Raw genomic sequence first — 72,089 nt, 5'->3', positions numbered from 1 at the left:
TAGCGTCCATGAATTGACTTGAATGTAGGGGATTAGCTCCAGTGGAGTGAATGCTATGGCAATGACAACAGTGGGTGGAAGTGTCAGCAATGGGAGTGCCTGAAGTTCCTCCCCTGGAGGTGCCTCGACGGCTAAGCATGCGTTGTTGAGGCCTCACCATCCTTACAGGTAACGAAGGGATGATATCAAGCGCCCGAGCGTAATACAACTCCTTCCTATGAGGAGAGCGAACAGACTGCGGAATAACCCAAATAGACAGCGTGAGGATTCCGACGGAGACGGAGAGGCAGGGCGTCTGAGGTTGCAGAGACCTGCCAGAAGGAAGAACCAGCAACATTCCCTGACCCAATGCAGTGACATGGTTTATAACCTCAACGACCTCACCTTGGAACGTGCCCGCCATAAATGCTACCTCCAAGCGAGCCGAATAGCCGTGCAGGGCATTAACTCTGCTCTGCTGATTAGCCTTATACCAGCTTCCACTAACGCTTGTACAAGCCTGAGCCCCGACGTCTGCCACGTGATGGCACATGGTCGGCATGTGGCCAGCGGCATACTCCCGTCCCATCCTAACGAACACCCGCATCCGGGGGAGCTGCATCTTTTTGGACCAGATGTGTGCATTCTTGAGCTTTGTCATGAGTCAAAATAGTATCCATTTGCCCAGTGAGAAGAGAGTTGTCATTTTCCACCCCCAAATTGGCCATGAAGTCGGCCACCTTGTTACCTTCCCTTTTTATGTGATTGAAGGTGATAGCTCTGTTTCTGTGGAGCTCAAGTTCTATGGCCTCCAATCTTGCTTCGAGCCTCCAGCTGGTAGCTATTTTCCTGGCATGAGATCCATTTAGGAGATGCTTGGCCATATTTATGAGGATCTGAGAGTCTCCTTCCACCTCCAGTGGATGGAAGTTATGACTCCATGCGAGAAGGAGTCCCTGCCATAGCCCCTCTAACTCAGCTGAGTTATTGGTGTCCCATCCAATGTTCCCGTAGTACAGCATCAGGGGTTCACCTTCATGATTCCTTATTATTCCGCCAAAGCCTGCAATTCCGGGATTCCCTTTTGAGGCGCCATCGAAGTTGAGCTTGAACGTATGCTTTGGTGGGGGAGTCCATGTAACTTTTTTTTGAATGCTGCTTTCAGAATGGCCTTGCTTGTGAGATCCTTGAGGAAGATGTATTTGCCAGTTTTCCAAAATGGCTTTCTCATTATCTAGAGTAGGCAAGTCCTCCTCCTTCCAAGATCTTAGCCTCAGAGTCTCTTGAAGATTTCTACAAAGCAGGTTCCAAATATTGTCTATCGAGGAGCGCTGATTTTTGAATATGCGTTTATTTCGTTCCTTCCATATGCTCCATAGGAGCAGCCCGGGAATTAGTTTCCATAGGTGATTGAGGATTTCACTCTTGTAAGGATCCCGTTGCCACTGACGTATTGAGTTGGTGATTTCATTCTCGAGTCTGCATCTTCTTTGACATCTGAAGCTTGCCTTTTCCCATAGCTGATTGGCCAAGGGACAGGAGTCCAGAAGATGTTGGAGAGTTTCCTCATGGGCGTTGCAATTAAAACAAATGGAGGGGCCGTGAAAATTTCTGCTCCTGAGTTTGTCCCACGTTAGAATTCTCTGATGTCCTACCAACCAGAGAAAATGGGAGATTTTGGGCCAGGAGCCAAAACTCCAGATTTTGCTCCAGATTGGGTCCTGGGGAGCGGAACTATTGCAAATGATTTTGTAGGCCTCGGATGTGGTGAAGGCTCCTTTCGGCTGGTAACCCCATCTTAGAATGTCTCTGCTTTCATCGTACCTGATTCTTCTTTTGCTCAGTTCCCTATCCAATTCCTCAACAATTTGGTGATCTCCATTTGTGATTACTTGGTTGCCCTGTTTCCAAATCCTGAAGCCCTGCTCAGTTTCCTGGGTCCAGTACTGCCAAATCTTTTCTTGCTGCTGCTCCTCCCTAATGAGGTTCGGTGGCAGGTTAAGTACTCGGCTGAGTTGAGGCATTTGATTCCAGGCATCTGTCCAGAATCTTGCAGTGTTACCATTTCTTACCTCCCAAAAACTGTGCTTCTGAATCATTTGGAAGTGTTCTTTGGCTGCGTTCCAAATTAGCGAGCCTTTATCATTGGGCGTGAACCTGATGAGCTCTTCCTGGGGTCGGTGATTGGCATACTTGGCCGTCCAAATTGTGACCCAAGGTTTTCCTGGGCTGGTGAGCCATTGCCACCAAATTTTTGCTCCCATGATGGCGTTGCTATGCTCGGGATCTCTAAGGCCAATGCCTCCTTTTTCTTTGGGCTTGCAAACAGTGCTCCATTTTACCAGGGCCCATTTGCGATTGGTTGCAGTGTTTCCCCAGAGGAATCCTCGCTGAAGATTCCTTATTCTTTTTAGGACCCACTTTGGCGCAGCAAGGATGGAGAATAAGTATAGCGGCATTGCTTGAAGGACAGACTTTATGAGCACTGCGCGACTGGCTAAGTTCAGAGCTCTGTGCGACCATAGGTTGAGACGGGATTCGAGCTTCTCAATTAGATTACGCCAAGAGGAATGCTTGATGGCGGAGATAGTTAGGGGGGCTCCAAGGTATTTGGAGGGAAGGGTGGCAATAGGGAATCCCAGAATTCGGATGATTGCAGTCTTAACAACAGGAGGGGTGTTAAAGAAAAAGATCTGCGATTTTGAGCTATTTATGCTGGTTCCAGAGGCTTCAGAGAAGTCATTGAGCACGACTTTAAATCTTGAGGCCTCCTGGACAGAGGGGTAACCGAAGAGCATAGTGTCATCTACAAACTGCTGATGGGAAATGGCAGGCGAGTGGTGAATGGAGAGGCCTTTGAGCTGTTGAGAGTGGAGGGCTCTTTTAATGTGACGACCCAGGCCTTCAGCCATTAAAACAAAGAGGAAGGGGGAGAGGGGATCTCCTTGCCTTATTCCACGGGAGGGAGAGAAGGGGCGAGAGGGGATCCCATTCACGAGAATGGAGAAGAAGGAGGAGGAGATTAGACTCATAATCCAGCGGATCCATGTGGGACTGAATCCGAAAGCAATTAGCATTTGTTGTATGTAAGTCCAACTGAGCTTATCAAATGCTTTAGAAAGATCAAGTTTTAGGAGCATACCTGCCTGTTTTGAGTGCTTGAGCGAGTGTATGATCTCATGCGAGAGGATAATGCCATCCATTATCTGTCTCCCTTCCACATATCCAGATTGTTCCTGAGAAATGAGCAGTGGCAAGAGGGGCTTTAACCTGTTTGCAATGACTTTAGAGATGACTTTGTATATGACGTTGCAGAGAGCAATCGGCCTGAATTTGTCCGGGGTGATTGAGTCCTCCTCTTTAGGGATTAGGGCAATGAAAGTAGAGTTAAGTGAGGGAAGCAGCCAATGATGTGCTCGCGATTCCTCTACCACTTGCCAGACTTCCAATTTTATCAGCTCCCAGAAATTGTGGAAGAAAGTAGTGGTGAAGCCGTCTGGGCCAGGAGCTTTTCCATCTTTGAGCTGGGCCATAGCGATATCCACTTCCTGAGTTAGAATTGGACGGAGGAGAAGTTCATTGTGTTCCTCCGTGATTAGTTTTGGCACATTGTGTGTGATTCTGTCAATTGCAGGACGCCTGTCAATTTCAGGCTCTTGATGGACTTGTTTGAAGTGATTGAGGAATTCCTTCTCAATTTCCTCATGTTGTTCGACCCTTTCCCCTCCTTGTTTTTGTATAAAAGGGATGTTATTGTGCATTCTTCGTTGAACAGTGGTTCGGTGGAAGAACTTAGTGTTTCGTTCGCCCTCTTTCAACCATCTAATCCTGGACTTTTGCTTCCAATATATCTCCTCCTGCTTTCTTCTCTCCTCCAGCTGATTGTGGATGCGCTGCTCCTGCTCAAGGGTTCTTTCTGTGTGGCCTCCTGTGCTTACTTCTTGCTGTAGTTCCTCCAGTTCTTTTTGAAGATCATGTTGCGCCTTGAAAATGTTTCTGAAGGTCTCGCTATTCCATCGCTTTAAGTTGAATTTTAGATGTTTGAGTTTCTGTTGGAACTGGTACATCTTGGAGCCTTCTGGCGGGGTGAAGGTTGTCCAAGTTGTATTAACAAAGTCTTTGAAGGAGGGATGGGTAAACCAGAATTCCTCGAAGCAAAAAGGTCTTCTTGTGGCGCTGCCAGGACGTTGCCATTGAAGAGCAATAGGCCAGTGATCCGATCCTGAGTGTGGAAGAATGGCCGCTGATATGTCTCCCCCTAGATGAATCGAGTTGTCTGAAATTAGAAACCGATCCAGTTTGGAGGCAATTTGATGCCTTCCTGCTCTTCGATTGCTCCACGTAAAAGTGCCATTACAGAAATGCAGATCTATTAGAGAGGTGTTCTGGATGAAGTCTTTGAAATGGGTGTTTTCCTGTTCCAATCTATTTCTGCCCCCAATCTTTTCCTCCAATTTGGTAATCATGTTAAAATCCCCCCCTATAATCCATAGCGGGTACCTTCTATTGAAGTTTAGAGCTTCTATGGTGTTGAGGAGAGCAATTTTTTCCCCTGCTTCCTGTGGGAAGTAGACATTCGAGAGATTCCCATGAATATTAGTGCCAATAATGTGAAAGGCAGCCTGGATTAGATGATGAGAAGCATGAAAGTCCGAGAGAGTAAGCGCTTGAGAGTTCCAAGCAATGGCTAGCCCCCCAGATGCGCCAGATGCATCCACAGCCACCGATTGACAACCTGGCCAAGCCTTAGAGAGGATAGTACCTAGAGTTGAGCTGTTACATTTGGTCTCCTGGAGAAAGCATATTTGCGGCTTTTCCATTTTTATCATATTTTTTAACATTCTGAGTTTTCCTGGGCTATTGAGCCCCCTTAGGTTCCATGAAATGAGCTTCATGATTCACTATTGGTAGAGGGCTTATAGTACTTCGTCAGCTTAGCATACCTGCCTGAGTCCACCAGGATTTTCCCTATCGCTATTGTTCGTTGGAGATCAGTTCTTCTTCCCCTTTTTTTGGAATCTTTTGGGGAAGGCCTAAATCCCATTGACTTCCTGATTGGATGCCGAGCTGATACTGATGGTAAGCTCGAGAAATGACCACTTCCAGTTTGTTGAGTTGAAGTTCTGGGATACTTTTGTAGGCCTTCTTTTTGCATGCTGCTTCTAGTTCTAAAATATCTAGTCCATTCAGATCTATGCTTTCTGGTTCTTCCTCCATCTGTTGCACCTGGTTGTTTCCTTCTGTGGGAATATCTGAGCTTTGGAGGGGATCTGAAGTTCCGTCTACTTCCATTTCATTGTCTTTTTCTACATGTTTCTCTTTACCTTCCTTGGGGTTTGCTAGGGTGACTTTGGGGGATTGGGGTTCAGAGGGATGAGCTGAAGGAGGTGGCTGGGCGGAGGAGGAGGGGAGAGCAGAGTTGGGCTTAGAGAACAGGATTTGCTCTTCCGTAGATTGAGCTAGAATTTCAAAGCTATTTCTAACCGCTGGATCAGAGGTATTGTCTTGCTGGGGCTTTTTCCCTGTTGTTGGTTTTTTATGCGCTCGCTTATGGATAGGGGCTTTGGTGAAGCCATCATGGGTCAGAGAGTCAGAGGGGGCAGGAGCATTAGCTTTGGCATTTAGGGGACAGTCTCTGAAAAGATGCCCTATGGCATGGCATTTACGGCATCGAAACGGGACATGTTCATAGTCTAAGGGTTGAATCCATTCATAGTCACGGTGAGAGAGACTTACCGATTCTGGCAGAGCTTTGTCCAGGCGCATGAAGACGTAGATGCGGGTGTATGATGTGTATCTTCGCATTTTTGTTTCTTCTGCTGCCTTTATGTATTCCCCTAGACCATTTCCTATATCTTTGAGGATATCTTCATCCCAGTACTCATCTGGAAGTGAGTACATTCTTATCCAGACTGGTGCCCAAGTGAGGTCTTCCTTATCCGGATTAAATCTGGCTGTCCATTCCCTTAAGTATAGGCCAGCTGAGTTGAAGAAGTAGGGTCCTTCAACCAGGATTCTGTATTTGTCTTCCAGGCAAAAGAAAATCGCAGTGAAGAATCCTTTTGGGCCTAGCTGCAGAGTCACATCTCCTTTAGGCTTCCACTTCGCTGCGATCCAGCCGTATAGGGCTTTTTCCGTCGGCCAGAACCCTATAAATTTCCCAATGAGAGCATGATCTCTCATATATTGGATTCGTTCTTCTATTTTCTGTCCCGGCAGTTCGATTCTGGGTCAATCTGTTGCTATTGGTTTGCAAGTAGTCGAGGAGACCTTCAGGGCTCCTTCTGGTCTGTTAATCTGTCCTGGTACTCCTTCTGTCTTGTCTCCTTGGTTGTCTTTTTCAGTGCACTCATTCCGTCGTGGGATCTCCTGGTTTATCACTTCCTCATTGACCGAGCCAAATAGAATCGTCCTTTCAGGTCTGTGCTGCAGGTTACTTGCTTTGGGGGAGGGCGTTGAAGCCCCCCCTGGGGATTGTCCATTCGCCCTTCGATCCGTCACTGAGCAGCTAAGTAGCGACAGAGCAAGAGGTCAGGTCCGTGATGGCTTTCTGATCTGAACAGACTGCGCCGTCTGAGATGTGTTCAGAACCCTAGCAGTCGAGTTCCCTGCGCTCCATTCTGGCTAATGCATTATAAATTAAAAAATATTATTTTCTTTAATAATATGATTATTTTTATTAATTAAAAGATATTATTTTGTGATATTATTCCCTTAAGAATCTTAATCTTGGGTAGATTTATCTCAATTTTGGTAGAGGGCCTTATCGAGATTAATCCAACAAACTACCAATTCACCATAATTAAAAAAAAATATTCAAAACCAAGGTAATTATAGAAATATCTAGATTATTCATGGATTTGAAGTTGAACCTTTTTCTTTTCAATTATGCTTTCCACTTCTTTCTCTAGATTTACTATAATAAAAATGGCTACTTTGGTTTCATAATGGTGCAAAGTAAATATAAATCTGATTTACAACTCACAACTTTGTAATTGTTAATAAGAATGTAAAATGAGTAAGGTTTCTCTGTCACACAAACAATTTATTCATTTTTATAGATAACAATAACCATCATAGATACATCATAATTCTCAATATATTAAGTACTTAAAGGAATCAAATCTCTCAAAATGTGAATTTCCTTTTGAGTGCAAAATTTGAGGAAGTGTTTGCAACAATTGGTTTTAATTTTATTAAAAATTTGATAATACATATAATTACATACATATGTTCTTGACATTTTTCTTTCACATACTTTATAACTTTTATAATGTGATATACGTAAGATTGATTCTAATGAGAAGAAATATAATTGTAAGTACCAAGTTCTTATATATTTGTTAAGTACAGTTAAATATAAAATTGTGAAATATTATAATTGCAAATATGAATTATAATTAATTTAATCAAATGATAAAATGAAACTTTGTGTGTTTGTTTATTAATTAAATTTTAATATAAGATTTTGATTATGAATATGAATTATCACTATTTAAATTTCTTTTAAATTTCTAGTTAACAATGAAATTAATTAATTAATTAATTAATTTATTATTATTATTATTATTATTATTATTTTATATATATATAAATTTATAGAAAAAATAACATTTTTCACTAGAAATTACCAAAATAAGAAACTTATTATTTCCTAATAAATCATATAATGCCTCTCAAAATAGTTATAAATAATATTTATTGAAATTAAAATTGATTAATAAAAAATATACCAATTCTGATAATAAAATTCTAATTTCTTAATTATAAATAATTATATAATCCTATAATCTTTACATTAGTATATTGTCATGATAATTAATGACTTAATAATGTTAAAAAATATAAATAAAATATTCACAGTAATTTTTTTTTAATGTTTAATTTTATATAAAAAATGTAATATAAAAAATTAATAATAGATGACTAAGCTGTATTTTACGTGAAATATTTTTCATTAAATATGAACTTTCTATTTTCCATTAAAAAATTATCAAACTTTCTCACATTAATCTATGATAGCAGCTTTAAAGAAGAAAATCTTATTAACAATTAATCTGTTTATAAGAAATAAAAATAACAACACTAAAATTTATATATTCTCACATTAATCTATCATAGCAGCTTAAAAAAAGAAAATCCTATTAACAATTATAAATAATCTATTTATAAGAAATAAAAATAACAACACTAAAATTTATATATTTAAATTTAAATTTTTATTTTTTATTTTTAATTATTTTATATGAATAAATAATTAACATAAATCTATTTTAAATATGAATTTAATATGAGCCGAGAGGGATTCAATTTTTTCGTGTGTAATTTTTTTATGAGGTGACATTATTTAAATATTTTGGATGGTTATTTAATTTTTTTTTAAATTTTTTTTTTTTAAATTTATATTTGGGGCATGAGTAAAATTTCAACTTTGATGATGGACGTACAGAGTTACACATCACATTGGGTTGTAGAATGAGCCTCTTAGCCCAATAATTTCACTGGGGTCGTAGGAGTGGGAGGGGTATTATTTTTCCCTGATGAACAATTTGAAATCAAATATTCATGGGCATAAGGTTTGCAACAAATAACAAAACATAATTGCTAGCAATGTGGAAAGGGTTAGATCTAACTCTATCTCTATGGATAAAGAGAATCAAAGTAATAGGCAACTCCTTAATAGAAATAAGGATGTTATCTCCCATGATTGCATAACAAAAAGATAAAAAAAATATGCCCTTGTGTTGAGAATTGAACATCAATTAGAAAACTTCGAAGAATATGAATTGTTTCATATCTTCCATCTCCTTAATTTTGTCACCAACAACCTGGAAAATCATGGGGTTCTCTTGGGTGAGGGAGAGTGCAAGACAGATGGGAGGCCATTTGGCCACATTCCAATTCCATAGCGTATAATGAGCAAACTAGTTAATGCCTTCGTCATTCAGGTTGAGGGTTGGAAAATGTGTGAATTCGTGGTAGGACAACAAGACAAAGGTATAAGGTAGGAATGTTATTAATGCATGGTGTTTCTGAGGATTTCGAGGACATTCTCTATGTTTGTTCGCATCAAAATTCATTTAATTTCATAAAGAGAACAATAATCCCGTCACTTCAGCAAGGAATTGAGCTTGTAGATTGTAGAGTTGCTTTAATGGTGAAACGATGGCAAGCATCTCGATCACCGGTGAATTGGTTGCAGGGGTGGTTCGGAAGATCCATCGAATTGCAAGAATATTTAATGGGTCTTCAAATCGAGGATTTACATGAGATAATGGCATGAGCAGATGCCAGATAGGGTGAGGTAAGCACAATTTATAAATTGATGCAGTCCCCTTTGGATTCAATTGTCATAGAAAAAGGAGAGTGTTAGTGTGAAAACAATGTAAGGAAGGAAGGTACAGTGATGGAGCCTCAAAAATTGCAGGATGAGAAACCTTTGGTGGAGAACCTTGCTCAGTGGAAAAGTGTTGTTGAGTTTTTGTTCAAGCTGCGTATGGGAAGGATGGATCTCCTCACCCATCGTGTCGAGCTCTTCGAGAAGGATAGGGCAACAAATATCGAGCGCCTAAACACTAAGTTTTAAGTCGTCGAAACCACGCTAGAAGACATGTTGTGAAGTTGGTGACAAACCTTCTAAACTCCAATTCGCATTTGATAAATGAAAGTATCTTCAAAGAGGGGCAGGGGATTATTGCAGGTTTACCAGACGAGGTCGTCGTCATCGCCCAGTTGCAGGGATAGACAGGAGAAGAAGACGTAGGCATCAGGTTGAGCGAGCAGAAAAATGAAGAATGTGAGGAACCCAGGAAGTCCAATTAGCTTACTATTTGTTACATGTTATCTCGTTTCATGTTTATTTTAGGTATTTTTCAAAAACTATGGGAATTTTCAGTGTTTGTAATAGTGGCGATGGCTTGTAGAAGGAAGAAACTAAAAATCTAGATGTATTGGGATGTAGATATAGATGCACAAAGTGCTACTAATGTTTTACTAAAATTTTGTAAAAACAGTTTTGGCTACATAACTTTAAATTTTGAATATAAAAATTTACCCATTCTCTTTAATAATAATAATAATAATTTTACAAATTTCATAAAACATGGACCCAATAGTAATAATTATTACAATTTTTCATAAAACATGGACCCATTCGTTATTAGTTTCAAATAACAAATTTTGAGAATACTTAAAATTTAATAAAATATATTTTTAAATAAAAATATATTTAAATACAACATTTTAAAATATAAATATCCAATATTAGATTTCATTCTTATTGAAACATGTATAAACTCCAAGAGATAATGAGAGAATTTCATACAAAAACCCATTTTACCTCTTCACGAGGGGACACGCTTCGATCAAAAACACACATAAATATTATTAAAATAAACTATCCCGGGAAGGCTTTGATATTTGTATTTAAATGATTAAATTTTCAAATAATGTATAAACAATAAATCATCCATTACAATAAAACAATCCGTTTACTTTAAAGTACAGTACTTTATCTAAATAAATATGAAGTGCAAATTAAATCATTGATATAATAGACATTCCATACAAGGAAGAAAACAAAAAGAAAACGATCAAACTTTCTGACTTTTCTCATCTGTGGATGATTCTAATTTCCCATGCTCTGGATTCTCTCTCTCTATATCATTTAGAAATAAACTTACATCTGAAATCGATCTCTAAAATAAAACTATATCATAGATAGCGTCTATGCTAGCCAAAAAAGTAGATCTAAAACTGTTTATTTTAATTTTAATGGTGCTTGTGTGCTTTTTGATCATGATGGTCTCTGTAGCTGCAGCAACTATTAATTACTGAACCTGAAAACCATATTCCCATACTCATCATCAGGAAGATGGTTTATACAATATTCCTCAATCTCTGTATCACAATATGGTCAACGGATTAACTTCCCTTCAACGTCATTCTGATTCCGATTTTGTTTTGAATGAACGGTTGATGAAAGTGCCAAAAATGGATGTGTGTAAACTGGCCTGATATATTCAATACTGCCTGACTATCGCTTCCTACCGAGATATAAAGAACTTTGGAAAACAGCAGTTTCCCAAATATAGAAAATGTTCTCAAGTCTTCGGTGGAATTCTTCCGGCGAGATCAAGAAAGATTCAAAATGCTTCAAAGTAAGAGGTTGCAAAGAGACGGAGCGACTGTATTTTCCAAACCTGATCCATGAAGGTATGTAACAAGTCCTATTCTGCCGTGTTGTCAGCAGGTAATACTGTACCACGCGCATATATGTTTTCGGAAGTATGGTCCGTACAGTTGGACAGTGATCCATATGGGTCGGATGTGATTCTCTCTGAATAAGAGAAGAACCTCCGCGTCCCTTTTATTGTGGCCGTCCATGGATGACAAAATTCACCTTCCGTTCATTGAAAACGAAATCAGAGTCAGAATGAGGTTGAAACGAAGTTAATCCATCAGCCATGTTGTCATACGGAAATTGATGATAATCGCATAAACCATCTTTCTGATGAATATGGGAACATGGCTACCAGGTTCGGTAATTATTAGTTGCAGCTACAGAGGCCACAACATCAAAAAGCACACAAGCATCATTTAAAAAACCCTTTATGATCTATTTCTTCTCCCTAACTCTAAGCTCCCTTTAAGCCTGTGAATCCTCTCTTGTCTATGTACCCATATATATAGACATAGACACAGCAGTTCTCACATAAAGTCCAGGAAAATTGGAAGACTGAGAAAAGGGAAATCGCTGTATTAAATGCGGCGTGGAGAAGAATTCACGAAATGCCGCACCCAGAAAAAGGTGAATAGGGTTATTGACCTGCTTCAGAGGGAGAACAAAAGGAATATTTAACAATATACAAAACACCATACGATGGCGAAAAAGGCGTGAGTCTTTTGCGATAGACGACAGAACAAGCGATGGAATTCCATTTTTTAAGACTAGCATTTGCATATTATGTTGCAAAGGAAATGTCGTAAGGCATAGAGTGGGGAAGAATAGGGACATGTGAATGGACATTGTTGAAAGGAATGGTGGATGATGATGAATTACAATTGCAATAGTTAGTTATGTGTATTCTGAAAATGGATATTTTGTAAATAATAATAGTTTGTGGAAGAATAGTGACATGTGAATGGACATTGTTGAAAGAAAGGGTGGATGATAATGAGTTACAGTTGAAAGTATTAGTTATGTGTATTTTGAATATGGATATTTTGTAAATAATAGTAGCGTGTAGAAAAATAGCAACATGTGAATGGACATTGTTGAAAGATAGGGTGGATCATAATGAGTTATACTTGAAATAATTAGTTATATCTATCCGAATATGTCCATTTTGTAAATAATAGTAATGTCATGTAGAGGTTATCCATTATCCATTTAGTTGTTTTTGTTTATGTGAACATGTTTTTGTACATTATTTTAAAGTAAAGCTACAAAATAGATATATCAATAAAGCTATTCAACAGCTTAGCAACTTTTTTAGCACGAAAAACAAGCTATATGGTTGTATTATATTCATCCAGCAGATATGTACAGTAATGTTGATATGGAAACCATCTGATATGAAAAACGTAATGTGGTTGAAACCACATGGAGAGAAAGGATATATGTAGCACTATCAGATCTGTTACATAAAGGTCTTAAGGAAATATATTGCATAATGCACATATGTTCATATAGAATTCGGAAAATCAGTCCTTGAGCCAAGATTACATATGGAAAAAAAGACAAAAATATTAGTCAAATGTTGGGGAAACAGAAAATCATACCAGATTTGACTTCACAAAATAGAGAAATATGTACCTGGCATGGAAAAGTCTTGGATCTGGTGGGAGGTGTTGTCCACTGTAATCTGCATCCTCCATATACCCTGTGGCAATGATAGCCCCTGTTTTGATAAAGCATCTGCTCTCCGGTTTTTATCCCTGACAATATGGGAGATTGTGTAGTCTTTCCTGTAGCGCCACAAAGCCTCAAGCCTGTTCAACCAGCCAGAGAGATGTATATTTTTTATGATATGTTTAGACAGTACATGGTCGATGATGACTTTCGAGTCTCCAAAAATATGAAGGTTTTTGAGGCCAAGGAAGTCAGAGATAGAAAGGAGACCAGCCAGGGCCATAATTTCTACTTTGTTGTTAGTTCCAGGTCCTCCATTCCAATGTATGTCAAAAGCTTGTCCTTCTTTTGGGATTATATAAACTCCACAGGCGCATGTGTCATGCTGAGCAGCGCCGTCAAAAAAAACACAGGGATATCCATAGGCATCGTTGGGCTGTTGATTCCTTCCTTGTCTGACTTTGGGATGTCGTGGCCGAGCTAGTGCTTCATATAAACAAAGGATAGATTTGAAAACTTTATAAAACGGTTCCCTTTTGGAATTGAAAATCATTCGATTTTGTCATTTCCATATGGCCCAGATTGTTAACAAAGAAATGGGCCTCCACTTGCAGTACATGTTTCTCCGTGCTTTGGAAGCCTCAAAGATAGAAGGAGCATTGACGATGGCGAAACCGAAGTGAGCAGTTAAGTTTTGCCAAATCAACTGGGATTGAGGACATTGTAGGAAAATATGCAAACTATTCTCAGAATTTGATCTGCAAAGGGGGCATATGGCAGGCCCACACCATTTGCGCTTCTGGAGATTCTCCCAAGTGATATTCATGTCATGAAAAATCAGCCAAGCAAAAATAATGATTTTTAAAGGGCATCCAAATTTCCAAAACGCTGGGGGAAAAATATTATCACATGTATCAGATTCTGATAATAAAATTTGGAGATATATATGCTTTGCATATACAGCTGATGCACCATCGAGACCTTTCCAAACAAGGCAATCCCTATCTGACGAGTGATACAATCCACGCGATTGCAATGAAATAGTGATAGCATTCCATTGGGATTCCAGAGCACCCAGTAATTGCATTTTTGTAGCAGTTTTCCAGATTGGAATAGCACCATCCCATTTTTTTATTGCACTAGCCCAAAAGAAATATCCCCTGCTGTGAAAATTTCTCAAAAGTTGAGAGGAGATATGGATCTTTTCTCCCGCACCTACGAATTCATCAAATCCAATGATAATATTGGATCCGGATTGGAATTTCCAAATCAAATTTTTTCTAAATAACGACTCCAATCTTTTAAAACCTCTCCATATATATGAGCCATTGTTGGATCCAGTGGAGCGCTGTCTATACCAATATGTCATGTCTTGCTCATCCATGTACTTAGCTCTAATGGTTTTGCTCCAGTTGGATTCATCCATAATCGCTTTCCACATTGATTTACATAGAAGGGCTCTTCTAAAGGAGTGTAAATCCAATATGCCCCAACCTCCCATATTTTTTGGCCGTGTCAACTTCGAAAGCTTGTTGAGGTGATATTTTGTCTTCTACTTCTGTCCTCCCCATATGAAATTAGCTATCATTCTGTTTAAACTGTTAATAGTAGATGAAGGGATATAGAAAAGGTGTGCCCAATAAACCATGATTTGTACCAGCAGGGATTGTGTGAGAATGGCGCGACCTTCAATTGATAAGCACCTGTATTCCCATGTAGATATTTTCTTATAGAACCGATCTGGAATACACGACCAGTTGGCCAATCTGTAACCCACAGGTTTCAAATTGAATCCCAGATGTTTGAAGCCCTTCAGGATAGGAAATGCTTTAATGTTGAAAAGATATGTTAGAAATGTGATTATATCTCCATTTACATCAGCGACATAGAATGAAGATTTTAAATCGTCGATATACATGCCGGTGGCTTTTTGAAATCTCCCCAAGATTTCATAGATACATATCCATGTTGATTTGCACAGTATGGCTGACAGAAGGATATCATCAACAAAAAGATTATGCGACATGAAAATATCCCTTCAAATGGGGAGAGGCTTGTATCTCTCTTGTTGGATCGCTTTCTTTATGTGTAGGCTCAGAGATTCCATAACTAGAAAATGAGTGGAGATAGGGAGCAACCCTGACATAAGCCCCTGGCCGCTTTGAAGAAAGGAGTTGGGACACTGTTAATTAGGACTGCATAATTTACTACCACCACATAGGCCATGATCCATCTGATGCAACTGACATCTAGGCCAATCCTAGCTAGTAGGCATCGAAGAAAGCCCCAGTTCACACAGTCGTATGCCTTTTTAAGGTCGATTTTTAAAAGAGCAACTTCTATTTTCCTGCTATGCATTGAGTGTAAGCATTCTTGGGTGAGAGCCACCGCTTCTAAGATATTTCTGTCTTTAAGAAACCCATGTTGTTCTGGAGACAGATGTAGAGATAGAGTGGTTCTAATTCGAATAGCTATAATCTTTGATATGACCTTGTATAATACGTTGCACAATGAGATTGGCCGATAATCTGAAAATGTGGAGGAGAGCTTTTTCTTTGGAATTAGAGCGATATATGTTGAGGATATTTTCTAGCTTATGAAACCCTGTGTTCTCATTTCCTCGACCATCTTTAGGATATCTGTCTTAAATAATTCAAAGAAGTGGATGAAGAAATCGATGGTCCACCCATCTGGCCCAAGGCACTTGTCTTTCTAGAATGATTTCATTGTTGGCAATAATTCTTCTTCTGAAACTTCACCAAATAGAGCTCTGTTTAGACTTTCATCAAACATAGTGGGGTATGGGTCTATTCCCCATAGAATATCCTCAATATCGCAGACAGAATCCTCACTGTAAGCCCTTTTGTAAAATTTCACAGCTTCTCTAGAAGTAGCCTCCTGTGAGGAGTGAGAATTTCCTTCCTCATCCTTGATCTCCCAAATAGCATTTGTCTCCCTTCTCTTATTTGCAAACCTGTGAAAAAACTTGGTGTTTTTATCTCCCTCTCTGAGCCATAATGCTCGACTTTTGAGCCTCCAAGAGGCCTCTTCTTCTTCTAATATCTTTTTTTTTTCTTTTTTCTAAATCCCATATATGTTTTTTGATGGTGGACGTCATGGAGGGATTTTTAAAAAGTGTAGATAAGTACTCCAGTTTCCTACATATGTCCTTCAGCTCCTTTTTATTAGAGGCTGATTTCTCTTTTTGCCATTTTTTAACCTCCTTTTGAAGAAATTGCAGGCGATCAAGGAATTGCCGGGAAGAGTCATTTTCCTGCATGGGAGATAGCTTCCATGTATCATTTATAAATTTGTTGAATTGACCAACAACAAGCCATGCACAATTGAACTTGAAAGGATATCCAAATCTGCGTCCAGCATATTTCCATTGAAAAGAAATGGGGCGGTGATCAGATATGAAAGATGGTATGATGTTCATTGTAGGAGGCCCATATCTTTCTGTCAGTCTTTCATGGAAGATAAATTTGTCTAATCTTTTCGCCAGAAAGGAATTGTTGGATCGCCCATTGTCCCAAGTTGGTCCCTGACCAACAGGCAAGATATCAATAAAATTATTTTGTATAATAGATTCCCGAATGAATCTCCCCATTGAATCATATTTCTTGCCATTGCCCCATATTTTGTCATTACAAAAGGTGCAATTAAAATCTCCACCAATTATCAAAGAGTTAATTTCAAGTAGTTCAGAAGAAAGAAGATAATTCCAGAAAGGGAACCGGTTTTTATATGGAGCATAAATATTCAATATGTGAATGGGGTCTGAAGATCCACAGAAATGGGCCAGCACAAGAATGCCAGCGAAACATTGAAAAGCACCAACCGTAATCCATTTAGGGTCCCATAATACAACTAGTCCTCCAGACATGCCCACAGCATTTGAAGCAACCATATGCCATGTTGGTAGCATCCGCCTGAAGTAAGAAATGGTTTGTGAGCTATCGTGCATGGTTTCCTGTATAAGAAGGATTTTAGATTTTGAAGAGACAAAAATATTTTTTAGGCCCAGAAATTTGGGGTCAGCTCCAAGGCCCCGAATATTCATTGATAGAATGTCGATCATTTGGGAACATCATTATGCCGACATGCTCTAAGAGGCCTTTTATGAGTAATATCTTCAACTGTAATTTCTGTAATAGGAATGTCAATTAAGGAAAGATCTCGGGTTGACGAGTCCTGTCTTCCCTTCCTACCCCGAAAGTGTCTACTACCATGCTTCTCTTTGCGGTGGATAGTTATGTTTCTAGCCGAATTAGGGCTAATATTGGGCAAGGGGGAACGATTGGGTCGATGGACAGTTAATGGCTGAAGTTTTAAAGACGCTTTTTTAAGAAGGAGGTTAATATCCTTATCAAAAGAATTACGGGGAGAGGTTCGAGGGGATAGTGGAGGGGAAATAGGGATATATGGAGCCTTACCTTTACGGTCAGGTACATGTCCAAGGGATGGAGGTTTAGGGGAGTGAGCTATATATGGAGATTTATTATTTATATCAAAAGAGCGACCAAGTGAGGGGGAAGACGAGAATCTTTGGATGGGTCGAATGTGAGAGGAAGGGGATTGGGGTGATGAAGATATGTATTGAATATGGGCAGACACATGATCAATACATGGAGGCTTAGAAGATGCAGGAGGGAGGGGAATCTCAAGGTCTAGTTCCAATTCATGAGGTGGAGAAATATTGGAGAAGCACGTTACTCTGGCCGACAGGTAAAAAAAGGACAGCAAGGGAGTCTTAGAAATAGTGGAAGAACAGGGTCGATCAGCAGAATAGTTAGAATTACGATTTGTAGGGTTCACAGATACAGATCGAGATTGCGGAAGACTGGCAGATCAATCTAGGGAACGGCCTTTCGGCAAGGATAGGACGCCATTAGTTATGACTGGAGCCCGATAGACCTCCATGGTGTTAGGCCATTCATATGCCGAATTTTCTCTTTCATATGTCGAAACAGGAATATTTATAGCATGGAACTTTTTCTTCTATTTACCGCTAGGGCGACGAGGACAATTACAAAAAAGGTGTCTAGTTTTGTGACAATTTGAACACCTAAATGGGATGCCCCAATAATCTAATCGTTGTTGAATTTTGGACAGCTCCCAAGTTAAATCAATAGGCTCTGGAAAACCCCCTTTGAATTCCTTTTCTATGAGAATCCAGGCCACCCGCTTGTCTTTTGCCCCAATACACCTAGGATCGATGTATATGAATCGCCCAATAGCATTTCCTATTTTTTCCATAGATTCTTTGGTCCACAGTTCGAGAGGCAGGCCACCCAGAGTTTCGAATAGATAATTTCCAAGTCACGTACCCAGAGGAAGTGGAAAGTAGATATTTTATTGAAAATGATTAATTAATTCTTTTAACTAACTTTACATTATTTGATAAGAGAGAAGTAGATTAATTAATTCTTTTAACTATTTATTGTATTGAAATATATTTTTTATAACCTAATATAAAAGAAATATATAATTCCTTCATAATTCTATATAAATAATAAAATAATTAAACATGTATAATTATTTTAATGTTAATATGAAATTTAAATAGAATATCTATAAATATTAATAAAAGAAATAGTAATAAAAAAATAATTTTATTAAAATAATTTTTATTTCAACCTTTTATGTATAAAAATATATATTATGAAAATATAAATTTGATTTAAATTTTAATTTAAAATAATATCATTAAAAAATATTTCATTATTAAAAATAATAAAAAAATATTTCATTATTAAAAATAATCAAAAAATATTTCATTATTAAAAATAATCAAATCTCTCAAAATTAAGATTAAATTGATCTATTAATTTTTCACTTACATACAAAAGAATCTCAAGTTATCATTGAGATAAATAAATCTCTATAGTACATACTTGTTATATCTATATATATATGAATGAAGATCTTTGCTATGATTTATATTACTATGGCAATGCCATTTTTCCACAACGAATTCTTTTATTAGTATTTAATACATGACCCTTAAATTTTTCATATACTCAATCTTGACTTAAATACACATGAGTGCATTACAGTTCACTTTGGTTACATTTAGAATTAATAACATCACATCAATCACATGATTTATCCATGGAAATGGTACATATGATAATTAGATTTCCACCAGGAGGATCTAAATAATTAAGTTCCAATGTACTAAGTTAACGTAGGTTCTCCACAAAACATGTATATTGGGAAATGGAATTACAATGAATGATTCTCTATGCAACACAATAGGAATTGGAAATGATAATAATTCTAATAATTCTTTGAATGTATGGCTTTAACTGCTCAATCTCCTTGACCTATGTGATACACTAGGACTTTGGTTTTTTTTTCGAAACTCCTTTAACAAGGCTTTCTTGATCTCCCATAATCCTCTACCTCTCCCTCCTGGCACAATGTTCTTTAATTTCATGTACCATGTTAACATGTGGTCCCTAATGGTGGTATACAATTGTGCCACCTTTTTCTATTCATCTAGTACCTATTTAACATTCCAAACTTTCTCACATACAAAAATATTTTGTTTGGGATCCTCCGATCCAACAAAGTGAAAGAACGTAATTCGCATAGAAGGATCAACGTCCATTACCATTCTCTACGTAGTTCCACACTATGAAACTTTTGATTGATTTGTTGGCATCCTAGATCTTGCTGGACTACTTCCACTATTCTGATTATTATCACTATTCCCTTCATTATTTGGATTTAATTATAATAACTTCTGGGTGATCTTACTTCTTGACGTGGCAACGCATGAAAGGTCATGGGCTCTATGCAATGTTTGGCCTAAGTAGGGTCACTAGAATACACCATTTCTTCTCATTCCATGATGACATGAAGGTCTCCTTATATTTCCTTTCCTTTATCCTTACAAAATATCTTGTTATCCTATAGATGTGGCATTCCATCGAACATGTGATTGACCCAACTTCGTCTATGATGCTTCCTTCTAGTTCCTTCATTGGCATTTCCTGTTTCCCTTCTATCTCTCACAATTTGCGATATATATATATATCTCTCACTTCACTACTGCACGAAAGTATCATCCCATTGCATAACACTCCACTAGATTCTTCTATCGCATTTTCTTCCTGTGTTGATGGTCATGTTTTAAATTGTTTGGTATGTTTTGTTCTCCTATCTCTCTAATGCCTCATCATCCTTGACCCACATAATTATCCTTTTGTATTTGTCACCTTTCTACCCTCAATTCATTTGTTCGTTAGCCCCCACTCCCTCTGTTGCGCGTGAATATATTCAACTATTCATGTTATTTGACCTCATAATTTTACTCCTTCGTCACTTAAAAACATTTATATCGAGGTGAATAGTTATTTCACAAATCTTCCTTGTGGTCCTTCGAAAAAATTTCTCTCAACTTCACTATATGACTAAGTAATATCTATCATAAATTCAACAATGTAGCCCTCGAATCAAGAAATATGTTATATTTACTATGTGTCTTTTTAATTTTTATTAATAAAGAAGCGTTTTTTTTATTTAAAAAAAAAGGGTTCCTGATAACTCATAATATTGAATCAACAACAGAAAAGCCCAGAAATGGTCCTGAAAACCATTCACATTCCGGATTGTTTTCCAAAATGTAGCAAGGTCCCGTATAAAATTACTCTTTACAACTTTTGTATTTTATGCAACATTTTATGCTAGCTATAAAGGATCTTTCCAAAAAATTAATTGCATTTCTTTCTGGTTTCTACTACACTCTATATCAATGCTTCCTTTTCATTATGGTTTTTGTTACATTCGTAATCAACGCACATTGAACAACGGAATGAAAGCTACAGTATCGGAGAGATTCATTAAAAACTTGTTCATAATAAAACAATACACATTGAAGACAGGAAAGCTCTCTATAATACCAGCAAGATTCACCAAAACATTATTCAGACTAATTAACATAAAACAGCTAGACTCAAAAGTTGAATCTGACCAAATGAGTAAAAAGACAAAGACTATGAATAACACTCATCTTAAATATAATCTCTCTTCTTGTCCTCCATTTATAAGGCCGGCATAGCTCGCCCTAATTTGCAGTAGGTGATAAACTCATCTTAAATAAAATCTCTCTGCTTGTCCTCCATTTATAAGGCCGACATAGTTCGCCCTAATTTGCAGTAGGTGGTGAGATCATACCCAAAAGATTCGCTCTCCTAATGGATATAGATTCTGCCAGATTGGCTGGATCGGGCTACTTCCTAAATTTAACTTGACTCGACTACCTAAATTTAATGTATTTTAACAAATACAACCTCTGTCTGTGTTAAGTTTGCCCTATTTAGCTGTAGGCGGTGATCATACTGGCTCTCCTAGTGGACATAAATTTCGGCTGCTTGGCAAAATCAGGCATTACTTCTTTCAATCCATCGGATTTACAGAATCGATCCATCCATGCGCTCAGCAATGGCATTTTCTCTGGATCTATTAAAACGCTATCGGTAGCCTTCTCGAGGCCTTTGATAATCGCTGACAAACCACCCAATGCGATGTCAAGCAAGCCGAGACCTCACTTTTTTTTTTCGAGGTAATGAATGTTGTGGAAGCCACCTGTAATCAAGATATATGTTATATTTACTATCCATTTTTTTAATTTTTATTAATACAGAAGCATTTTTTTATTTAGAAAAAAATGGCGTTTTTTATTTAAAAAAACTGGTTCCGAGATAACTCATAATATTGAACCAACAACAGAATTTGAAGCCCAGAAATGGTCCTGAGAACCATTCACATTCCGGATTGTTTTCCAAAATGCAGCAAGGTCCCGTATAAAATTACTCTTTACAAGTTTTGTATTTTATGCAACACTTTATGCTAGCTATAAAGGATCTTTCCAAAAAATTAATTGCATTTCATTCTGGTTTCTATTACATTCTATATCAACGCTTCCTTTTCATTATGGTTTTTGTTACATTCCTAATCAACGCACATTGAACAGCGGAATGACAGTGGACATAAATTCCGGCTGCTTCACAAAATCAGGCATCACTTCTTTCAGTCCATCGGATTTACAGAATCGATCCATCCATGCGCTCAGCAATGGCATTTTCTCTGGATCTATTAAAACGATATCGGTAGCCTTCTCGAGGCCTTTGATAATCGCTGACAAGCCACCCAATGCGATGTCAAGCAACCCGATCTGATCCCCTCCAAAATACGGTTTTCCTGCGAAGCACTGGTTATTGAATAGAAAAATAATATTTTTAACTTTCCAAGACATAAATAGCAGATAAGGAAAGGATCAATGAGATACGAATGCAGGCGATTACTAAGAATGAACTAAATTACCTTATCGTCTACAAAGGCAGCCCAGAAACGAGCAATGGCTCGGTCATATGGATCTTTGGGAATTCTTGCGAACAGGGTTCGATTTCAGGAGCAGCCCGCTCTTAGCTCTGAGATTCTCTTCCGCGAACTGGTAATCGATACCTAGCAAGTGTTATGCGAACCCGCACAATGAAGGGACTCAGAGTCATACCGAACCGCTTTACCTGCCCCTTCTCTCCCCGTTTTTTTATTTCAGTTTTCAAAATTCGTTCAATCGTCTAACACCACCAATCTACGGTGAACAATAGGACACGATGGCGGATAGGGCAATTGATTTCAAAAGGAAACGCCTTACAGCGTAATGAACAATAGGACACGATGGCGGCTAGGGCAATTGATTTAAAAAAGAAACGCCTTACGGCATAATTAAGTATTCCATTTTATATGAAAATGTTAATTAAAAAAAAAAAAGACTAAGCCGCTACTTCTTCCTCTTTCATATTTTACTCATAAGTTAAATATTGTAACAGTGAATTCTCATATAAATGCTAACGAAATATTTAAATATGTTAGCAGCAACGTGATTGGGAAGAATACCGAGAGGAGTTGCTTTACAACTATTTAACATTGGATGGAAACATAAAGATGACGTAGGAAAAACTAAAAAAACACTTTTTGCCCGTTGCCTAGCAACAACATACTTGTTGCGTTTTTTTATGCTAAGCATATAAACAGCAGCATTGGATACTACCTCAAACCCGTGGTGAAAGCGTGTAAAAGTCAGACACTCTAAACGCAAAGTTCGCTGGTACAGTGGAGGCGTATTGGCATACTGTATGTCCTACATTTTCATGAATGAATGCATCCTTAAGGGACAGAAGTTTGGCTGCATTGCATTCACATATGTGGACATGAGGAACAAAACTCTAAGTCAAACTTCTTCCGATCCCTAAGTCCACATGTTTGAGATCTGTATCATCCCTGCTTGCTAATTTTGGCATTTTGTAGGTCAACATAAAAATTTAGTAATGCATGCCCAAACAAATATAAATCAAATACACTGTAATTAGAATCAATAAAGTGCATCAGCTTTATTATTTAAATTGCATTGACCAAAATAGTTGCGCACTTGGCATACTTTTATTGACCAATATGTCTGAGAGAGCGAACACTTCGACCTCTACCAACACCTCAGCGTCTTCTTCAACCCTTAATTTAGAGACCAGTGAAATAAAACTATTTTTATTTGATATTTTAGGAGTTTTCCTATTGGAATTGAGTATTTTAATCATTCTTTTAATTAATTATTTGATGGTTCGATGCAAATTTAAAGATCCCAATATATTTTTCGTAGTTATCATTATATCAATGGATAAAATTTACACTATTAACTTTCTTACATATGTAAATCATATGATTAAATCATTTTTAAATTAAATATTTACAAAAAATATTATTAAAAATTTACTTTCCTGTTTGTTAATTACAACCTATCCAAATTAACAGAAAATGGAAAGAAACTAAAAAGACAGACGGATTTCCACCTATCTTGATTAAACAGAAGGTGGAATGACACCAAAAAAAGAAGAAGAAAGAAGAAAGAAAGATGCACTTGAACAATTCTGTTAATGGGAGGATAAATGAAACGTTTTATTCTAGAACGTAACTGAAAGTTGAACGTTTTGCTCAACGTGTAGTGTACTTACAACTTCCATTATATTAAAAAATATATAATAAATCGAAACATGGTTGCATATGCGTTACATTATGAAACATACATCAAATTAAATTAAATTACAAATGAAAGCACATTGAAACATAGATGACTGTGCGTGACACTCCAAATTGTGGGATATAATGAAACCGTTTATTTACAAGTATCGTGATTAATAATTAATGAAAATATAACTGGTTGGTTGTAGTGGTTGGTAATGTAGAAACTCTACCGAAACGCCTAATTCTCTACTCTTGGTCACGTCATCTAGGTCCAGTCACATATTAATCTGGTTCAATTGCTCAGAGTTTGGCTCTATAGTTCTCTGTACTTAATCTCATCAATTATTTGTTTCCACAATGATCAATAATTTTTTTATATAATGATTTTAATATTGTTATTATGTGTGAAAAAATGTTGTTATCAAGTTTGTGAAGATGCACCAGAGGGACGACAAAGGATTCATCGAATGATTGTGCGAATTTAAGATCAAAATTTATGATATCGAAGGGTTTGAAGGTAGAGTTAGCTGGGCTTCTCATTGCGGAGTACACGGAGTTAAATCTCACATAAAACTAATTATACAGTGCTAAACATATCAAACATAGCAGGTTGAAGAACGTTCAAATGGATATTGGCTTCGATCACAGTAGTGTTCATGGGATCATACAATTCTGCAATAATGGTTACCGAATACAATTCCCTTTGCCCACCATCAATTTAGTGTTCTTCCGTCTCAACTTAGGAGACACTCAATAGTTTAAACAATAAACAAATAATGCATTACAACTTAATGTTTATCCTAGGTTGCTTCGATGTTACAACAATGAACCATCGCATTTACCCACTCTTCTATGAAACAAAAACCTTCTTTTTGCATTTTCGAAGTCCAATTGGTATAAAATTATGATCAGAGTAACTCTAAGAGTAAACCATGAGAAAATCCATTTCTGCCTTTCTCTGATTACAAAGTCTCTCAAAGCCTGTGAGTTGCTTATGTATGTACAAAGGGCAGGCTCACATATAAAGAAGTGGCGTGTGTAGAATTCAACGAGTGTGTGGGACCCTATAGACGAGACGAACGCGCAAGGAAGTTGTTAGAACAACTTTATTCAAAGTTAATTGTGTGGTATCCATTCATTCGTATGGAGTTAATTCACGCTCACCAGAAAGAGAAAATTGCAACAAGTCACGCGAAGGAAATTGTCCAGTAACTCTGTTCGCACATAGTTTTGTGGTATCCATTCATTCGTACGGAGTTAACCCATAAGGGTTTGAAGGCTAATAAAAAAATAAAAATAAAAATTATTAACCAAAAATGATAATAAATAAATTCCATAATTCTTTATTTTCAATTCCTAATTAATATATATAAGGGAAGACTCTTTTAAGTCCTTATCGGAAAATTTGTCCTCATCGATGGTCTTCCCATGGGATGGAGAATTTGAAGAGAGTCGTTATCAGTGGCCGCCTACGAGAAGGAAAAATTTGAAAGCTTTTATCGGTAGTCTTCTTCCGTAAGGGAAGATATTTAAGAGAGTCCCCACGAGTCCTTATTTTAAAATTTTATTATGTATATAAAGATTCTCCATCAATGTATGCAACACCTAGTTTTTTTTTTTTTTTTTTTGTATTTCTGTGTTTTGTTTTTTTCTCAATTTATAGGGCTTCTTGTTATAAATTTATATAAGTTTAAAAAAAAATAAAAATGTAATATAAATATAAAATTTTCATATATTTTTTAAAACATTAAAATTTAAACACATATTTCATTCAAAATATTTTTATTTTCTACAAAATTTTAAAATCGAAAATTCTCACATATCTAAGCTGATTCTGATTTTGGAGTATCTCTTAATACAATCTATATACAGTTAATCGGAAAATGCCTGTCAATTTCCGGTCACGGTCAATATTATTACTGCGCGTGCCCGCGCATATTGAACTTTAAAATTTTAAGCATATCTTTGAAAATTTTCGGCCCTCCTTAAGAGAATCGAACTGTGAACCTGTGTATATCTTCTCTGCGAGCACTTCGTCGTAGACATCAACATCCCCGGAATAAAATCTGGTCGGGTGAGGTGCAGTTTGCTTCGCAGCTAAAGAGCTTGAGAAAGCATTCTGCTGAGTGATGTATTGGAGCTGTCCTGCTATTTCAGATTTAAGCTCGATTAGACGAAAATGAAAAGAAAATAAGCCTACCAAAGAACTTTCAGTCTGTGAACCACGAAGCGAAGAAATAGACGCAGATCCTTTAAAATTTCGTCCGGATTTGGCCGATTAGTCGTTTCTTTTTCATACTTCGGTCCGAATTCAAACAATTTATTTAACAAAAGTACCTGCTGAATTGCCCGAGACTTGTTTCACTAAGGCGGTCACATGCCTGCACAGAAATTTAAATATCAGCAATGCATAACTTTTAAAACGATTGCTGGGAAAAATGTCCGTCCTTGAATAAACATTATTTAAGGTATGAATTCAAAATATACACAATTTTACACCAGATTAGCACGCCTGGCTTCAGATCAATTAAACTCTTCAATTCCACAACCCATAACGCTCCACCTTCACCTCAATCTCTGACATGATTCTGCAGTTGCCGAAGATGAGAGAGAAACAATGGTTCCTTGAGTATGGCAAGCGCTAGGTAGTTTGAAAAGTTATTATGGAAACCGGCTATTTGATCCAACGGTAGCAATTATTCGAATCGTCTAACATCAAATCAGACGGACGATAACGATCACAACAAAGATCACAAGAAATTTCAAATTTCATCTCAGAGGGAACGTGGGAACGCCTTACAGCGTAATTATATAAAAATTCAAAGATACAAAATAATTAAATATAATAAAAATTAAAAATATAAAACATTAAAAAAAAAATTTCCAAAATATTTCACATGAATTTGAGGAAACACTTAATCCCATTGCACTTTAAACTCACGTGGGAAATCCAATAAGTGTACCCAAAACTATGCAAAGACAAGGTTGAGGAGAGAATTAATAGAGACCTTGAGTAAAGTCACCAAAGTCTAAAAAGTAGCCGGTCAGACCACATTGAAAATGTGGATCTCAGAGACATTCATTTTCGGAAACACCAAATACCTACTAAGTTGCCTCAATGGCAACCTAGGTATTGTAGAAACATATCTTCGAGATTTTAAATTTTTTATATTTTGAAAAGTCAAAGAAGCATGAAAATAAATAACACGGAAACCAATCTTAAAAGCAAACATATATAATAAGTGTTGGAGCAAGTCCGAGGCCGTAATGCATTTCACGACAGTTTTAATTTTTCTCGTACTTACTTCCAATTCCCCATGTTAAACCAACTTCTATTGTTAGATATCAATTAATTCCACGCTTTTGATCCCTAAACGGAAGGGTTCCACGTACTCCCATCTCCGCCTGTTAAGCCAATTTCTGATTGGTTGGGTTTCAATTAACTCATTGGTGGTTGTACATGGCCATTAATATGTTAAAGTATATATTATCATTATAGAATAAGACTCTAAACAATTTAGTCAATCAGAATTAAAAAAAAAAAAAATTCTAAAGTAAACATTAGATAAGATCATTTAAGTTTCGGTAAATTTAAAATTAATGTCAATGTCATTGTTTTTTAGTACATTATGCTATGTTTTTTTAATACGTTATGCTGTTGCAGGAAAAGGAATAATAAGATAAAGGTAATGTTAATGGAGATAAAAATTAAAGTAATAATTATTATAATTAATTTTGTAAGTGTTTTTCATATTTTATTATGTTTTACGTTTAAGTCATTATATATGAAAAACTATAAGTGATTTTATTTTCTTATCTTGAGAAAATATTTTATTATTTATTTAAATTGTTAGGATGGACTTTTTTATTTAAAAAAAAAAAACAAAACAAAAAAATATTGCAATATTGTAGATACATGAAGCACACCAATCATTCTCTAAACAAATTGAGGTACAAGTTAATTTTTATTTAGTTTTTTCATAAGTTGACGCATAATAATCATAAGAAAAACTTAGAACAACTTTAGTCGTAGGTGGATTAAGCATGACAAAAGACTTAAACAAGGCTGACCGAGTGTATGTGTGCCATTGGATAAGCAGAATATGTATAGTGACCATGGAATTTTAATTTCATATTGATGATTTAAGGAATGATTGTACAACCAGTGATATCTTAACAATGAATTTCACTAAAATTTCCTTGAGGAAGGAATAATACATGATGAGAGATTATGGCTCTAGATGATGAGGCTCATTTAAAATTTAATGATGTACTTAAAATGAGTATACCTATGGTGTAAATGGTCAACTCAGTAGTTGGAAAAAGTGAAAATGATTATAAAAAGTAATCAATATCTTGATGAAAACATGGCACTAATAAGATTGGTGAGATAACCTAGATCCTAGGGAGACGTTGAATAATCTTATTTCATAGTTGGTATTCATTGCTTATATAAGGAAATGGAATTAATTCATGATAAGAATGATTATATTGTATTATTGTTCTATATTTTATGTTTATTGAGATGATTTTCATATTCATGATGTTGGGATGAGGTTTCATGATATGATGGTATGAGGATAATGATGCACATATGGTTCTTATTTATTTAGTTGTTATGATAATGATGTTGTATGCTCGTGATTAATATGATATGCATAGGGATTATGATGTTATGATATGACGTATATTGACATGTGGTTCATCTATTATGTGATGATATGTCTTTGATGTTGATATGTCAATGTTACAACTTATGAGGATATTACGATGTGAAGCATGTGGTAATTACATGTAGATTTTATGACATTCATGAGCATGTAGTTCTTTACTATTCAAAATGTGGCTATTAATAATGATGCTATGTTATAATGATGACATGCAAGAGTTGGCATATGGATTATTTTCTATAACTAATGCATTGGTTGCATTTTGAGATGTGGTGTTTGACAGGAAATCCACGAATGGGCCGAGAGGGCTAGTTTATTTTATGATCTTGTGTGAGCCCATACCTGCAAGGGAGAATAATATGTAACACCATATGGGCTAGGGACAAACTCAATCAACACTACATATGTCAGTGGTTCCTTTGTCTTGTATAGCTCTTGATGGATAGCTCTTGAGGGGTTATGGGACCATCTTGAGGAGGCCAAGTGTCTAATATTGTAGGCTAGGTGCTTGGTATTGGATTGGGATGCCAAAGTCTGGTGGGGGTGTAAGGATTTCGATGCCTAGGGTTGTGCACCTTAGTAGGTGTGGAGGGAGTGGGTCAGCCTTGCGAGATGCCCAGAGTCATTGAGTAGTGGGACTGGATGCCAGCCTTGGGGCAGATAAGGTCTGAGCCAAGCACGAGCCTTAGGCTAGGATACAGACCGATGAGGCTTATGTCTAGTTCCGAAAGTGGGAAAAATGACAGAGATTCCTTGAGATTTCTCGAGTGTTGTGAAAACTTTCGATGCCTGTTGGTTATACTAGTTCAACAGAGGGTGTAGAGCAAACATGAAGTAATAAATAACTAAATAAATAAAATGTTAAATGATTCAATTTAACTTCGAGACGAAGTTCCTTAAAGAGGGGGGTATATTGTAACATCCCCTAATAATAATAATAATAATATAATATTAAAATATAAGCAAATAAATAATAAAGAAAAGATAATAATAAATAATTAAGAAATATCATAATAACAAATAAATAAAATAGTAAATAACAATACTAGAGCTCTAAATAAGTATATATAAAAGTAAACTATAAAATAGTAACAATAAGTAAAGTTAACAAAAAGTAACATAAAATAAGAAAGAGTTAGCTAAGAGAACTATAAAAATAGTAAAAATAAGTAAAGTTATCAAAAAGTAAAAAGGAATAAAATAAGAAATAAATAAATTAAGAGAAAATTTAACTTAAGTAAAACTTAAAATAAAAAAATAAAATAAAAGTTGCATGTTGACACATGGAATGTGTGCATGTGGTTCCCTTTCCAATGTTTGGTCTATTTAATAGACGATGATGAAGATGAGAGATCATTCCATCATTCCTTCCCCCATTCTTTGGGGAGAAAAATGTTGTGAGATAAAGGATTCCCTGGCAATGGTACGTTGATTGAGGGTTCGTGGGTGGCCAGCTGTAGAAAGATTATTTACAGCGGAGCTTACAGTTGGGTGGAGAGTCGTACCCAAAACTTTGTTGCAATTAGTGAGATTCAAATAATGTTCAATTCTGAAATTACAAGTAAGGAATAACATCGCTACAGATAAGTTGTCTTTGCTCCTATTTGTCAAAAATTCTATGCTAATTAGTTGAATATAGGTGTTTTGATTGTAAATCGCATAATTGATCTAATTAGTTGCATATTTTAATTTCGCGGTTGTTACATTCTTGGGGGTAAAAACCTACATTCCTCTCTGTCTCTCTCCACTCCCTCTGTTCTCCTGCTTCATCTATTCCTTCTTGTAAGCCTAGCAGCAAGGGTGTACTGATCTTGAGTCCTATCCACCTGATTTTCATCCTCTGCATGATCCTCTTGTACAATGGTGTTCTCTCCAAGGCATTCCTTAGCCTTTCAGGAGAGTGATATTCTCTGCTATGTAGACTGTGGGGTAAGGCATGCCATCTCCTCTGGCAAGATTGCATACTTTTTGTTCCCAACATCCTAAATGTGTCTTTGAAGTGTAGAATGGCTTTCTCTTGGGTATAAATGTATTTGGGTGCTAGAGCAACATCATTAGAGATGAGCCCATGATTGCTAATGGCAGCCTTTGGGCTCACTAACTCTGCCATGATATACAATGGTTTATTTTCCTCCTTTACCATTACCATTTTCACTTCCTCATCTCTTGTCTCCTCATGAGTCATCTGGGATGCGAAAGATATCAGCTATATATCTCCCAATCTTAAATTGGGATCCGATTGGGATCCCAAAAATTCATATTTGTCAAAGTGAGGCTGTGCATGTAAAATTCAACCAATTTTTCTCCGTCTTCCATGTTAGTTTGGCTGCAAAATTCAATGAATTGCCTATAGTACTGAAAAAGCAGAGATCCATATTATGCCAAAGTTTTGATTTGGAACTGCAGCCACTGTTCTTTGATAAAGAGGGCATAAGACTTTGATGGTTGTCTGCATTGCAGTGCTTCCATGGTGAGACTTGCCATGGTGGAATTTTATGTTTCTTTCTCCCGCAACCTCTCTCTCAACCTCATGTTTTCTTCCTGTACTTTCTCCTTCATTATAGACTCTCTCATTCTCAACTCATTTAATTCGTTTCTCATTTAAATGACATTTTCTTCCATGATGCCTACATCCTCTACCTTCTTAAATTTAGCAATTTGCATTCACATGTGGGTTCTACCTCTCTCTATCTCCAGCTCATAAAGGAGTGGGATTGAAAATTTTTCGGGGATAATCCTTCCTCCTTCAATGAATTTGTAGTAGGAGTTCAAGCTAGGTTGTGGGCTAGGTTCTTGGATCCATTGTAGGTCTTTTCCAACAATATTTGAGGTGGTGGCTGTTGAAAATGGGAACAAGAAATTGCTAAAAATAGAAGTGCTAAAAATAGCAGTTTGGGTACTAGTGCTGGATTGGGCAACATGGAATGAAAAAATGGAAGTGCTAAAAATAAAAGTTCTATTTTTAACAGTTTAGGATGGATTCCTATTTTTAGTCAGTCCCTGGACTAAAATAGGAAGTAAAATTTGAATTTGATATTAACAGTGGTTTGTAAATTAATTAATTAATTCATCTTGAGTTAATTAGTTAAGGAAAAACAAACTTGAAGTCTATGTGAGGAAATGCAACAATTTATCTATTAATTGAGGAATTTATCCATCAGTTAAAGAGATAAGGATGAGTTCTAATATTGAGTTGTAATTAGTTGGTTCAGTTAATTGAGTCAAGTCTAGTTAGATTAATTTAACAAGTTGCTAAATTAATGAGATTCAGTTTGTTAATGCTTGCATGCATGTAACAACTGGTATTTTTAGATAACTGAAGATTCACTCATGGATAATTCATGCATGTCAGTTCAGACAGAGACCTAGTTGAGATCAGATTGAGGGACAATGTATTATCAGTTGCTAGGATATTCCTTGTGAATATTCCTTGCATGTAGAAAGAATATTATTCCTTATGGATTGCGTAGTTGGACCTGAGGTTACAGTAGGTATGAAGTGGCCAATTCACACATGTTATGACATTGGACCCCAATCAAAACTGCGCAAGGAAATAGGAGCTTGGAGGACTTGTGTAGCCTATATATTCAGGCCTAGGTAGTCCATGAGCTTGATTATCAGAGTACAGAGAGAGCAGGATAGCTTTTGAGCTGATTCTTTTTGTATGTTGTTGAGGATTTCTACTTAATTGATAATACAGTGTTGGGGTTTTATGCTGGTGCTTTCCCCAGTGATATATTCTGTGTTATGTGTGATTGATTCCTTCTTATCAGTTATATGTGTTCATGCTTGACGTTGCTCATGGTTGATTAAGCTTCCGCAAAGTTTATGGTAGATGCGTTGAGATTGCAACAAGATGATGGAGCTTAGTGAAAAGAGTCGCCTTCACTAAGTGGACCCGCAGGCAAATTATGGCGCAAATTCTATTTTTGGATCACAGCAGGGATGATCACAGCAGGAGTGACCACAACAGGGATGATCACAGTAGGAGTGATCACAACAGGAGTGATCAAACTCTATTTTTAGACTGGCTGTCAAAAATAGAAAAGTCAAATATTATTGTCTCATAATAATATTTGGACTATAAACTTGATCTTATTCTCTTGGAGCACTTTAGTTTGAGCTACAGATGTGGCACATGCAGATGTCAGAAGGAAGTACACTTTCTTTGTGGGTCAGTTGAGTTGTTGCATGCATGACTTCAGTTAGAACTCAATCAGTTGAGTTTGGTGGAGTTGATGGAGTTGTGTTCAGTTTGACTTGGTTAAACTAGTTGTAATTAGTCTAACTGCAAATAGACTAATGATGAGTTGTTAAACTAATTATTAACTCATAATGCAACTATAGAATACATCAGTTAACTCAATTGCATGTCAGTGCATGTTCAGTTCAGCAGGGACAGGTGTTAGAGGATCAGATTGCTATCAGTTGTGACTATAGTTGTGCATGAGGATTTGCACAATCAAGGGATTGAGTATGCCAATGAGTATTGCCCAGTATTATAGCCTCTACTCACGTCTTTCCCAGTGTGAGTGATTCTTTGGAGGTAAATACAAGTTTGGTTAATCCATTCTCATTCATTCTTGAGCAGGTATTGAGCAGTGGAGGCAGGCAAGCAGTGGAATAGATTTGGAGATCAGATCTGAGCTGTATTGTGTGTAACAAGTGGAGCTGGTACTGGATTTCTTGTGATAAGCATTGTACTTTGTAATGTTACATGTTCTCAATCATTAATATACATATAGTGTGGGGTTTTCAGCTGTAAGCTTTCCCCGGGTTACATACTGTGTTAATGTGTGAATGCTCTTGATGTTTTATTGTTATTGATGCTGCTAAATTGATGATCAATGTAGAGGAGCTTATGTATTGTGTATGTATTCTGCAATAGTACATGATCAGGATAATCTCTGTTGAATATGTGTTTATTATTCAAAATTTCTACAAGATGTAGATCTAGTATTATGCTTTAGTACATTTCATATATTAGTTTGATCTGCAGGTGAAATTTTTACATGATATCAGTGAGCTAGCTGATTTGTAGAGAAAATTCTACATGGTATCAGAGCTAGCTGATTTGTAGAAAAATTCTACATGGTATCAGAGCACAGGTGATCAAGGAAGAACAATATACAATAAGGGAGAAGTTGAAGTTTGTGGTTTCTGAATATTGAATTGAGTTCTTATCACATCTATTTCATCGATGGCGTTCTATGGTTAGAGACTCGAATATGCCCTTGATGGCAGTTCAAATTATATAGCCTGGAAGGATTGCATGGAGGCAGTATTAGAAGATAATGGCCTTAAGGACTTCATTGATCAAGAAGTCCAGAAGTCGACTGATGCTACTCAACTGGCGGAATGGAAGAAGTGTGTGGCTAGAGCAAGGAGAATCCTTTTGGAGGGAGTTCGAGATCACATTGTCTCGAGCCTCCATGGGAAGGAGACTTCGTTTTCCATGTGGAAAACATTGAAAGATATTTATCAGAATAGCAGTGATAAGAGGAAGCTGGCACTGAAGGACAAACTTCGAAATATCAAGTGTGAAAAGGATGACACGATCTCTATGTATCTGAACAAGCTCACCTCATGCAGGGATGAGCTTGGAAGTGTAGGGATCATGACAACTGATGATGACATGGTGAGTCTTGCACTCCTCGGTCTTCCTAAGAGCTGGCATAACTACCAGGACTCAGTTAATGGAAGAGAGAAATTGCCAGATTGGGAATGACTTTGGTCGGATTTGATGCAGGAGGAGATAAGAAGAAGCACTAGAGATGGTTCTTCATCCATGGATAATGAAGAAAACTGTGCCTTAGCGAGTAAGGCGAAGAAGGGGAAGGAGAAGGTTTCTCTTTCCGAGTCGAGTTCTTCCCATGGTGGGAAGAAGTTTGACAAATCGAAAGTGCGATGCTTTCGTTGTCATGAGGTGGGCCATTTTGTTACAAATTGTCCATTGAGGAAATCCAAGAAGGGATCCGGGGAAGGATCTGAAGGTGAGGCACTTGCTTCATAGTTCGAGTTGGATTTCACACTCTTCGCATGCATGGTTTCATCCATGGTGGGAAGTGGTTGGTTTCTTGACAGTGGAGCTTCTTTCCACATGACTGGCGATAAGAGTTTGTTCAGTACTTTGGAGGAGAAAGATCTCCAGATACTCATAGCGATGGGTAATGATGAAAAGTATAGTGTCTCAGGTGAAGGCACGATTATTTTTCAGAGGGAGCATGGAGCTCGCCTTACCTTGACCGATGTCAAGTATGTACCAGGACTGAAGAGAAACTTGGTGTTGATCACGATGCTGGAAGACAGAGGCTATGATGCAGTCTTCAGTAAGGGAAAGGTTTTCCTTAGACACATCATCACTAGACAGGTGAAGCAGATTGGTTCACGGGTCAAGAACCTGTATGCTCTTGAGGTTCAAGATGCATGCAAAGCCTTGAGCAGCAATGCAACTGATGGAGACTTGGTGGTTGAGAGGGAGAGTATATTACCTCTCAACATGCAGCGTTAGAAGAAGTCTCAGATGATTATGGAGGAGCCACGATTGGTGCAGCAGCTTCAGGAGGTTGTGGAGCAGCCACAACAGGGGAAGCTGAGAGGAGATCGAGTAGAGACATCTACTCATGCAGAGACCTCCAGTAGGGGGAAACTTTGAGCCAGGTGGGCAAAGGGATCACATGCAACCATACCTCTAGGTAGGAGGTGGGGTGATGTTGAGTGATCGTCCCAAGGAGGAGGGGCAGGATCCTTGAGGTACCCAACCTCTTTGATTCAACTTTGCTACGAGAGCCCCGATGAGGAGTAGTAGAACTGACTGATTGGGTAGAGATAGATGCAGATGGATCAGTAGAGAGAGCTACAGTGCAGGGAATCCCAGGACAGCGCAGAGCTAGCAGGCTGCAGCAATGCGAGAGGCACAAGTGTGTTGCACCAGTGCAGGGTAGCACAGAGAGGTGTGCAACGGTGCGAGATGCATGGAGATGTTGTAGTAGCGCAGAGGTTAGAGAGGGAGCACTTGTCAGCAACAGGTAGAGCTTCAACATTAAAGTATGTTTCTAGCCCAACAGAGAGGTCAATTGGGAGTTTTTTTTTGTTCCGAGAGTTGCTGGAGAAACCACACTTGGTAGAAGTGTTGCATGCAGAACATTCTAGAGGTATAGGATCGGGTTGGAGAGGAAGCCTTTCTTGTTGAGAGGGAGTGTTGAAAATGGCAACAAGAAATTGCTAAAAATAGAAGTGCTAAAAATAACATTGCTAAAAATAGCAGTTTGGGTATCAGTGCTAGATTGGGCAACATGGAATGAAAAAATGGAAGTGCTAAAAATAGAAGTTCTATTTTTAGCAGTTCAGGATGGATTCCTATTTTTAGTTAGTCCCTGGACTAAAATAGGAAGTAAAATTCGAATTTGATATTAACAACAGTTTGTAAATTAATTAATTAATTCATCTTGAGTTAATTAGTTAAGGAAAAACAAACTTGAAGTCTATGTGAGGACATGCAACAATTTATCTATTAATTGAGGAATTTATCCATCAGTTAAAGAGATAATTATGAGCTCTAATATTGAGTTGTAATTAGTTGGCTTAGTTAACAAAGTCAAGTCCAGTTAGATTAATTTAACAAGTTGTTAAATTAATGAGATTCATTTTATTAATGCTTGCATGCATGTAACAACTGGTATTTTCAGATAACTGAAGATTCACTCATGGATAACTCATGCATGTCAGTTCAGATAAAGACCCAGTTGAGATTAGATGGAGGGACAATGTACTATCAGTTGCTAGGATATTCCTTGTGAATATTCCTTGCATGCAGAAGGAATATTATTCCTTATGGATTGCGTAGTTGGACCTGAGGTTACAGCAGGTATGATGTGGCCAATTCACACATGTTATGACATTGGACCCCAATCAAAACTGCGCAAGGAAATAGGAGCTTGGAGGACTTGTGTAGCCTATATATTCAGGCCTAGGTAGTCCATGAGCTTGATCATTAGAGTACAGAGAGAGCAGGATAGCTTTTGAGCTGATTCTTTTTATATGTTGTTGAGGATTTCCACTTGATTGATAATACAGTGTTGGGGTTTTATGCTGGTGCTTTCCCCAGTGATATATTCTGTGTTATGTGTGATTGATTCCTTCTTATCAGTTATATGTGTTCATGCTTGATGTTTCTCATGGTTGATTAAGCTTCCACAAAGTTTATGGTAGATGTAGATCTAGTATTATGCTTTAGTACATTGCATATATCAGTTTGATTTGTAGGTGAAATTTCTACATGATATCAGTGAGCTAGCTTATTTGTAGAGAGAATTCTACATGGTATCGTAGCTAGCTGATTTGTAGAGAAAATTCTACATGGTATCGGAGCTAGCTGATTTGTAGAAAAATTCTACAGTGGCTTCCTCTTGTGAGTCTTTCTTGTGCTCCTGTAGCTTCCCCTCCTATAGCAAACCATGTCTCTCATGTAGCAAACATCGATCCTCCTGTAGATTCTCTTTTTGCTCTTCCCCAAAGGCAGATTGTGTCCTTGTCTTCTTGAAGGTGAATGACTTAGTGGTAGGCATACTCACGGGTGTTATGGGTGACTTGGATTTGGTTTTAGGAGTGACCTCCTCAATTTTTCCCTCACTAGTTCCTATTTATTCCTTTTTGCTTGGTGACTCATCAATATTTATAGGAACCCTTGTAGGAGTTTGTGGCTTCCCTTGTCTAATTCTAATGCTCTTCCTAGTTCTGAAATACATCTGAATTGGTCTTGATTGCTTCCTCTTGGGCTTGACAGGAGTGCCCAATGTTTCTAAGCTTGCAGCTACTTCTTGTTCAATGTCTTATGCTCCTTGGGGTTGAGGAGTCTCCTCAGGGCTTATTCTTTCTTCTCCTTTCTCCTCCTCCTCTTCTCCTTTCATCTCTGCTTCTCCTTCCTCTGTCTCTGTTGCCTCTTTTTCCTTTGTTTGTCTTTCTTATTCTTCTGTTCTTGCTACCTCTTCCTCTTCTATCTTTGCTCCTTCTTCTTCCTATGTTTTTTCTTCTCTTCCTCCAACACTAGAGGCTGGAGTCTCTCCTGGTGTGAGGGCTTGTGTTTCTATGAAAGTCTCCCTATCCATGTCCACAAATTTGTTCCATATGACAGGGAATCTCAAGTGGTTCATAGCATCTACCACTATCAATTTTATGAGGCCGTGGTGAGCTAAATGTTGGTGTTTTCCTTCCCTTACCTTTTGACTCATCTCCATGATTGACTGTAGAAGGAAATGAGGGACACCAAGTCTTTGAGAAAGGGGTAATTCTGCCTTGAATCTCAGCTCCTGGAGAAACCTGAAGTGATAGGCATAAACCACACTTAATAACCCTTCAAAAGATATATATTTAAGTACATGGTAAGCTACCTCATCCCAAGGATAAGGCAAACTTTCTCTTCTCACTCCATTCTTTTCTTCTACAAGCTTCTCTTTTGAAAGGAAGAAGTTTTTCCTAGTTGTGACACTTGCTTGTCTTCTTTGCTCCATGTAATTCCTAGAGGCAAGGTGGTCACTCTACCGATGGTTTTAGGACTGAGAGAGATGGCCAAACCTCTGACAACAGTGCTGGCACTGTCTTCCTCATGAGAGTGTAATGCCGTGGAAAATTCACGGGAAATATCATCATCATACCCCTTTAGCATCTCAAAGAAACCCAACCATTGGTGGTTTCTGAAGATGTCAACTATAGGAGGGTGTTGGTATATTATCCTGGTGTCTGAGGGTTCCCTTATATTAAATCGCCCCCCCCCCCCCCCATGTCTTCTCTATTAATCCTTGATGCTATGTAGGTGTGGAATTCAAGAAAATTCAAACAGTCTCAGTGGTAAAATAGTGGCACAAAAAGTGGTGAAACAATGGCACGGTGCTCGGTAATAATGAGGAAGAAGGGTGCTCGAATTGATATCAACCAAACTATTTTGTTTTTTCTTATTCACAGAAAACTTCCAAAAGGATCCCCTACTGATCAATTGACTGTTATAGGATCTTAATTTCAAGCAGAGTGCTCATGAAATTGGGTGTAGAAACAAAGAAGGAGGGTATCACTTACTTCTTATCAGATCAATTTTGGGTGCGCATGAAGGTTTTGAGAAAGTATCAAGCCATTATGACTCCTTTTTCTCCTCCCAACTCCTCATGTAGATCCTCTCGACCCTCCTATAGCAATTGCAGGCTTGCCTGTAGCTTTCTCTTGTAGCACTTTGCAAGCAGGGTTCGAACCTCCTCGGTGGCACTCTAGGCTGATCGATGCACTAGCTTGTCTGTCTTCTACCTGTTTTTGGAATGAGTGATGGTGCAAATGAAGTCGAGCCAACACATAATATCATTTTTTGGTTAAAATCTTGGAGCGCTATAGTGACTTCGCATTAACACGAGTTTCCTCTTTTGGACTGTTGTCCCCACTAATTGTAATCATTTCTCCCTCCTCATGATTATCACCCCACTCTTCGAGGACACCACTTCATTTTGAGTTGAAATTTCCACATTGCATGGGTGACTTAACTCACACTTAAGTTTACTAGTCGAGGGTGGCCAAGTTCACTGGCCACCTCCAACCTATTAAAACACATTTTCTCATTTAAAACACATTTTTGTCATTTTTATCCAGAGAGAGGAGGTTAGGGTTTCCATAACTGAGCCTACCTGTGGATCGAATTGCTATAGAGGTTTGCATGATGGAGCTGGGCCATATATCATTATGATCAAGGGAGTTGACCTCTTTGACTTATTTCCTGTGCATGTCTTTAATTTTATGCTACCTTGACTGTTGCTTTTGTTGTGTGTTTGCAGGTGCCTCTTCTGATATTCAAGTTGTTGCTGCTGGTGGAAAGCCTCCCTGAGAATGAGGTGTCTCTTCATAGTTACAAAAAAAGCTTGATCATCCCTTCTGGTGGTGGAAAAGAACATAATATCAATGATTATTGTGTGGTTACATAGGTTGCTACAGGAGGAGTTTCTTCTTGTAGTAGACTTTCGTTCTACCCTTGAAGTATTCAATTTGCATGAGGTGGATGAGGGAGATGATGATAAGCTATGAGGATAGAGTTAGAGTGATGGAGGAGTAGTACAAACACTGTAGAGATAGAAAATAATAGCTTATTTTTTTTTTCTTAAGGTAAGACATAATGGAGAATTTGAGAAATTTTTTTGTGAAATGAGTGGATGGATGATTGAAAAGTCATAGGAGGACATTCTTTATATTTTCTTAGAGTTAGAATGGTCTTTTGGATTTTTCTCCTCCTTGGATCTCCCTCCTATAGTTCCACAGGCTCCTCCTGTAGCATTACAGGACCTTCCTGTAGCAATACAGGTCCTTCTTGTAGCATCAAAAACAGGACATGAAATTTGGATTTCTTGATGATGAGATGGTGGAGAGAGATAGTAATATGAATGGAGAGGATGGATATGAGGTGTATGGAGAGAGGAATGGATGATAGCATGTAGGTCTTGGCCTATAGACATAAAATCTGCCACTGTGTACAATTATGCAAAACAAAAGAAAGGTTAGCAAATATGATATAAGCTTATTCCTTGTTCTCTTTTTTTTTTTTTTTTTTTCTCTTTTTCTTGAGACACACAGACTACCTCAGAGGAGGTTTTCAACTTGCATGCCTGCCCTAGGTGCCTCAAGGGAGGTTTTTCACCTAGGGATCTTTATTTATTTTTGCTCTTGGGCTGCCTCAAAGAGGTTTTCAACCCTAGAGTTGGCCTCAAATGCCTCATAGAGGTTTTCATCTAGGCCTTTTATTTATTTTTATATATATATTTTTTAATTTCTAGGAATGGTGTGGATTGGAAGCTATGAAACTCCTAATCACATTCAATTCTTTGCTGATTGAACTAATAAATTCCTCCTTGGACAAAGTTCTTCTATATAAATTCAACCTGTAACCATTTACAAGCAAGGGAATGCCTTCCTCATCAATGGTTCTAATCTAGACAGATCCATTTTCATGACATTTTTCCACTAGGTATGGGCCCAACCATCTTGTCATTAGCTTCCCTTTAAAATATTTGAACCTAGAATCATATAACAGGGCCCAATCCCCTTCTTGAAAAGTATTTTCCTTGATATGCTTGTCATGCCAGACCTTCCTTTGTAGATGTATGATTTCATTTTGTAAGAGAGATTTCATTCTGAACTCATCTAAGCCGTTCAGTTGGAGCATCCTTTCTTGTTGTGATGTGGTGACATCTAAGTCCAATTGAGCTGCCATTCTCAAAGTGCTATATTCAAACTCAATAGTAAGCAAAACTTTCTTTCCATAAACCAAATCATATGGAGTGAATCCAGTGGTGGTTTTCTAAGTGGTATTGTAGGCCCAAGTGGCCTCTACTAGTCTCTCTACCCAATATTTCATGTTTCTGCCAACAACCTTGGTGAGGATGCTCTCTAGTGCTATGTTTGTGACCTCTACTTGCCCATTTTCTTGAGGATGATAGGCAGTGGATGTCTTGTGCTTGATATGGTGTTGCCTCATGAGATCTTCAATCAAATTGGATGTGAATTGTGCTCCTTGATCAATGACTACCTCCCTTGGATACCCAAACTTGTAGAAGCTATTTTCTCTTAAAAATTATGCCACTTTTTTCTCAGTTGCTACTTTGACTACCTTTGTCTCAACACACTTTGTCAAGTAACTAGTGCACACAATGATGTACTTTTTATATCCTAATGGTGGATCAATTGGCCCAATGAAATCCATGCCCCACTTGTCAAATGGCTCTAAGGCCACTTGATGTTGTAGGGGCATTTCATCCCTAGGTGTGGGTTTTCCCATCCTTTGGCACTGATCATATCTAGTGGTATATCTCCTTGCATCTTGATGTAATGTGGGCATATAGTAACCAACCTATAGAAATTTAAAGGTTGTCCTTTTTGCAGAAAAATGATGTCCACAATGACCATCATGACAGGATGTCAAAGACCTCCTCCTCTCTTACACATATCCTCAAGGTTTGATCTAGTCCCAATCTAAAAATATTGCCCCCAATCCAAGTGAAAGGAGAGTTTTTCCTTACAATCTTGTTTTTCTCCTTGGATGATAGATTAGGAGGGAACCTCACAGAAACCAAGTAGTTTTCTATGTCAGAAAACCAAAGAGAAAGTACCGAGATGGAAAAGAGGTGCTCGTCTGGCAGTTGATCATCCACCATCTCTTCATTACCTACAGGCAAGGTTAACCTGGACAAAAAATCTGCAATGACATTTTCTTTTCATGGTTTCTCAATAATAGTCAAATCAAACTATTGTAACAATAACAACCACCTAATTATCCCAACATTAAAATCAAGCTTACTCATCAAATATTTAATGGTTGCATGATTAGTATGAACAAAAGTTTGGTACCTAGTGATATAGTGCCTAAATTTGTTTAAAGAATGTACTACAACTAAGAGCTCTTTTTTAGTGATAGTGTAATTCAGCTCAACTTTAGACAAATTCTTACTAGTGAAGTAAATAACATAAGGAAACTTATCCTCTACTTGTCCCAAGGCTCCCCCCACAACTTTATTTGATGCATCAGTATGGATATGGAAAGGAAATTCCCAGTTGGTACCTCTTAGGATGGGTGCAATGGTAAACTTTTCTTTCAACACTTCAGGGGCCTCTTGACAACTGTTGGTCCAATAGAAATCTGAATCTTTGGCCAGTAAACCAAACAAAGGTGAATCCACTTTACTAAAGTCCTGGATGAATCTCCTATAATACCCCGCTAGTCCCAAGAAGCTCCTAACATCCCTTTGCTTCTATGGGGTAGGGACCTTTTTGACGATGGTGTTGTCTAGGTAAATCCTCTCTGCAAACAAAGACGATCCCTCTAGCCCAATAAGTGCGACTAGCAACTGAAATGATAATCTACTAGAAACTTCTGTAAGTTGCAATTGAAAAGAGAGACGAAGAAGATGACCTACCTCGTTCTGATGCTATCTCGATCTCCTTTGTTGAAGACCTTGAATCACTCGCGCCATGGGCTCGTTCTTGCTTCTTTCAGCCTTTATGCACCTGCACAAGAGATCAAGGCACAACAAGGCATGCAAATACAAATAGCATATCCAAAAGAAACCTAATTAACTGATCAAGGAATGTTAAGCTAAATGATACATGAGCATACACATTTAGGGAAAATGAACCAGTAGTTGTATATTAATAGAAAATAAGGGGAAGCATACAACCAAGCCTTGATGTTGATAGGATCTCCTTGATTGAATATCCAAGTCCAAGCTAAGCTCTCCAAGCACTCCTTCTCCAAGCCAAATGAATAGTATATAGGCACAATCTTAGCATAAGGGTGCAAATAGGCATAGACCAACCATTTGGGAATGGGAGAAGATGAATATATAGGCTTGGAAAGGGAGTTAGGACCTCTCCAAAGATAGAATTAGGCCCTTATCTCAAGGAGGTAGCTCATAGGGATAAGACCAAGAGGCCAAGTTTGGAGAATTCGACCTCATCTATGCCAAACAACCTCCAGCTCACCACTTTGGAAGCTTCTAGATCACGAAGCTTCTCATCCTCTTTAGGAAAGTTACCTTTTTGGGATCATCGCGGGTATACAAGTGAACAGAGTGATGCCATCACGGGTCAAGCATAGTGCAACATGATATCATCACTGTTTTGAGTCTCATAAGCGCGATGATGCTCAAATTAGGGTTTTAGATCTATTTCTTTTAGGGAAAGCTCAAGGCATTTTCCAATCAATGTCTTAGGAAGGATCTGAGTTGCATATATAGATGAATACACTGTATAATGGTCATCTTTCAGGCACTTCAGGGGATGTCACAGGGAAGTGCAGGAGGTGCGACAAAATACTGTGTAACAGATGCCCCCTAAAGCATGAAGGAAGAACATGGAGTGATGGCTGAGATGCTTTACGAGCTTTTACAAGGACGAGGACAATCACCATCAGGAGACCTGCAAATCAAGGACGTATATACATATACATATATGATATCATGAATCCACTGTATGGATGCAACCATCCGGATGATAAGGACTATATGAAAATATCCATGATATGGGCGCAACCATCCAAATGAGAAGGATCATCTGTGAATATAAGATCCAAGGTATGGTCCCAGCTGCCTGATATAGAAGGATCACCATAAACGTAAAGTCCCATGGTATGGTCACAACCATTTGTATAATAGAAACATGTGTACAATCAAGAATAACATATAACTCCACGCAACCTGAGTCATATCAGACAAAACTCAGGGTCTTGCGCTCCATCACGATCCGACCAAAGTATGAATTCTAACATGCGAATAAATGTGTTGAAGTTGAACATGCTAGAAAACCACCTGATTACCGGTCAATGATGTGGACCGTTAACAGGCACGGGAGAAACCACCAATAATGACAATGGATCTCAAGGTACGACAGTACAATCCATGAATGTGATAATGAAACTGAATTCGAACACTCGTGAAATCATCCAATCGAAGTCCAAAGATGAAGACCTGTCATCGAATGTGAAGAACTTGCCATTAGGACATGCAAGCTCTAAGGTACTGAAAGGGAGTTTCTAAATCGTCTTCCTGGATAATGAGTTGAAGTCGACAGGCAGTGACCCATCGAAGGAGAGAAATGATGAATCCCTCATCATAGACACGAAACAAGGATGGAAGGAAATGAATAAGATCCAAGACTGTAACAATAGGTCAGACAATGTATAGGTAAATAACTGCAGATAGGACTACTCTTGAACAACGGCGACACAACTCCGTAGCATGGAAACATTTGACTCAACATAGGACTAAAGGTCATAATGACAAAATGGAATAGTCAAAGGAGAGCAAAATGGATCACCCAAACCCGGGAGGATAAGTGGCTGAGTGAGGATATCCCAAACCCGAAACGAAAGCAGAAGAGTGTTATGTTCAAGAGCGACATGCTGCCTATACAAAGGATTTTTCATCTTCATTTTTCCCCTGCTATTTCTAGCGAGTACACCAATTGTTTTTATCACAAGCTTGCAGGAGATAACATATGCTTGTCATGTAAGTTCATTCTTCGAATGAATCCATCCTAGTAAGTTTTACGAGTCCTAGGAAGGAGAAGCTCAGTTTCATCATGGCGACGAGTCTTTCATCGTAAAATTTTAATGAGTTCGACGTAAGAATAAATCAGTGTCTTTTTCATATTTAGAGAGTTTGAAAAAGAAATGAAAAAGAAAAATCGATCATGTAACTTTTCATAATTTTTCCATCGAATCCGAAAAGGTAGAAAACAATATTCGAGAGAACTTCTTGACCATATTGACCAAGGTGTACCTTTTTCGTAAATAATCAATCTTAGCCCAAAAAAGGGGTAAACGTATACTGAGATGACATCGATTCATTTAATTTAACGAGTTCAAAATGACAAGTACTCTGTTATCACCAAAAAATTGATCATCTAGACTAATTTACTAGATGGATCAAAGTACACCATGTAAAGCGAATTTTACCATAGTAAAATTGCTTTCATTGTGAGAAATTATTTAATAAACTACTTTTGTTAAGTAATTTATAGTTAAACCCTTGAAGAATAATTAAATAAATCACTATTTATTTGATTTTCTTCTAGGAATAACTAATTAAACCATTGTTCAATTATTATTCTTTGTCATATTTGACCAAATCATGAAAAATAAACAGATGAATAATTAATTATCTTATTTTTCTCTAAGAATAATTAATTAATCACTAATTAATTATTATTCTTTGTCAAATTTGACTAAATCCCTTAGGAATAATTAAATAAATCCTTATTTGTTTATTATTTCTTAATTAATTCCTTGAGATGATAAATAAATCATTTATTTATTTATTATTTCTAAATAAAAGTTTAAATACTTTTTCCCTCCTAACCAAATATAATAAAATATTCCAAGTGGTTATTCCAAGAATGGGATCAATAATATTTTATTATTGCTCATTATTTGAGGATAACTCAATATTTTGTTAAAAATAGAAGGGTTTTCCATTCATTATTCACTTTTGATTATTTTCATTGTTGCACTCGCTGTTGTAACTCTGATTATTTTTATTGTTGCACACCATATTTTTGTTACACATTATAGAGGAGAGAGACTCTACACAAGCTGAAGACGTTTGAGGATATCCAAGAACCCATCCAATAGAGGGGGACTGGTAACATCTATTTGTTCCCTTCACATGTGTTATGATAAAAACTATTCTTTGTATATCTGGTTTCCATTGGATGATTGGAGTTATTACTCTTTCTTTTTGCTGTTTAACTATGATTGTGGCATAGATCAAAATTTTGACAGGTTTTGTTTCTATCAATTGCTGGAGATCTACAATGTTTAGCAGCCATTTATATTGTTGAGATTGTTTTTCATCCACAATCTTAAGCGGGTTCTTTTCGTACATCTTTGAGAAGAAAACACTACAACATACTCGGTGATCTTTTTAGTTTTTGAGAGTCTGAAAAGGGCTTAAATATGACTCCAAGGGGGTTCCTTTTTCGTTTATTTTTAACGAGTCTGAAAAAAAGATAAAACAAAAACTCGTGAAAATCAGTAAAAAATAATCACTGTCCACCGAAAGCACCTGTAACTGCACAAAGAAATGCACCCATCATTGACATCGAGAAATAATAATAATAAAATATTATTAAAATATTGACAAAAATGACTACAAAACTTATAAATAACCAAAAGTAACATTATTTTTTACCATTTTACCATAGTGAGTTCTCAAAGTGCATTTGTGCCCTAATTTTCTTGATTTTCAAGTAACCATTGCGGGAGATTTAGGGCGCCATTTCGTGAACCATTTGTAGCAGGTAAGAGGTCTGTCCTTGCTCTTGCATTTCATCACATTTTCATTCATTTTTAATGGATTTTTATATGCTAAAAGGGAGGATTTGCAATTTTTTGAGCGTCAGTGATCATCGCGGGTTTGGTCATCGGACCCACGATAATCGCTCTTGAGATAAAATACGCTCGCGATGACATCACTTTGTTTGTAAAAACAAGGGCGATGGCGCCGAGGCAAATTTTTTTGAAGAAAAAACCCTTTTTAAAGCAAAATTTCTTGATTTCAATCCATGAAAAAGGTTCTAATTGGTGTCAAATGATGTTTTGCAGGAGATCATGGTTCTGGAATGGAAAGAAAGAGGCCATGAGGCCGAAGATCACCAAGCAGCCCAGAATCCAGAATGCATCAATGCCTTGAGAGATTGTGGGTTGTTGAAGTTATTCAGGACCACAGGATTGAGGGCTCAGATGGAATTGCTGCCTTATTTGATCAATATTTGGGATGTGGATCGAGAGATCTTTATCATCAAAGGCCAGGAACTGGAAATAGAAGAATGAGACATCTATTTTATCACGCGATTGGCCCGAAGAGGAAAAAGAGTCCAGCCTTTCGGATCTTGCCCAGGGGGTGAGAGTACTAGCGCTTTGATTAGGAGGCATTTCCCAGGTGCAGAAATGACGAGGGGTGGGAAGGTGAAGATCACCACGATCATCAACAACTTTCCTTTACAAACCATCCTATTCACCATAACTCATGTATCTAGGATGCAAGCCCTGCATGAGAGTTCAAAATCCCAATTCTAGTATGGAGTTGAGTGTCTGACCCCCACCATATTCAATTGGTGTGGAGGCCTTTTGGTGAATATGAAAAGACAACTGACCAAAGGGAAGCAGGGAAACCTGAGACAATTTGGGTTTGGCTCGATACTAGTGACTTTCTTCTTAGAGCGGGTGTCTCTATTTTGGTATCAATGGGTAGAGGTACCGGATCTTGCCCCCCAGGACCCGAGGTTAGTGAGGTGGAGTCAACTCATGCCTCGAGAAGGGACAGGTCAACAAATGAACTACCCTCCACAATTTTTTACTTGGCTGCAGCGCCAATTACTCATGGTGGACGATTATGCATATGTTGGCATAGATTTTCGATGGGATCCAGATCTACCTCTGCCACCGGGAGAACAATGGACTGATGCAGGTAAAGACTTGTTTTTTGGATTTTTTTCAAGTCTTATGATTTTTTTGTAAAAGTGTAAACTGAGACTCGACTTATGATAAATGTGCAGATGTGGGACTTGAAAGACCGCCTGTCATGTCGCCAATATCACGACGGGCTGCTCATCAAATAGTGGGCGCTGACTATGAGGAAGGAGCGAACCCCTTAACTGAGATGGAGCGCAACCTAGAAGCGATTACTCGGGGAGTTCCGGAGAATGCTACTATAGACGAGGTGTCATTGCATTGGCAAAGACACATAGTGGGAGTATCCGCAAGACTACGTCGGTTGTTAGGCCGAGTGATCAGAGCAGTCTTGTGCTATCGTGAGCACCGTGCAGGCTGAAAGCCTTTCTAGCTATTTTACACATTTTGTAGGCTTTGAAAGCCAAGTGTCCCAGAACACTTTATTTTTTGAGATTTTGATGTAAAAACTTAGACATACTCAATATATATATATGTGTGTGTGTGTGTTTATATATGTTTTATTTTCTACTTATGTGTCCATAATATGATCAGTTTTATAAATGACACAAATGTCTATCAAGAACATAATTTGCTAATGCATCTGTTAATGTATTCAAATTGCATGGAATGTGTTGATATGTGATAAAATCAAAATTTCTTTCCACTAATCAAACATGTAGATACATACACAATATTTGTGGATTTCTCATTGAATAATGATTGTTTAACTATAACACAACGAGCTGTGAGTCTAACTTGACAACTAAATCTCTAATGCCAAGAGCAACTGCTTCTGACAATAATTCAATGACTACACTGTATTCAACAATATTGTTAGTTGTCCGTCCGAGGCATATACCTTGTAAGTCAATCAACTCGCCATCAGGGGTAAAGAGTGCCCAAGCTGCGGAAGACAAATTCTATGTGCTACGACAAGCACCATCAGCAAAACTTACATAATGACTTGAAGACATCTACAAACCGAGTGGAACACAAGGTAAGTAGAACAACGCATGTCTGCAAAGCAAACAAACACACCAAAAATCAAAAAGTGCACACTAATGAATTCACACACTAATGTACAAAAAAGAAATCACACAAATGACCTCACGTAAAAAGTTCAGATGGAGTCCATTTCCGGACTCGGGTAATCAATCAACAGAGAATAAAACTGGAGTTTCATCGTTGACATGACGTGTAAGCATCGACTGGACCAAATAATAGAGTAAAAATCATAGAAGGCTATGCCCCCATGCCCCCTGGGCGAGTGAGGGTTATGAGTCATAATATGAAAACCCCATTTCAATAATGGGCAAATGGTAGACACTCGGTGAAAAAATCTCATAAAAGGAGGCATGAAAAACTTAATCTCCTGACGAGGAAAAAGTACCCCAGTTGAAAGAGTTTGACGATTTCAGGTTGGACTGAAATGTCAATGGGAAAGGTTGCAGTAATGTTTCCCATATTACCCTCAGGCAGGACTTCGTGCACCAAAACAGGTGTTTGAAGTGGATGCATTGGGAAATGAGAAGCAAATGCTTCAAGACATGAAGGAATCTCACCGAGGCTGGGAAGAAATGAAGAACGATGATGGAGACCATTCCAAGGAGTTTCGTTTAAAGACATAACCTCAACGATACTCTCGTCGGTGGGGGATGTCTAGTTCAAAGGATCCAGGGAATCTAAAGCACCAAGCCAAGGAGATGACACATAAGTATCCAGGTTCATACTGAAAACAACATGACTTTCTGAAGTGACCATTGAAGCCAAGACAATTTCTTGATAATTTTTCTCTAATGGAATTAAAGGCATAGAATCACCAAATAAAACAATTTGATCTGGAGTAGGAATAATCCAAGGATCCGAAGAAACTGAGATCATATTGATTGGCGTGACATTCAGAGGTGGGAGAGTAAAAGTACCCATTAAAGCAGAGTCTTTGAAAAGACCTGCCCCCACACTCGCATAAGGAATCTCAATATTTCCCACATAAGGGACATTGTCGTTCGATGAATCGGAAGAGAAAAAGACAGTTGGTCGACGGTGACAATTTTTCTTTCATGAGGAAACCAAAGCACCCAGAACAAAGAAAAAACCACACAAAACATAGCATGGGTCCAACTTCGCCCGAGAAGAAGGTTGTAGTTGAGATTCACATCTACAACTTCCACTTCTAGCTCAACGGTCTTTCCTTCCAACATGATTGGCAAGTTCGTGAGAATACTGTATGGATGGGAGCCTCTGTCATCAAAGGCCTCCAAAGTTTTCGGGGACTGATTAAGAGAAGGAGAGCCTATAACCTTCCAACACGAAACAAACATGATGTAGGTGGAAACACCTTCATCAATAACAGTCTGATGTATCATCTTTCCTTTAATGAGAACCTGAATCAGAAAAGCAATCTGATGAGGAAGACGAGGAACATGGTTTTCAAGATCAAAGGTAATTAAACTCGAATCGGTAGGATCAATAACGCCTATAACAGAAAACAATGATTTCCGTTGCGTTGGACAGGTTTGGAGAACCTCCAAAGCAGACATCACCGAAGGTGCTTGAGCTAAATCCTCAACAATATTATAATGATGTGCAACTCTAGCATTTAGATTATAAGATGATTTTAGAAGTACACCCTTGGGAGGTGGTCGGATTATGGACTCACTGTTAGGGTGCTCAATATGGAGCAGACTAGAACTAGATGGAGCAAAAGTAGAAGGTATATCAGTAACTTATTTCTCCACCGTCTGCTTTTGTGGGGTTTGATAGTCCTTTGTTTGAGTAGCAATCGAAATAGGCGATGAACCTTGCATCATGAAAACTTGGGAACCAGAGGAGGCAGAGGATTGCGGTTGGTATACCAACTGCGTTTGCTGATATGGAAAAGGTTCTTTCAAAACATACGGAGTCCCTTTCAATAAGCGGTTAACTTCAGAATGTTGGGGACAATCCTTGGTGTAATGATCTTCCTCACAGATGAGGCAAGGATATTTCGGCTCACTTAGAAGCATCATCAACAAATGATTTAGGTGGATCCTGTTTCGAGGTATCAATTTTGGCTTTACCTTTCCCCTTTTTCTTACCTTTTGAGGCCTTATCTGTTGCGGTAGACTGAACAACATGTACCTCAAAGGTTTTACCAGGATTTGACGAATTTTTTGAAGGATTATTGGAAGCAGTGTCTGAAACAGATTTCTGCTTCGAGGAAGCCTTCGTGGAAGTTTGAGACACGAAACCAATTACACCATCAACAGGTGGTACATTGGGAGATTTTGAGGCTACCATATCTGAAGATGGTCTCAGAGCATCAGAAAACATCTCATATAACGTGCCAGATTGTGAATAGACTATGTCTAGATATTGAGCATGGACAATAACTTTCTCTTCAGTAACACATCCACCGATAGATATATCCTTATAAATCTTGTTAGCGAACGATTTTGTGAACCATTCAGTCAGCAACTCATCAGTAATCTCGAATTTGATGAGGCGACACCGACATCTCCATTCATGGATATGATCAGAAATGTGGGTCGTGGTATCTTGCTTAAGGGATGTGAGAAAATGATTTCCAGTTTCATGCCGAACCGACAATTGGAAGTGAGTGAGGAAGGCCTTAGCTAGAGAGTTAAAGTCAACATAGGTGGCTCGAGGTAACTTAATATACCATTTTGCGACAACACCTGTTAAGGTTCTTTGAAAGAGGCGAAGACACATAGAATCATCAACATATGAATTTGAAGAGCACCATAAGTGATATGTCATCACATGGGCTTGCGGGTCCTCTTTATATTTTCCTTCGAATTTAGAGCAGTTGCTTGGAATTTTAGTTGGAACCAGAAGCTAGTAAGGCAAATGAAAAATAGGATCATTTGTGAGCCATGAGACATCATAGAACTCCAACATAGCCAATAAAGGCAATTTCGTATTGAACGACATGCAGGGTCTTTGAGGAGACCCAAACTGCGGGTTCCAACCTTGTTGGTAAGTATTTTTCCCCCACAGTGGCGGATTTTGTCCATATGGGACATGATTTTGCCCCCACTGAGGGTTACCTTGACCATAAGTTGGATGTTGTCCCTTGTAGGTTTGATATTGACCTACCATAGGCTGTTGATAAGCATTATATGTGGCATACGGATTGTAAGGTTGTTGAACCTGTTGACCCAGAACTTGAAGAGATTGGCCCTACTACTATAGGGGATGACCTTATGCTTGTAAGGGTTGAACTTGTTGATACACATATGAAGCTTTATGTTGCAGAGGTTGACCTTGTTGCTGCAAAGGTTGGCTTTGCTACTGTAAAGGTTGACCTTGTTGCTGCAAAGGTTGGCCTTGTGAGTACAAAGGTTGGGTAGGCTACTGAGACTGCTGCAAAGGTTGCCCCTGCTGTTGTAACAGTTGTACCTGCTGCTACAACGTTTTCCCTTGCTGCTGCAAAGGTTGCCCTTGTTGCTGCAAGGGTTGTTGGACAGTTCCTTGGGATATACCTTGAGGGTATTGGTAATTTCCAAATTAAATTTGACCATATCCACCAGAGATAGTGGATTGACCAGGCTGGACATAATCTCCTTCTTGTGGAGTGTAAGGTGGATTGACCAAGGCTTGCGAACCATATGGGACATTAACTTGCTGGAGTGGAATCTGAGCCATATAACGTTGCTGGTATTGGATATTACCCGACCCGGATGGATCAACAGGGTTAGGAATACTGCCAAAATAAGGTTGATTAACTCCAACTATGTGAGTTTATAATCCAGTCACATTGGTTTCACCTGACACAAGAGGAATATTCAGATTCCCCCCTAGGTAGTGGTACATTCTATCCACTTGATGGAGGGGTGGAAGAACTAACTGAAACCTGACCTGAAACAGTCGGTTGTACCGGAAGGGTCCGTTGAAACGACGATACAGGTTGCTAATGGCAGAAGTGTCCTCAGACACGTAATTTTATTAATCAGAAAAAAATAATTACATAATTTGATTTTGCAAGAGTTTACACCCAAACATCCAAACACTCTTGCAATGAGCTATTTATAAGCTCAATGTCCTAACTACCTCTAATTATGGATCACTTATTAAATAACAAGTGTCCATTTACAATAAATGCTATTCAAACCATCTAGCTAACAAATCTCCTAAAATAGAGCCTAAGATACGACACTTTTGGAGAGTCATATCTTGTTACAACAATACACTAATTCTAAATGTCTTCATTAAATAATTAAACATTCTAGAATAATAATTATTAATTTAATATCTTAAATTAATAATTATTTTATTCCAATTTTATAACCTATGATAATATTGTATTTTTGGATCATCTAACATTCCCCCCTATGATCCAAAGATACATTACAACAGATACCAAGTTCATCCTTGAACTTAGTAAATTTTATTCTGCGAAGCGATTTTGTGAAAATGTCGGAGATCTGATCTTCAGAAGGACAATCAACTGGCTTGAGGACATCTTTGGCAATGAGATATCTGATATGATGATACTTGGTGTCCACATGCTTTGTTTTTGAATGAAAAATTGGGTTCTTGGCAAGTTTGATGGCTGACTGGCTCTCAATGAATAATGATGTAGCTTCTGCCTGAGAAATTCCCAAGTCCTGCAAAATTCTGCGCAACCAAACAATTTCACATGCTGCTTCCCATGCTGAAATGTACTCTGCTTCCGCTGAAGAAGTGGCCACTATAGCTTGTTTCTTACAACTCCAAGATACTATTGCTGACCCCATGTTCATTAAATAACCTGATGTTGATGCTCGATCATCAATACTCCCAGCAAAGTCGGCATCGGAATATCCACCAAGTACAAAATTTTTAGTCTTTGTGTAAAGAAGACCTAAATCTTTTGTTCCTTGGATATATCGAAGAACTCTTTTGGCTGCATTCCAGTGGTTGTCTCATGGTTCTTGCATAAAACGTGAAAGAATACTGACTGCATAAGATAGATCAGGACGAGTATTTGTCAAATAAATCAAGCTGTCAATCAACTGTCTATAAGTTGTACTATCCACCTTTCCCCCCCTTCAAATTTTGAAAGTTTCAAGTTTTGCTCCATGGAGGTGAGAATGGGCTTGCAATCCTGCATGCCAAATCACTGAAGAACCTCTGCTGCATACTTACTCTGAGAAATGAAAATATGATGTGGATGTTGGAAGACTTCAACTCCAAGATAGTAGTGAAGTAATCCCAAATCTGTCATCTTAAAACCTGCATGTAACTCCTTTTTTACCTATGCAATATGATCATCATGGTTACCAGTAATGAATAAATCATCTACATACATAACAAGAATTACCAGATATTTTCCCTGTTGTCGCACATACAAAGTATCATCAGATTCACTTCGTTGAAAACCAACTTTCTTAAGGTATTCATCCATCTTTGCATACCAAGCTCGAGGAGCTTGTTTTAATCCATATAAAGCCTTGATCAATTTGCAGACTTTATGTTCTTGTCCTTCAATTTCAAAACCTAGTGGTTGGGTCATATACACTTCCTCCTGTAAATCCCCGTTGAGAAAATCACTTTTCACATCCATTTGATGAACTTTCCATCCTTTCTGAGCGGCCAATGCAAGTGTTAATCAGATGGTGTTCCATTTAGCTGTAGGAGCAAAAGTTTCCTCATAATCAATGCCTTCCTGCTGCGCAAAACCTTTTGCGACAAGTCGTGCTTTATACTTTTCAAGTTCTCCCTTTTGATTATACTTAATTCTGTAAACCCATTTGCATCCTATGGGTTTAACATTTTGTGGACAATCAACAAGTTTCCAAGTGTTGTTATCAATTACTACTTGATATTCTTCAACCATAGCCTGTTGCCATTCTTTATGTTTTACTGCTTCTTTGTATGTGGAAGGTTCAGTAAAATCATGTGCTATCAAGGCAAAATTGCCTTCACTTCTATGTGCCCTTCTGGTGCCTATTTTATTTTGCTCATCAGGCTTTACATCTTTCAAAAGTTGAACTACCCATTTCGGTAGTTGGTGCTCACTTGTTTGCGCTTCTGTAAAGTCTCCATCATTGTAAATAGGATTAATATAAACTGATGTTCTTTGTTCAGGTGAAGAGTCTGGAGAATCACTGTCAGAAGAACTGCTGCTGCTTGGAGATGCGGATGAACTGCTAGAAGACCCAGATGATGTTGTTGATGTAGATGGACTGGATGACTCATCTTCAGAGGAAGGAAAATCAAGTTCATACCAATTTGGTGAAGTTGGTTGACTTTGCATTTTTCCATTTATTTTACTGCCCTTAGTTTCTAACTTGTGAAGAAGATTTTCGATTTCTTCAGCACTCTTACTCTCAGTTTCATAAAAAATGACATCCCTGCTCACAATGAATTTTCCATTAGTCAAAAGACGATACCCTTTCTTTTCATCAGAATAGCCAATCATTTTGCATTTTAAACTTCTTGAGTCAAGCTTAGTTTGTTTTTCTTTCGGAACTAAGGAATAACATACTGATCCAAAAACTCTAAGATGTTTAACTCGAGGTTTGAAACCAAAACAAGCTTCATAAGGTGTGATTCCGTCTAAAGAAGCAGTTGGAGATCTGTTTCTTAAGTAGAAAACTGTATGTATTGCTTCTGTCCAATATGTTGGACTTAACCTCTTGAAAGTTAACATGGATCTCGCCATTCCTAACAAGGTGCGATTCATTCTTTCGACTACTCCATTTTGTTGTGGAGTGTAAACATTAGTAAGATGTCGTCTTATGCCATTTTCACTGCAATAAGTTTTGAATTCATTTGAAGTGAATTCTCCCCCATTATCTATCTTGAGAGTACCTATCTTTTCTTTGACTTCATTTTCAACAAGTTGGCGAAAAATTTTAAACTTCTCAAATGCTTCTGACTTGTTCTTCAAGAAGTAAACCCAAGTCATTCTACTGAAATCATCAATGAATAGTAAGAAATATTTGCAACCACCAAATGAAGCTTGTAGTGGTCCACAAACATCACTATGAACTAGTTGTAGACGCTTGTTTGCACGCCATGAACTTGTTGGAAAACTTTCTTGACTTTGTTTGCCATAAATGCAAGCTTCACATTTTGCATTTTCCCTTTTGAAAGTGGGGAGTCCTTTAACCATTCCTTGTTTCTGCAATTGAGAAAGACTCTCAAAATTTAAATGTCCATATCTTACATGCCATAGTCTTACAGGTGAAATACTTGTACTCACTGCCCCTGCAAAATCATAATGCCTTGGAATAACTGTCCCTTTCATCCGTAACAGTTTTCCATCTTCATATCCTGTCATGACAGTTTTCAAGTTCTGTTTGATTGAATTAATCTTGACTAAACCATCTTCCATAATCACTTGATGTCCTGCTTGTCGAATAATGACTAAAGAGAGAAATTTTTTCTTAAAAGTTGGTACATCCATACATTGGAAATCATTTTTTCTCCAATGCCAGGGAGAAAAACTTTAACTGCTCCTTTTCCATAAGGAATATGTTTTGTATCATCAACAAGAAAAATGGAATTAAGTTGGTGATCTTGAAAATTCCAAAAAAAATCACGTCGACAAGTCATGTGCTGAGTTGCCCTTGAATCCAAGATCCAGGCATCTTCATAATCACTTCTAAGATGGGATGAAAGTTGTGATATTGGTGAGGAAGTAAAAACATATTCTGAGTTATCATCATCTTGATCATTTGCAAATTGCGCTGAATGCTGCTGAAACTTGGGAATTTTATTAAGAGATGTTCGACAATCTTCAACATAATGGCCAACTTTGTTACATCTTCGACACACAATTTGACTTAAGTCTCTTCCTCTTCCTAAAGATTGTCCTTTGCCTCTGCTTTGACTTCTATGTTGAGATTGTCCTCTACCTTGATTATTATTTCCTTGTCCTTGAAAATTGCCTCTTCCTTGGTTGTTTCCTCTACCTTGAAAATTATTCCTTCCTGAACTGTTGCCTCTGTTAAAGTTGTTTCCTCTGCTTTGGCTTCGACCTCAACTTTGTGCATTATGTGCTGCTTGATTCTGATTCCCTCTGCCTTTGCCTCGAGAACTATCTGTTGATGATTTACTAGTGCCGGCCTTTGTGAGAAAAACATCTTCACCAACTTTCTTCTTCTTCCCAAAGGTTTTATCATGTTGAGTCAACATTTCACAGAGTTCATCAAACTTTAGTTTCTCTAATTTCCCAGTTAGTTGTAAAGTCTCCAAAAAATGCGTGTAGGAAGAAGGAAGTCCAGCAATTACAATTATGACCATAAAACTATCATCAATTGCTGGAAAACCAGCATTAATGATTTCCTGCCTAATATTCTTAAGTCTTGAGATATATTCAAGTACATCACCTCCTTCAGTCAATTTTTGTTGTAACAATTTTAATTGTAGATCAACTTTCTTTGATTCAGGCTGAGTATCAAAGAGGTCTTTAAAAGTTTTCAAAGCAGACCATGCATCTGTAGCATTTTCTATATGGACATACATTTCATCATTCACAGAAGATTTAATAAGAGCTAAGGCTTTGGCATTCTTAACTTCCCATTTTGCTAGTGCAGCTGCATCTATGGGTTTATTCAGCTTAATATCTCCATCACATATACCCTGCCATAATTCATTGTAAATGAGAGTGCTTTCGATGAGACGGTGCCATGTTTTATAAGATTTTGTGCCTTCAAGTTTGTCGGAATCAGAAAACAAATTAATCAACTTAGACATTGTAGCGTTGAAGCTTTGCACCAAGAATCAGAACAGAAATGACAAGATGGACAACACAACACACCACGCAAAAAAACATGATCTATCGGGGCTTGGCCTTGACCCTTGTATAGTCGTTGAAGCAGGAGAATAATGACTGAGCTTTGCACTTGGCTCTAGTCAATTTCTCAAAAATTACAAGGTAACTTTCAAAATTTGACTTTTACAATGATGCTCTTGCAAAACTTGGTAAAAAAAAGTTATCCCCCCTCAAAGTAAAATTACTTTGAGTTACACTTATCCCCTTTAAAAAATTACAATTAAAATCCCCTTATTACTCCAAAAATTTACAAATCACCTTATTACTCCACAAACCATAAATTCCAAAATTAAAAAATCACCAGATTTCTCCAAAAAAAAATATAATATTCCTTATCTCTCCACAAAAATTACAAACAACCGAAAAACCTTATCACTCCATTAACATTACAAAATTAAAAAATATTTCTAATTGTTGGTAGGCTGGCTCATGCTGGCTTGTTGCTGGCAGGCTGGCTCACACTGGCTTGACGTTGGGTTTGCTGGCTTTCTAATTTATTTGTAGACCTTGCGCATGCTCTCCCCGTAAATTTCTTGCAAAATAAATTGAAACAATCACGCTTCAGGTCCTTCCTCGGTCAATTCCATAGTGCTCTCCAATATGATCTACAGACTCAATTCTTGAATGGTTGTTCTTTGAACGCAGTAAAAAGCTTTGAAGGTGGATATATACCACTGATAAGTTTGATTAACTCCCTCATCTTTTCACGCACTCGTGCTTTCTCAATGTTGTGCCCTGACTTCTACAAACGCAAGACAATCCATCATAAAAGAATATTTACTACTATTTCTGTCATCTCCTTGATATGAGAAGGTATTGCCTTCTGCAACAAGTCCAGACCATCAACATGCTTCTTCAAGTCTGAACTTAATACGCTGAGCGACGCTGTACATCTTCCCCAAAATGCTTCATGACATAATTCTCTAGCTCTTGAATCAACAGATTATGGGAACTGGTCCGTCTTCACACAACGAAGCTTTTCGGAGAGCAATTGATCATCTGAGTGAATTCTCGGAAAAAGGAGGCGGCCAGCTTTACATTTCCCAGGTAGATGGTCAACTGGAAGCTTTAATGTCACAGACCACTTCACTCTTCTTCTCCATAAAGAGGCTGTAATTCTGGGTTCTCAGGATTTAGAAGATTGGCCATTGATTCGCCCGTGCCGTCTTAAGGAAAAGGTCAGGCGTGAAAATAAGTGGGCTAGATTTGATTGTGGAGGATATGCTTATCATGGCCAAACAACATGTTGAAGCGGATTTATAACAGAAATTCAAGATACAGAGGCAAATTTTTGACAATAATAAAAAATGATTTTCAGATTTAAAAAATCTAAAATCAATAATAAAATTTCTTTTCCTTTTAAACAAAAAACTGGACAATTTCCATACCAAGCATTTGTTGATCAATTCAATGGAGTTTTACAAGAACTTGTAGAGCTGGAATCTCCTCTTCACATCAGCTGCATTACTGGAGCTCTGATACCACAATAATGGCAGAAGTGTCCTCAGACACGTAATTTTATTAATCAGAAAAAATAATTACATAATTTGATTTTGCAAGAGTTTACACCCAAACATCCAAACACTCTTGCAATGAGCTATTTATAAGCTCAATGTCCTAACTACCTCTAATTATGGATCACTTATTAAATAACAAGTGTCCATTTACAATAAATGCTATTCAAACCATCTAGCTAACAAATCTACTAAAATAGAGCCTAAGATACGACACTTTTGGAGAGTCATATCTTGTTACAACAATACACTAATTCTAAATGTCTTCATTAAATAATTAAACATTCTAGAATAATAATTATTAATTTAATATCTTAAATTAATAATTATTTTATTCCAATTTTATAACCTATGATAATATTGTATTTTTGGATCATCTAACAGTTGTGATGGAATCGTAGGTTGAACGGGAACTGGCGTAACAATAGTTTGTACAAAAGTTTGAGAGGTCACATTCTGAATGAACGAACGAGAAGTAGGCCTGGCATTGGAAGACTAAATGAGATTCTGATATAAAGATGAAGCACTAGGAGATCCTGAAATTAACTGGGCTAGGGTTGTATAACCAGGTGGAAGCATGGGTCTACTGGTCTATGGGAGTGTGTGAGACGATATTCTTCATGTAAAAGGAAAACCTTCTGGAGGAAATTCATACCCTTGTTCATCATCGACACGAGGAATATGAGTAGAGGAAACTTCCGAATGACCCGGAGAAGAGGTTGGGATTTCACTTGCTGACTCCATAAATGGAAACAACTGTTGACGAGGAATTCGAGATGTGTGAGGAGATAACTCCAAAGGAATATCAGGCTGATCGTAAGGATTATAAGGACTCTGAGGATATATCACAATAGAATCAAATAACGGATTCGATGGATGAATAACAAGCCTTTGCAGACTCTCAGGGGTCTGCGGACTCTTGGGGGTTCGTATAGGATTGTCTAGGGTCTCAAGATCAGATTCTTGAGGTGACCAGGAATCCGATGGAGGTGGAAGAGAAGACAGGGGTTGGATACTTAGAACAATCCCAAGTTCAAAACCTTGATCTTCAAGTGATTAAGGAAGCTTCGGATGAACTCCTTGGGAGGACCCTTCAGTATCAGTCAATGAAGGGGAACTGTGAGATGGACTCAATGGTTAAGCCATGATGACTTCCTCTCAATAGAAAAAAGGGAAAGGAGGTTCTGTTATCTCTCAGAAATATCCTTAGAAGTTATTAGAAGAAGGAAGCATCCAAGGTAACCACAAACCAATATTTTAGGCTTAGGCTCTAGACAACCTAAGTCCAGAGAGGGCTCTCTCTATATAATTTAGCTTTGTTTTTATGAGATTTCAGGCTAGTTCTTAGTGTTCATGGGGTTTTGGTTTTGGATTTAAGGTTGGGTGGTGGAATTCTTGGAGCAGATGGATAGAGCTAGGTCTTCAAGCCATTGGGCTATGGATTCAGCAAATGGATAGCATAACTGGATTAGATCATTAAAGGGAATGTTCACAGGGCAGGCTAGCAAAGCAACATGCAAATATTTAGGCCTAATGGGTGAAGTAATTCTAACCAAGGTGAAATGGCACTTAAGAATCCTTGGACCGGGATCAGAATGAAGAATAGAGGATGATCATGAACAAAGGGCAATTAAGAATCCTTTGCTATAAACCAGAGGAGAAACTACGGAAGCTAAGGAGCAGTTATGAATTCCCTAGCTAAGATAGTTTAGGAGAAAACATTCAGAATGTAAAACAATCAAGACAGAGTGCATTTAAGCAATTTCTGAAATATCATTCCTTGTTATACATTTAGATTGTAGAAATTTACACAAAAGATTATGGAAAAAACATAAGGAAAAACAACATTGAACATAGGAGAATACTTATTTGTATTTCAATTTACACAAGAATCCTGTAAAATATCTGATCTTTATTCCTTGATCCAGCAAGCCAATCCAGTCATTGATACAATAGAACTTTGATTTGAGAGAAAAAGTCTATAGAAATGTCTTGGAATCCACCCTACATACTTCGAAATGTGAAGTATTTATACAAAAATATTTACAAAATATCTCAAAACAACTTGAGACTTAATCTAGGGAATAAAATATCTTCTTCCATGAAGATAGAGACAGATGTTGAACTGCTTCATGCTGTCCCTTTTATTGTGGTGTTGCTGGCTGTTTCAGTTAAGTTGGAGCCCTTTAAGCTGGTTGATATTTGTAGCATTTCTACACTGGAATCTTCTTTACTTTCATCTTTCAACTGATACTCTTTGACCCTGCTACTCTTTGACCCTGTTGCTCTGCTTTTACCTGTTTCACCTAGCTACCTTCAGATTTACTGTGCAATAACTTTCTGATGTAAAATTATCATAGAAAATCTGTCATTTTTTCCGACCATTCTGCATCAGGCAATTTTACATTTACCATCCTTCTGTAGATTTCATCTGCCTCTGTGTATTTTGCAAAATTTGGCTTAGTGAGGAACAAGTGTTTCACCTCATGCTCTAGGAAAAACAAGTTCTCCAATGTGTCATATAACACTTTGCCTATTGGCAGGGCTTTAATGGCTGAAGTACTTGCTTGTTCCTTAGCCAATTTTCTTAGTCTATCTCCATAGTCCAGTTGGGGCATGAGCTTGTCATTGATGACCATAGGACTGGGAAGACCCTTCTCCCTCAAAATCTGAAACTTAGCCATGAATCTATCAATGGCTACCTGCATGTTATGGCATTTCTCTTCTAAGTTAAGCATAAGGTTTCTTTTGGAAAGAACCTTCCTAATCTCCAGAATGGCCTCAATCCTATCTTCTATGTTAAGCTCATGGAGCTCATATCTATTCTTGTTGTTTAGGAAGTGGATGAGTCGATTGGCATCCTCTAGTTTATCCCCCAGTTCTTCCTTTACTTTTTGGATAGCTTCAGTAGCTATCTTCACTAATTCTATTTGCTCAAATATAACTTGAATTGATGGCAAAATATCATTGACAGAGTCAATGATATTGGCCCAGAGCATTTCTTTGGTTTGTCCTAGTGGTTTCTGTAGTGTTAAATCCTTCTCCAGGATTTTGATTCTCTCACCCATTCTTAGTGCCTTTTGTGTTTCTTCTTTTTGCTAGAGTTGGGCAAGTTTACAATCAGTTTCCAGACTTGCTACCTTTTCCTTTAGTCTCTTCATCTCTGTAGCCTGGATAGACATCTCTTCCATGTATTTTACTAATTCTACTGCTTTCTCTCCCTGTGTACCTATTGTTGCTGAAGATTCTGTTGTTACTGGCATTGCTATGGCAGGTGGAGTTGTGGGTGCCAATGATGCTGCCAGTGTGGAAGGAACTGTTGTAGATACTGTGGGGATGACAGTTCTAGAAGTTGTTGCCAAGTCACTTTGCTTCGACTGAATTAAAGTGTCCAACTCCTTCTCTGTCTCCTTGAGTTGATCGTTTAGCTTCAGGACCAAGTCCATGAGCTCTTCATGTCCTTACTGTGCTTCTAGGAGTTCCTTTGTTTGTGGGTGATGTAGCTGGGGTATCTTTAGCTGCTTCTTGAGTGCAACAATGTCATCATTTTTCTTTTTAATCAGCTGCTTTGTTGCTTTTACATCTTTGGGATCGTGTCCCAATTCAATCACTAAGTCCTCTAAGGACTTGATTCTATTATCCTTGGCCTGTGAGGAGGCCTTCTCCAACTGAAATTGTGCTGATATATTGTTTAGGGAGTTCTGTAATTGGTGGGAAACAATTGCCTTCCCTGTTAATGTGGAGTATATAATCTCCCCTGTTTGCTTGTGTAGTTCAATCTAGTCAATGGGATGAATATCCCTTGCTAGTACTTCAAAATCCACCTTTTTGAAATCTGATGCTGTTCTTGGCTGCTGAGTGGTTGGCTTGATGAAAGTCATCTGCATTTTCCCCTCTTTGATATCAAAGGCTGACATCAACCTATTCTGATTTGTAGGGGTCATTTTCAAATATTGGGCATATGTTTGGGCCTTAAGCCTTTCATTTCTGGCTTTGATTTATTTGTATCTTTACTTAATGTCTTGGTCCTTATCTGCAGGTATTCTGAAGGAAGATACCTCAATACTTTGCTGCCTTTCCAACATCTAAGTTTGTGATGTGGAAGGCTCTGGCATGCCTCCACATGGAGTGGCAGGCCTGCTCCTATTTCCTTATGTACTAGTGACCTCTGTTGTCTCCTCTGTGTATTCCTGTTCAGAGACAGGATTCACTCTTTGTCTTTTGGTTTAGCTTGTTTCTGCATAAGCTTGTGAAGTTGCCCTTGCTAAAGTAGTGGCCCCTTCCCTATTTCTCTTTAGGCTTTTCTCCTCATTTAGAGGAGTCTGTACAACTGGAGGGGTACTCATGGTTGTCTCTGGTCTGTCTGATTGGTCTGGCACCTTTGATTTCCCTGGCACCTCTGATTCCTCTGGCACCTGCAGGAAAGAACCCTCATCAAGTTGTTTTTCCAGATCTATTAGAGCATTTTCTATATCTACCCTGGTGCTGTCCTGATCAACTAATGTCACTTCCACCCATTCTGATTGGTTGGCATAAGCTTCAATCTCAGGTATGGGATGGTGGATGAAAGGCCCTAGCTTGACCTTTTGTCTCTTCTTGGTAATGAATTCCAAAGGGTCATATCTCCAAACAAAACTTCTTTGGAATTTCATGCTCTGCAATATCAAGTCTGCTGCACGGCCTGCTTCCCTAGAGTTCCATATGAAGGGGCCTAGTTGGTATTTTATTTTGAAGTTGGCCTTCTTCTTGGCATTGACAAAGTTAGTTTCATCTGCACTGATAATCTGCCTATAGTACTTTAAAGCAAATAACCTCATTGGGAGGTATTTTGGGAGTTTGTATGGAGCCAGCATGCAACCATAGATTCTGATCTTGGTTTGGTTTTGGTACAAGTACCAATCACCTGCCTTGGACTATTTTGACAATTGCAGGATCCTTTTTATATCTGAACTGATTCTTGGAGGAGGGCTTCCTATCAACATTGTCACAATTGGATGCACAAATAGGTCAATAAAGTCAGCATATGAATATGGGGAGTAATATTTGTGGATCAATGGGGTCCAAAAAATGACTGATCTAGGCTAACCCTTTGTGTCAAGCTTCTAAAGAGTGAATGGGAACTTATCTGACTGATAATATAGGAAAAGATGGTACAAAACAGAGGAATATTTGAAGACTCTCTCATTGCTCATTCTAAGAAACTGGTCATGCATCCTATCAGCTATAAATTTGGCATAGTCATAGATAACAGCAGGAGGCTGCCCTGGAGTGTAGATGGACATGAAAGCTAGGATAATTTCATCAATATATTCACTAGTGGTATAACCTAGGACACTATATATCATGGCTACAATATCCTGACCCAATGGGGAAAAATGGCAGTTACATATGGAGGAGGATCCTTTGGGATATGTCTTTCTTCTCTGATGAAAGTTTGGAACATCTCAGCCAATTTTGCAGTGGTAAGTTTGGGGAACTGGTCTAATAAGCTTCCAATTGAAAGAGGAGTCAGGATTTTCCCTGGTTGGAGTTGTAGCATTTCATTTATAGACTCAATAGTGATGGTGAAAAGTATGGTTTGGCTTGGGGATATGACTGCTCTTTGACTAGGAATATATTTGGCATGATAGTAGTGGACAATTTCTGGGAAAATGTGGATTTCTGGGAACTGGTACTTGGGCAAATTGGACTCCCAAAGACCAATTTCATCAGCATGGTTTAAGTATCTATCCCTACTTCGACAATGTACTTTGAGCGGGGATTTTAGGACAGAGGTTCCTTTATCTGGAAATCCTTATCAGCTAAGGGAAGGTGGTCCATGTCTAGATGGGGAGTGGTGACAGGTCTTACATCCATGGCAATTGGGGCAACCATTCTCAGTTCTTTGTGGATTTGAGAATGGGGGAGGTAATTTGCAGTGTTTTTAGGGAAATGGTGGTTCAGCACAGAGTAGGCTTGAGTTCTTTGAGTTTCTTCAATTAATTTTTATCTTAACTAAGAATACTCAGTAACTGGGTTTGAAATTGACAGGGTTTTTCGGTGAATTGCAGCTTAAATACCTGGAATTGAGGTAAATAGGCTCTAAATAGGGCGGCTGGCAACTGCAAATGGTCAAAAGGGCTTTGTGTAGGCTAGAAAGCTAACTGGGTGCTCTGTGGCATCTTTGGAGTGCAATTGGACGTGGGTTGAGGGCTTCGACGTTCGCAGGTGCGTGCATGCGTTTCAGAGGTTTACAGTTGAAATTCCAATGAAAACAAATGATTTGGGGCTTTTTTGGCTTTATGCGCAAAAGTCAATTTTGGCGGGTACGGGGTGAACAATGGTCAATTTGTCGTGTAGCGGGCGGGTGGTAAACGGTTTCTATCGCACCGCTTTTGGGCGCTTGGTGGTATTCAGGAGGGGCCGCCCGATTCCACTCTTCGGCTGACACGTAGCGTGGGGGCTGGTGGACAAACCACTTTATCGGGTGGGTATCGTTCGGTGGATGGGTTGGCTCGATATGGATAAGGGCCATCAGATGTGGAGGGAAGCGATCGCACGGTGATCAGGCGGGGAAATTGCACGGAGGCTAGTGGGGGGCCCGACGGGTGGTTAAGTGTGACGGTATAGGGGTTAATGATGGCTCAAAGAGTGATTAGGCCATCAGGGTGATTAACGGAGGGTTTAAATGGCGCTTTATTCATTTTGATCACAGATCGACCAATTAGAGATTTTGGTCGGGGTTTTAGGTGAGAATAATAGTTTATATTTAAACTAAGGGGTAGGATTAATTAATATGTAGGAGTTATATATATACGGGGAAATTGGTTTTTCATCGGGATTTAATATAATAAAATTAGTAATTAATATGAAAGATGCGCAGAAAAAGGAAAAATCAATAAGTAAATGCTCTTTTTGTGAATTTGATGTTTTCACATATTTAACATTAATACTTAGGGTAATGTGTTTTTTGTGGGTTTTTTGGGAAAAAGAGGTTTTTCATGGGGGTGATTATTTTCCCTAGGAAAATAGTGTTTTAACCTTAGGAAAAGGGGTTTTATTAGGGAAATGAGGGGGGATGAATTTTTATGAGGGGAATTTAGTACTTGATATCCATAAATCATTGAGCTGAGTGTTCGGTCCCTCCAAAAGTCAAAGAAATGCTCTGAGCCTCTTTGACTTAAAGGTTTTAAGTACTTTGAACTTTATTTATGGGAAATTAGTAAAGTAAAGGGGTAAAATGGATGGGGGAAGTTAATTAATTGACTTTGTAAATCATTTGCCTGCTTGATTATTTATTCATATCTGGAACTTTTATGATGAGAATGATAAATATGCTCTTTGTCTAACCAATCATCATACTTCTGCAACCTTTCTTGTACTTACCCATCTACTCATCCTACCATTTTTACTTCTCTTTATTAGGGTGCATTTGAGCTAGCAAACCCTTATCAAATATTTTTCTTTCTCTTTACAATAGTAAACTAACTAAATCTAACCTTATTACATCCAAGGGCTCATATTAAACAGTTGAGCTCCTTTTATTTACTCTACCTATCTAATTATCTGCCAAGGTTACACTGTTTGGCCAGATTTTTATTCTCTATCTATAGACATGAAATTGAAAACATGAAATAGTCAAGTTTAAACATTTTGACTATCATGGATTGTGGCAAGGATTACAAACTGCACACAATCATTTATTATACACAAAAATTAAATAGTAGTGGCATTTTGGCTTGCTCACTTTCATGGTCTTTTTCCTTTTCTTGGGGTTCATATTTTTCATCTTTTTTGACCCTTTTTTTTTGTTATTTGATTATTCTTTTAGGACATACCCTCTTTACATTTTTTATTTTTTGAATATGGAAAACATTTGCAGAAAGCAAAGGTATGTACATATTACAAGGTTTAGTCTCAGTCATTCAAAATTATGACTCCTATTGGTATAGGAACCTAACAGTGGCTCCACTTGGGGATGGCATTTCCTGGTGAAATGTCAAGAACTTTGTAGATCAATGACCTTCTGAATTGCTATGATATTACCTTGCAACCTTCCCCTTTTATGCTTCTACATTATTACTATTTATGACAATAAAACTTTTAAAGCTTAGGGCCTTCTCTCCGGGCTTCAACTTCAAAAATCACCATCCAATCAACTCTAGACTTTTGAAAGTAAAGTATGTACAAATGATAAGTGAAGTTAGTAACTAGGTTCAATATAGTGTTTGATCATTTGACCATTCACCGGTCCTCCTTCTGCTTCTGTGCCATCCATTTCTCTGAGGAAGAAAGCATTATTACCTCTAAAAGCATAAATGATATATGGGCCTTTCCACAGGAAATCAAATTTCCCATGTTTACCTTTATCTTCTCTCCTTGAATCCCATTTTAGAACTTTGTCCCCTAGGTAAAAATCTTCAGCCTTAGTCCTTTTATCAAAAGTCCTCTTGATCCTTTCCTGCACAACCTGAGATCTGATGTACACTTCTTCCCTAGTTTGCTGCAAGTGAATTGTTTGATTGATTCTTCTTTGGATGTCATTTGGTTCAACCTGCAACTCTTGGAGCAACTTTATTACTGGTGTTCCCAAGGAAGATGGGAAAACAACTTCCATTCCATAAACTAATTGATAGGGAGAAGTACCAATTGATTTCTTTGTGGTTAACCTGTCTGCCCATAAGGCATTTACTAGCTTTTTGTTCCATGTTTTCTTGTTATCCTCTAACAATTTTTTGATGATATTTACCAGAATTTTGTTCGAGGATTCTGCTAGTCCATTTCCTTGAGGGTAATAAGATGTGGAATGGCCCAGGGTTATATGATACTTACTACATAAATCTATCATTTTTTCTGGATTTGAAAGCTGCTACATTATCAATGATGATTTTGGTTGGGCACCCAAATCTAGATAGGATGTTGGCCTCAAGGAAGGTTATTATAACAGTGTCAGTGGCTTGTCTTGATGGTATGGCTTCTATCCATTTTGTGAAATAGTCTGTAGCAGTGAGGATCCATCTGTGTTGGGCAGAGGAAGGTGGGTGGATTTCACCAATGAAGTCTAGACCCCATTGTTGAAAAGGTGCTTCAGCAGAGATTGGTTTTAGGGGTAGGGGTAGAAGCTTTTTCTTTCCTTCAAAAATTTGACATTTATGATAGGAGGTTACATATTTCTTTACATCAGAAAACAAAGTAGGCCAATAGAAACCAACTCTAAGAATTTTTTCAGCAGTGGTTTTCCAGTAAATATGTCCTCCACAGTCACCTGCATGAAACTCTTGTAACACTTTGTCAGATTCTTCTTTCAATAAACAATTGAGAAGAATACCTTCATGATTCCTCCAAAACAAAGCATTATCTACTATGCAAAATTTTAAGGATTTCATTTTTAAAAATCTGCTTTTGGTCTTGGATAATTCAGGAGGAGCTTGTAGATTTAGTAAAACATATATGATATCAGCATACCATGGTCATTCAATAAAGGCCTGGTTGATTGGTGGAGTTGCCATCTCCTCTTCATTATCCATTTCTGCAATAAAATTTATATCTAAGGTCTAACAGTTCGATTCAACCATGAGCTTGGCTAAACCTTGGCCTTTGATTAACTTTGTTGGTTTGATTTCTAGGTCATATTCCAAAATAGTAGTGATCCATTTCCCTCTCTTTCCATTTGGACCTTCCTGAGTTAGGATGTCCTTGACTACTAAATTAGGGACATAGGCTACTATATGAAAATATAAAATGTAAACTCTAAAATCTTTGATAGCTTTGACCAAATAAAAGGCTTGCTTTTCCATTATGTTGTATTTTAAGGGGGCATCCCTCAGGGCTTTGCTAAAAAAGGCAATAGGTTGTTCATAACCCTGATCATTTTTCTGCAGTAGAACTACAACAATTGTATGTTCTGAAGCAAAGGAAAATAAAATTAATTCTCTATCAAATTTTGGACTGATCAAAACTGGTGTTTTAGTTAAGGCTAGATTAATGTCTTTAAAGGATTTCTTAGCCTCAATGGTCCATTTTATGGTCGAATCTTTTTTCAACATATTGTTCAATGATCTAATTAATTCTGCTAGGTTAGAAATAAATCTCCTAAGAAAGTTAATTTTCCCTAAAAAGGCTTGTAATTCCTTAATGCTCCTAGGATGTTGTATCTGTAAGATGGCTTCTATTCTTGCAGGATCTATTCGGATACCATCTTTTGAGATTATATGCCCTAATAGCTTTCCCTCTTCTAACCCAAATAAAGATTTCTTGGGATTTAAAGAAATTCCATACTTCCTGCATTTGATGAAAACCTGCCTTAGATGATCTAAGTGTTGATTATCAGATTTTGAGAATACAGTGATGTCATCTAAATATATTACTAGGAAGTCATGAATTTCCTTGGCAAAAGTATGTCCATGGCTCTTTGGAAAGTGGCCCCTGCATTCATTAATCCAAAAGGCATTTCACATACATGAATGTGCCCCAAGGAGTAGTAAATGCAGTTTTGGCCTGATCATCTGGGTGAACTAAAATCTGATTGTAACCAGAAAACCCATCCAATAATGAGATTCTGGTTGATCCAACTACCCTTTGTAAGATATGATCCATTTTAGGGAGAGGGTAATTGTCTTTGAGTGAAACTTTATTAAGATTTCTGAGATCAACACAAAGTCTGATCTCACCAGTGTTCTTCCTTGTTGGCACTAAATTTGAAACCCAATCAGAGAATCTGATTGGTGCTATTATCTTGGCCTCATACATCCTTCAGATTTCCTTTTCAATAGGAGGCAATAGGATGGGATTAATCCTCCTAAGCTTTTGTCTGAAATGTTTTTGGTTTTCTTTTATGGGGATGGTGTGTTGTATGATGATGGTGTCATAGGACTTGAGGTCCTCATAACTCCAAGCAAAGACATCTTGGAATTCTTTTAATAGTTCAAGGCATTTCACTTTTTCGGTAGGAGGTAATGACTTCAAAAGTTTGATTAATTTTGGATTTTCCTTAGTGCCTATATTACACTCCTCTATATCAGATTTTAAGGGTTCCATCTTTGGTTTTCTAGGGACATCATTTGAATCAAACAAGTCTTCCAAAGGGGTTAATCCTTTCGGCAAAAAGTTGTCTTTGAGATTAATGACTTCAAAGTCTTCGTCAATTGTTTCATCAATCTCAACTTGCCTAAGGTTATCTACATCTGATTTTGCAAATCTAGTGGGATAAAATCTATCTATCTTGTATTTACCTACTTGTAGTCAATGAAATGCCTCCAAGACACATATTTCATTCATAAAAAGATCACAAGTTCTCCCCAAGTTTATATACTAGGTTAAGTCAACCCTTCAATATATTTTGAATTCGCATGTGTAAATCTTGCAATTATATTATAATCATACAATATAGAGGCTTGGAAATAGGCTATATTCGTGCTTTAAGTTCAATAGTAAATTATATCTCACATTTTAATGGTAGTCTAGGAAACTCTTCTAGAAATGCATCAAGAAATTCTAACAATATTTGATGATGTTATATATCTTTTGAATATTTTTCTAGTTCATAGCAACTACCACATACATAAAACACCCTTGTCTAAGACCTATTTTCAGTTGTAAGGCTGAAAAGAATCTTAGAGTTGCTTATCTCTTGGTTCCTACCAAGATTCTCCTTTTCCCTAAATCATCTACAAATTAAAGTAACTTACCTTTCATATCTAGAATTATTTCATGAGCTCCCAACCAATCCGTAACATGAAATATAACATAGGATCCCAAGGTGGTAATATATGATAGTATCTACGTACTACATGCTCTCAAATTAAGTTCGTAATATTTTAACAAGTGTTCTACCTCTTTTTAATAATTAAATTCATCTCAACCAATTTATAATGAATTTTCTTGCATGCCATTAAACCACATCTAAATAATGAATTTGGAGAAATAAAAGGTTTATTGTCTTTTGGATCAATTAATAAAGAAAATTTAATTCCATTTATTTTACCTACAATCTACAAGATTGTATATTGATGTTCTACTTGATAATTATTCACCATAACATGAATCCTATGTGTCTTATGTTAGGTTAATATTGACTCACAAAGTAGTTAAGATAACCCTATTTTGGTCATTGATGGATTTATCATTGGTGTTTTATGAGCCCATGCCATGGGTGACCCATGGTATTTAATGTAATGAATCCTATTTAAAGGCTTGAAGAACTCCATAAAATGCCTCAAGTGGCCTAGTGTTTCATCAACTCAATGGATAAGGTCGATATATATGTGTGTGTGTGTTTAGTTCTAATTTTCTCATTAAATGGTTTCTAGGGTAAATATCGACTCTTTTCTACATGTGTGCCATGAGTTTATTTCATTTCTCTAGTTACACTCCATTTTTAACATGTGGTATCATAGCACAATTAGAGAAATAATATAAACACAAATGATTATACACATGGAAACATGTACATAAGAGTCAATATTTAATTTGGACACACTTTACTAGGAAAGCCAACACTCCAGATATATATCTTTGTTACCATAATCCAAGCCAGCCAAGCTCCAAGCCACTCGAGGTATTTTACAATGGATTCCTTCAGGCCTTAAAATAAGCTTAATCACATCAAATATCATGGGTTTCCCAATGCCAAGATCCTATAAACCACCAAAAATAATCTTGTTAATGACCAAATCAAATATATTGCATATGCTAAGAATAAGTTGTGGACCTATGGAATACTAATGTAAGTATATTGAGTGATCAATTAGATAATAGTGTTGAAGGGTACCGGAAGGTATCCTTAGTTGGATCATTGACGAGATCAAGCAAAAATACCAAAAACTCTTGTATATGAGTTTGATATGGTTTGCATATCAATGATGCATAGCAGTTGGAGGAACTAGAGAACATTATGGGGGTAATATGAGACGAAACAGGGACACTTTATGTGAAGTGATTTCAATGTGTAGGGAATTTAGCCAAGTGGATGAATGCAAATTTGCGTCAGCGTGGTTTAGCTCATCATGACTATGTAGAAGATTAGTTATGCCCCTTGAGGTCAACAATTATTGTAGTTTCCTCAGAGTTATTAATTTGATAAGATCTAAGGTCTTAAACCACCCATAGGTGCAGGCATGAAAATATCATCACTACAGGAGGTGGAATGCTTTAGTAGCATCCATGAATGAAGTTATGTTAAACCTTGAGAATAAATCTCCAATTTAATAGGATCTCCCAAGAACCTTTGATTTCACAGTAGCATTAGTGGCTTTAATGGATTCCACCCAACCATTAAAGAAAGAACAAGAAATGAGAGTTATGGGAAAGGATAATTTACATTGACACACTA

The 72,089-nt window shown here is 37.7% G+C and overlaps 1 pseudogene; it reads right to left on the bottom strand.

Annotated features, from left to right (window-relative positions):
- Nucleotides 1–21,797: 21,797 nt before the first annotated feature.
- LOC149252852 (glutathione S-transferase U17-like) lies at nucleotides 21,798–50,812 on the bottom strand (annotated as a pseudogene).
- Between the last annotated feature and the right edge of the window lie 21,277 nt (nucleotides 50,813–72,089).

This window comes from Pinus tabuliformis, chromosome 7 (assembly GCF_031772625.1).
Source record: "Pinus tabuliformis cultivar Carrire ecotype Pingquan chromosome 7, CPIR1, whole genome shotgun sequence".
Taxonomy (NCBI): Eukaryota; Viridiplantae; Streptophyta; class Pinopsida; order Pinales; family Pinaceae; genus Pinus; species Pinus tabuliformis.
This window is presented reverse-complemented; position numbering and strand designations above follow the sequence as displayed.